This window comes from Eptatretus burgeri, chromosome 1 (assembly GCF_056783735.1).
Source record: "Eptatretus burgeri isolate ZD-2024b chromosome 1, Ebu_testis_v1, whole genome shotgun sequence".
Lineage (NCBI taxonomy): Eukaryota > Metazoa > Chordata > Myxini > Myxiniformes > Myxinidae > Eptatretus > Eptatretus burgeri.
The window spans coordinates 159,308,091-159,380,179 of NC_140961.1; the positions used below are offsets into that span (position 1 = coordinate 159,308,091).

General features: G+C 39.6%; 1 protein-coding gene and 1 long non-coding RNA gene across 3 annotated transcripts; one reads left to right on the forward strand and one right to left on the reverse strand.

Moving 5' to 3' along the window:
* Window positions 1-5,328: 5,328 nt before the first annotated feature.
* On the forward strand, window positions 5,329-14,927 carry LOC147035863 (uncharacterized). Its single transcript, XM_085869756.1, has 4 exons — window positions 5,329-6,328; window positions 6,426-6,602; window positions 6,700-7,526; window positions 14,831-14,927. The coding sequence occupies exons 1-4, from the start codon at window positions 6,236-6,238 to the stop codon at window positions 14,925-14,927; spliced, it is 1,194 nt and encodes a 397-aa protein (XP_085725882.1). The 5' UTR covers window positions 5,329-6,235.
* Window positions 14,928-16,474: 1,547 nt separating this feature from the next.
* Window positions 16,475-18,603, reverse strand: LOC147035864 (uncharacterized). Of its 2 annotated transcripts, none has more exons than XR_015049641.1 (3): window positions 18,078-18,603; window positions 17,320-18,003; window positions 16,475-17,222 (listed from the first exon to the last, which is right to left on the reverse strand). It is a non-coding gene; the product is annotated as an uncharacterized LOC147035864 (long non-coding RNA). The 2 variants fall into 2 exon arrangements; XR_015049640.1 differs by having other exon boundaries at window positions 17,320-17,496; window positions 17,594-18,603.
* Window positions 18,604-72,089: the final 53,486 nt, after the last annotated feature.

Here is a 72,089-nt window from a genome sequence, read left to right on the forward strand (position 1 = left end):
TCTAACTAATCCATTCCACGGACTCCATGAGGACTTACCCCTGCCCCATGAAGTCGGTCTAACTAAGCTAACCCTTCCCCCTAACTAGTTTTCATCCTGTGCCCAGGGTAAGGGGGTCTTCCACCCCTTTCCCAGGAATCCTGTACACCCGAAAGTGAGGCTTGCTTTTTTTTTTTTTTTATGCGCATCACCAGCGCGGCAACTCGCGCTCGCGCACTTTACACCTGCCCGTGACGTCATGCAGCTGCACGTGTTCCTCGTCCCTCCTTGGACGGTACCATCGGCCGGGATACCCCTCCTGCCGGATTCCAACCACACGTGCAGCCATGACGTCACCGTGCGCATATAAAAAAAAACACAAGCCACACGTCTCGAGGGGTTCCCCACGCGAACACATGTGCTTTGCCCGTTGGAGCTTAACACACACGATCGCGTGGAGAACCCGTCCGGTCCAAATCCGTTTACCTGCCTAAACTTTGTCCGTCCGCGGGATCGGCAAATCCACCGCGTGCGTTTCCGGACCGGGACTTCACTCTCGCAAGCGAGCACGTGGTGGTCTCGTGCGTTGCACAGCACGAACCGCGTGCTCACTGCTGGGTGAACCCGGCACGGTCCTCGAAACAACTACAGCCGCTACTCGGCTTTCTCTCCTCTGTCGCCGTCGTCGTCTCCATTCCACACACGCACACCTGCGTGTTACGACGCACACAGTCCACACCATTAAACTCACACCAGGAGACGCGGCTGCGTGCTCCCGCATGCCAACCGACATCTCCCTCACATACCGCTCTCTCACACACACGGTCTCCCTTGCATACGGCCGTTCACTCACGCGTGCCTCACTACTCACACGAACCATACTACTCACACGTGGTGCTCCATTCACTCGCGCGGGGGCACTCACCCGCGGTGCCTCACCCGCACTCCGTGCCTCACCCGCACTCCGTACCTCATCCACACACCGTGCCTCACTCATACACGCGGGGGCACTCACCCGCGGTACCTCACTCATACACACGGCGACACACACACGCGGTCTCTTCCACACAACGTCCCTCACTCATACACGCGGGGGCACTCAACCGCGGTTCCTCATCCATACACCGTGTGCTGGGAAGCACGTACACCGGCACAATCGCCACCACACCACTCACACACGGGGTCGCTTCCACACACGGTGCCGCACTCACACCTTGCACCACACACACGGGGACAACCACACTGGGGATTTGTGTCCCCACAAGGGTCTCCGGGGCCTCTACACCCCCCAAGCTCTCCGTGCACCTGTCCACAGCACTCGTCCCCTCAACCTCGCAAAGCACGACCGAACTCACCTGGTCGTGACTCGCCTCAAGGGGACATACTCCCTCCCCTCGTTCCTGGAGGAGGCCATCCAACTGCTCGCACCGGGTCCCTGCACGCTCCGCGAGCTCACCCCCATTGTCCACTTCCTCCGTGTGTGTGTGTGCGTCACTTACCCCGTCTTCATCGTGTAGTCTTCCCTCTATCGTTCCCATCTCCCGTGTCTCTGCCAACTCTTCACCCTTTACCTCCCTTGTCTCAACTATTATTTCTGTTGTCGTCACCTCGTGTCTCGTCTCACACGTTTTGGTCTCCCCATTTAATTTTTCCCTTTCGGTCATCGTCACGACCCTCGCCCAACACGTTCCACGAATTATTTTTTCACCCGCCTCCACCGCGGGCCTGTCAGCCGTTGCACCCCCACCGAGCTCGTTTGCTCCCACACGTGGAGTCGCCATTCCCAGCTCCCTGGTCACGGCCTTCATGCCCGCCTGCAGGCATCGGCCCATGTTCTGCGTCTCACCCCGCAGCTTTTTCATTTCTTCTTTCATGTTTGTTTCCATTCCGTTCATTTGTTGTGTATTTGCATCCATCGTCGTTTTCACTTCATTCATTTGCTTGTTCATGTCTTTCATTTCGTTTGTGTTTGCATCCATTTTTTCGATCATTTTCGCATTCATCTTTTCGTTCATTGCCGCCAGCATGGCGCATAGCTGGGCCATGTTGGATGCACTCAGCTGAGCCGTTTCGGCAAGGGTTGGGGAAGGGTCTTGGTGGAGAGGGGGGGGGGAGGTGTCATACACCGCGGCCGCTGCCGCACCCACCTCGGGCCCTGGGTTCAGTTGGGCGAGTCCGTGTTCCTGCACAATCAACATTTCCTGCTCGGGGATTCCATCCTGGACCATGGACTCTACATTATTACACATATACATTTCTAATACCCCCGGCTCCCGCTCGCCTTGTGACGCCATCTTGCTTCTCGTGAAGGGTTAATTTGCTCGCTCGTAATTTGGAGGGAATCGGGGGTCGCTTCTCTCACCCCTGGACCGATTCCCGTAAATTTAGCCGGAGACAGGAGAGCCCGTTTTCCTGTTCTCCGATACCAGTGCCGAGAGGAGGGCGATGGATTTGTATCCCACTCCTGACACCAGTGTTGCGGTATTCGCGCCCGCCGGCGTGCGACCGCCACGTAACTCGAATCGCGGCACGTCGCCCACCGGACAGACAATCCAGTCGTGACCCTCTCGGACTAACGCCGGGAACCAGTCACGGGTGGACCTTTCGGTCTCACCGCGATCGAGCCAATCAGCCCCCGCGTGGGATAGGGTTGCTCGCCAAATTCGAACTACCTAAGTACCCACGCGGAGGGTAGACCGGGCGATCGCACCTCGCCGCAGGTCGACTTCGGACACGGGCCACTTAAGCGACCCGTTCCGTACTATCAGAATAACCGAGCGGTGTTATCGTCGACCTCGACGGTTCGATTAATTATCGGGCGTATTCAGCCCACTACCAACCCTTTACGTGAAGCAAGATGGGGATTCAATGGAGGAAAAGACGAAGCGAAGCGGGAGAACAGTTCAACAATAAAGCACATTTATTCGCGACGAACGGAAAGCACACAAATACAATTCCACCAAATGCACACAAAAAAAGAAAACACAATTCCATTTACACAAAAAGCAAACATAAAAGTGAAAACACAGTGCAGAGCTAATACCGACTACCGAGCACACGGCAACACTTATACAATTCTACTTCACAGACGGCGCCGACAACACATACCCAAAACCAAGGAAAAGAAATACCCTCAAGAATGAGGTAGGCCTGGGGCCGAGACCTGGTCGGGCCTACCCGTCTGGTGATGAGACGCGGAGCGGCGATGGCCCCGCAACCCGCGGGCCTCGTGGACAGTGCCTGGCAGGGGGTGGGAACGGGGCCCCCTTGGTCGCACTATCTCAGCGCGGGGGGAAACAGGAGGGGGTTGCTGATGCTCGGGGTATAGAGGATCTTTATTATATGCGACGAGCGTCTCCACCTCGGCCAGGTCGCGCTGTCGGCCTCCTTCGGGTGCAGCTTCCTGCACGACGCGAGCACCCCCTCGTCTGGTGTCGCCGCCTTTCCACCGCTCCGTCCCCTCCGTTCCGACTCCCACGCACACGACGAGCAGCTCCACCGCCCGCGAAGTCTTGACCCTCTGCTTCTGACTCTCCTCTTCTTGACTCTCCGACCCTCGTTCTGCTGACTCTCCCTCGTTCTCTCTTGCGACTCTCCGACCCCTCGTTCTCGTTCTGCTGACTCTTTCGCTCCGACTTTTACGACTCCGTTCTGCTGACTCTCCTGACTCGTTCTCTCTTGCGACTCTCCGACTCCTCGTTCTCGTTCTGCTGACTCTTTCGCTCCGACTTTTACGACTCCTTTGACTGACGAACACCGTCCTTTTATCCCCCCCGTAACTTCGCCTTTGACCCCCTCCCTTTGACCTTTCACCTCGCTCCCCATTGGCCCGACAAAAAGTGGGCGTGAAGGCTTTTTGATCCACAAATTTGCATATATCGATCGCCCTGGGGGCGGGGCCAATTCGCCCCTCGCTCACCGATTGGACGGCAAAAAGTGGGCGTGTGTCGTTTTCGATCCGTTTTTGAAGCAGAAAATCCGAGATTTTGTACACGCTGTTCGACGCGCGTTCTGCATGAGTCCAACACTGGTACCCACAGCGGGGCAAGAACGGTGGCGATGCTACGGTTGTGAGGTGTGCGTGAAGGTCGTGGCGGTTGTGGTGAAGCGGTGGTTGTGGTCGGTGGTTGATGTTGTGGTTGTGATCATGGCGGTTGGTCCAAAATAAAGATAGTAAAAGAAAAACGGCTATCCTGAAGAGTCGCAGCACGTATAAATGACATGTATTCCCACTAGACAACGGGTTTGGGCCTAACTTCACATGCACTTACCGAGATACCTCACCTAAGGGACCTGAATGGTGGTTTGCGAATCTGGTAACCACAACAATATATATATATATATATATATATATATATATATATATATATATATATATATATATATATATATATATATATATATATATATATATATATATTGGTTCACGAGTCAGAAAGTGACCACTATATTCGTTGTGGTTGTGTGTCTGTCTGTCTGTCTGTCTTATGCAGGCCACCTGTATATATATACACACACACACACACACACACACACACACACACACACACACACACACACACACACACACACACACACACACAGACACAGACACAGACACAGACACAGACACAGACACACACACACACATATGTATCTATACATATATATATATATATATATATATATATATATATATATATATATATATATATATATATATATATATATATATATTGGTTCACGAGTCAGAAAGTGACCACTATATTCGTTGTGGTTGTGTGTCTGTCTGTCTGTCTGTCTTATGCAGGCCACCTGTATATATATACACACACACACACACACACACACACACACACACAGACACACACACACACACATATGTATCTATACATATATATATATATATATATATATATATATATATATATATATATATATATATATATATATATATATATATATGTTGTTGTTCATCTTTCGGCTGCTCCCGTTAGGGGTCGCCACAGCGGATCATCTGTTATGATCCGCATACTGATTTGGCACAGGTTTTACGCGGGATGCCCTTCCTGATGCAACCCTGGTCGCCTCTTACGACACAGGGATCAGGATTTGGGTTTCGCCATGATTCCGGGCTGCTTTACACCCTGCCGAGTGCAGAGCCCACGTCCTCAAGCGATCCTCCAACCCAAGCCTCCGAGTCGCCGGATTACAGGCGCACCCCACTACGCCCGGATATATATATATATATATATATATATATATATATATATATATATATATATATATATATATATATATATATATATATATATATATATATATATATATATATATATATATATATATATATATGTAGGGTAAGAATACTGATTCTGGCTCACTTTTCCCCATGTAAATGAATGGGGGATTTTCAGCGATTTATATTTTTTTTCCCTAAAAATAAACCCCCTTTTTATCCCAAGGTATATTTATTTGTCTCCCCTTTTAACTTGGAGGTTGAACCTCATTGAATTGAACACCTGGGGGTTGAACAGCTCACTCATTGAACCTATAAAGATTTGTTCATTCTCAAATTCCTTCAATAGTTTAATTTTCTTTGCACAATAATCCCCATCTAAAATATTGACAAACAAAACATTTGAATCTTTATATTTTTTAAGATACCCCTTTTGTGCCATTACGAAATGATTAACTTCTCTTAATGCTCTTGTTTGACCACCTCCTGAGCCACAGGTTATTTTTGTTAAGCCCCGCCCACTTTTATTTAAGCCCCGCCCACTTTTGTTAAGCCCCGCCCACTTTCCACAAGGTATTCAATAAGCCCCGCCCACTTTTCTTTAAGCCCCGCCCACTTTTGCTAAGCTCCGCCCACTTTTCATAAGGTATTTTTTCTAAGCCACGCCCACTTTTCCTAGACCCCGCCCACTTTTGCTAAGCTCCGCCCACTTTTCATAAGGTATTTTTTTCTAAGCCACGCCCACTTTTGCTAAGCTCCGCCCACTTTTCATAAGGTATTTTTTCTAAGCCACGCCCACTTTTCCTAAGCTCCGCCTACTTTTGCTAAGCCCCGCCCACTCTTACATCATTTTCAGTTCATCTCTGACTCACAAAGAAATCACTAGAAAATTACAGGATGTTATGGTTTTGAAAAATTTCCCAATGAAGGCTTGCCTAGGCTTGCCCAGGGAATTTCCAAAGGAAACCACACCCACCAGTCTTTCTCTATAAAAGCTTCAAACCCAGGCTCCATTTTAAACATTTGTTCTTGCTGGCAATGGTGTTCTGTGTGCTTATCTCGAACTGTCTGTCTTCTATGGAACTAAACCTTCAAGTTGATGAACTGGATTCAAACCTCTTATCTATTGAGGTAACATTTTTTATTTTCCTATTTTCAAACTTTGATTGAAGCATACTCATTTAATAATTAAATAACTTAATTAATACATTATTATTTTCTCTCACAGGAAATTGTGTCTGAAATACGAAATGAAAATACTGCTTTTGCTACAACTTGGGGGGAAATTGTTGGCTTGGTTGAAGACCTTGAGTGGGATGACTTTGGTGTTCCTTGGAACTCTCTGTCTTCTATGGAACTAAACCTTCAAGTTGATGAACTGGATTCAAACCTCTTATCTATTGAGGTAAGATTTTTTATTTTCCTATTTTCAAACTTTGATTGAAGCATACTCATTTAATAATTAAATAACTTAATTAATACATTATTATTTTCTCTCACAGGAAATTGTGTCTGAAATACGAAATGAAAATACTGCTTTTGCTACAACTTGGGGCGAAATTGTTGGCTTGGTTGAAGACCTTATGAGCGACCAAGACCCACAGAACGAGTTCGTCCTTGATGACCCAACCAAAGAGTTATACCTTGGAGACCAGCAAAATCCTGAAAAAGAGTTTTACAGCAATAGTACTCATTGTGAGTTATCAAGACAATACCCACTGAACAAGTTATACCTTGATGAGCCAGAATACAAGTTTTACCTTGGAGACTCACAAATTTTGAAAAAATCAGTAAATGAGTTCTGCCTTGATGGTTTAAATAACTACCTTGGAGACTCAGGAAAAGGGTTCTGCCAAGATGGTTCTAAATATGGGGCCTACCTTGGAGACTCACAAATTTTGAAAAAATCAGTAAATGAGTTCTGCCTTGATGGTTTAAATAACTACCTTGGAGACTCAGGAAAAGGGTTCTGCCAAGATGGTTCTAAATATGGGGCCTACCTTGGAGACTCACAAATTTTGAAAAAATCAGTAAATGAGTTCTGCCTTGATGGTTTAAATAACTACCTTGGAGACTCAGGAAAAGGGTTCTGCCAAGATGGTTCTAAATATGGGGCCTACCTTGGAGACTCACAAATTTTGAAAAAATCAGTAAATGAGTTATCCTTAAGAGACTTTGTAAGTTGGTTTTACTTTGAATACTTGAAATGTGGGTTCTGGATTGATAACTCACAATGTGATACATATCTTGGAAACTCAACGGGAATGTGGTTATACCTTGAAGACTTGGAAAGTTGGGTTTATGTTGGACACTTGAAACTTTTTTTGGGGCTTTTATTTATTTATTTATTTATTTATTATTATTATTTTATTTATTTATATTTTGGAGACTTTTGGAGTTGCTATCACTCTTTGGGTTCTAAACCTATCGATGTAGTTCTTTGTCGGATGGTGCTTGATGGGAGCAAGATCAAGAAAGTTCTGGGAAGAAAGTGCAGGCTTACTCCCCTTTCTACATCATCAAACCTGAAAGCCTTAAAAGACAGAATTGGAAGAAGAAAAAAAAAAACGTAAAAATATATATATATATATAGGTGGAAATCTCATTTTGAAAAAGACATTGTGTTGGGCGAGGATTGAGTTGGGGTTGAGATTTTGAATGTGAGGGTTGGGGTTGAGATTTTGAATGTGAGGGTTGGGACACACACACACACATACACATCAACAAACAAAAGTTAAGCCTTGACTATTCAGTTGAGGATTCTGTGTTTGGGGTTCACAGATGTAAGAACGTCCACCCCTTGACACACATTATATACTGTTATACACCTCGGACTTGGCCCTCGAGTGTCCACAACGGTGTATAGTAGGAGGGAGTGAAGCGCCAACCTATTGCTCCCATTGCACACACACATACACATCAACAAACAAAAGTTAAGCCTTGACTATTCAGTTGAGGATTCTGTGTTTGGGGTTCACAGATCTAAGAACGTCCCCCTTGACACACATTATATACTGTTATACACCTCAGACTTGACCCTCGAGTGTCCACAAAGGTGTATTATCTGCTTAGTTTTGTCTTTTGTAATTCCTGTGAAAAAAATGTATTGATTCAATGATAACCCAAGAAAGTGTAAGAAACTTGGATGAAAAGAATTTGTTTAAATCATGTTTTGGTAAAAGATATATTCATCCTACAGTCGAATGTGTCCTAGAATACTATAAAACAAAGGGTTTAGAAAAACTGCCCAGGTCTGTCATGCAAATGTAGAATTGACCGACCAGATTGTTAAAGTAAATAATGAAACATGTACTCTCTACTCAATATTTGATATAGAGACCATGAAAATATCTTGGATTTTCTTTGCCTCACTCTCAATAATCTTTTTGATAATAATCATCATTTTGATATATCTAGTTAAAATAAGGAAGAACCCAACATTTGTTTTATAGATGCTCTAATTCAAACAAAGCAAAGACAACATAACATAATGTTATACCCTGGATAATTAAATCTCCCAATCGCCTCATTAACTCAAAACTTCTTAACAAAGTCAGGAGAAATAGTGTATACCAAAGAGTAAAAAGTGTGAACCAACAAATGGACAACATTTCAGATTAATTTTTTTCTTATCTATCCAAACTCTTGTGATTTATTTTTCCCATTCATTTGAAATAATCTAGATGAACACCTACTCAATGAAAAAAGAAAGAATCCATATGAACACCTAGTCAATGTACAGAAAGAAAGAATCCATATGAACACCTACTCAATGTACAGAAAGAAAAGAATCCATATGAACACCTACTCAATGAAAAAGAAATATTCTAATCAATGAACTGTTAATATATTCTAATTGAACATCTACTCAATGAACTGTTAATATATTATAATTGAACACCTACTCAATGAACTGTTAATATATTCAAATTGAACATCTACTCAATGAACTGTTAATATTCTAATTGAACACCTACTCAATGAACTGTTAATATATTCCAATTGAACACCTAGTTAATGAACAGAAAGAAAGAATCTATATGAACATCTAGTCTATGAAAAGAAAGAAATAATCTACTCAATGAACAGAAAGAAAGAATTCCAATTGAACACCTACTTAATGAACAGAAAGAAAAGAATCCATATGAACACCTACTCAATGAAAAGAAAGAAATAATCCATATGAACACCTACTCAATGAACAGCTAAAAATCAAGATGAACACCTACTCATCTACTCGATGAAAAAAAGAAATAATCTAATCAATGAACTGTTAATATTCTAATTGAACACCTACTCAATGAACTGTTAATATATTCCAATTGAACACCTACTCATCTAATCAATGAACTGTTAATATATTCTAATTGAACACCTACTCATCTAATCAATGAACTGTTAATATATTCCAATTGAACACCTACTCATCTAATCAATGAACTGTTAATATATTCTAATTGAACACCTACTCATCTAATCAATGAACTGTTAATATATTCTAATTGAACACCTACTCATCTAATCAATGAACTGTTAATATATTCTAATTGAACACCTACTCATCTACTCGATGAAAAAAAGAAATAATCTAATCAATGAACTGTTAATATTCTAATTGAACACCTAGTTAATGAACAGAAAGAAAAGAATCAAGATGAACACCTAGTTAATGAACAGCTAAAAATCTAGATGAACATCTACTCAATGAAAAAGATATATTCTAATCAATGAACTGTTAATATATTCTAATTGAACACCTACTCAATGAAAAAGAAAGAAAGAATCACAATTGAACATCTACTTATCTAATCAATGAACTGTTAATATATTCTAATTGAACACCTACTCAATGAACTGTTAATATATTCTAATTGAACACCTACCCATCAAGTCAATGAAAAAGAAAGAAAAGAATCCATATGAACACCTACCCAATGAAAAAGAAATATTCTAATCAATGTACAGAAAGAAAGAATCACAATTGAACACCGAGTTAATGAACTGTTAATATTCTAATTGAACACCTACCCATCAAGTCAATGAAAAAGAAAGAAAAGAATCAAGATGAACACCAAGTTAATGTACAGAAAGAAAAGAATCAAGATGAACACCTACTCAATGAACAGCTAAAAATCAAGATGAACACCTAATCAATGAACTGTTAATATTCTAATTGAACACCTAGTTAATGAACAGAAAGAAAAGAATCAAGATGAACACCTAGTTAATGTACAGAAAGAAATATTCTAATCAATGAACTGTTAATATATTCTAATTGAACACCTACTCAATGAACTGTTAATATTCTAATTGAACACCTACTCAATGAACTGTTAATATATTCTAATTGAACACCTACTCATCTACTCGATGAAAAAAGAAATAATCTAATCAATGAACTGTTAATATATTCTAATTGAACACCTACTCAATGAACAGAAAGAAAAGAATCAAGATGAACACCTACTCAATGAACAGCTAAAAATCAAGATGAACACCTACTCAATGAAAAGAAAGAACCCAATGAATACCTTTCTTTTCCCTCATATCTATTTACTTTTTCTTGTTAAAAAAGCTTTTTTTCCTAAATAATTCACGTTTTTATCAAGAAAATATAAGCTAAAAATAAAAAGTGAATTCACCAATTTTTTGGTTTTAATTAAAAAAAAAACATCATACAAAAAAAAATTAGGCCAATTGTATAACCCGAAAATAATCCCAAAGTTCTAAAAAAAAAATATAAATTTTTTTTTTTTTTTTAGAACTTTGGGATTATTTTCGGGTTATACAATTGGCCTAATTTTTTTTTTTGTATGATGTTTTTTTTTTAATTAAAACCAAAAAATTGGTGAATTCACTTTTTATTTTTAGCTTATATTTTCTTGATAAAAACGTGAATTATTTAGGAAAAAAAGCTTTTTTAACAAGAAAAAGTAAATAGATATGAGGGAAAAGAAAGGTATTCATTGGGTTCTTTCTTTTCATTGAGTAGGTGTTCATCTTGATTTTTAGCTGTTCATTAACTAGGTGTTCATATGGATTCTTTCTTTCTGTTCATTGACTTGGTGTTCATCTTGATTTTTAGCTGTTCATTAACTAGGTGTTCATCTTGATTCTTTTCTTTCTTTTTCATTGACTTGATTTTTAGCTGTTCATTGAGTAGGTGTTCATCTTGATTTTTAGCTGTTCATTAACTAGGTGTTCATCTTGATTCTTTTCTTTCTTTTTCATTGACTTGATTTTTAGCTGTTCATTGAGTAGGTGTTCATCTTGATTTTTAGCTGTTCATTAACTAGGTGTTCATCTTGATTCTTTTCTTTCTTTTCATTGAGTAGGTGTTCATCTTGATTCTTTTCTTTCTTTTTCATTGACTTGATTTTTAGCTGTTCATTGAGTAGGTGTTCATCTAGATTTTTAGCTGTTCATTGAGTAGGTGTTCAATTAGAATATTTCTTTTTCATTAACTAGGTGTTCATATGGATTCTTTCTTTCTGTTCATTAACTAGGTGTTCATCTTGATTCTTTTCTTTCTTTTTCATTGACTTGATTTTTAGCTGTACATTAACTAGGTGTTCATCTTGATTTTTAGCTGTTCATTAACTAGGTGTTCATCTTGATTTTTAGCTGTTCATTAACTAGGTGTTCATCTTGATTCTTTTCTTTCTTTTTCATTGACTTGATTTTTAACTGTTCATTAACTAGGTGTTCAATTGGGATTCTTTCTTTCTTTTTCATTGAGTAGGTGTTCAATTAGAATATTTCTTTATTTTCATTGAGTAGGTGTTCAATTAGAATATATTAACAGTTCATTGATTAGATAAGTAGGTGTTCAAATAGGATTCTTTCTTTCTGTTCATTGAGTAGGTGTTCAATTAGAATATTAACAGTTTATTGATTAGATTATTTCTTTTTCATTGGGTAGGTGTTCATCTTGATTTTTAGCTGTTCATTAACTAGGTGTTCATCTTGATTCTTTTCTTTCTAGTTTATTGATTAGATTATTTCTTTTTCATTGGGTAGGTGTCCATATGGATTCTTTTCTTTCTTTTTCATTGACTTGATTTTTAGCTGTTCATTAACTAGGTGTTCATCTTGATTCTTTTCTTTCTGTTCAGTAACTAGGTGTTCAATTAGAATATTAACAGTTCATTGATTAGATTATTTATTTTTTTTCATCGAGTAGATGAGTAGGTGTTCAATTAGAATATATTAACAGTTCATTGATTAGATGAGTAGGTGTTCAATTAGAATATATTAACAGTTCATTGATTAGATTATTTCTTTTTTCATCGAGTAGATGAGTAGATGTTCAATTAGGATTCTTTCTTTCTGTACATTGATTAGAATATTTCTTTTTCAATGAGTAGGTGTTCATATGGATTCTTTCTGTACATTGACTTGGTGTTCAATTAGAATATTAACAGTTCATTAACTAGGTGTTCAATTAGGATTCTTTCTTTCTTTTCATTGATTAGATAAGTAGGTGTTCATCTTGATTCTTTTTTTTCTTTTTCATTGACTTGATTAGTAGGTGTTCATCTTGATTCTTTTCTTTCTTTTCATTGAGTAGGTGTTCATCTTGATTTTTAGCTGTTCATTAACTAGGTGTTCATCTAGATTTTTAGCTGTTCATTGAGTAGGTGTTCATCTTGATTCTTTTCTTTCTGTTCATTGAGTAGGTGTTCAATTAGAATATATTAACAGTTCATTGATTAGATTATTTCTTTTTTCATCGAGTAGATGAGTAGGTGTTCAATTAGAATATATTAACAGTTCATTGAGTCGGTGTTCAATTAGAATATTAACAGTTCATTGAGTAGGTGTTCAATTAGAATATATTAACAGTTCATTGATTAGAATATTTCTTTCTGTACATTAACTAGGTGTTCATCTTGATTCTTTTCTTTCTGTTCATTAACTAGGTGTTCAATTAGAATATTAACAGTTCATTGATTAGGTGTTCATCTTGATTTTTAGCTGTTCATTGAGTAGGTGTTCATCTTGATTCTTTTCTTTCTGTACATTAACTTGGTGTTCATCTTGATTCTTTTCTTTCTTTTTCATTGACTTGATGGGTAGGTGTTCAATTAGAATATTAACAGTTCATTAACTCGGTGTTCAATTGTGATTCTTTCTTTCTGTACATTGATTAGAATATTTCTTTTTCATTGGGTAGGTGTTCATATGGATTCTTTTCTTTCTTTTTCATTGACTTGATGGGTAGGTGTTCAATTAGAATATATTAACAGTTCATTGAGTAGGTGTTCAATTAGAATATATTAACAGTTCATTGATTAGATAAGTAGATGTTCAATTGTGATTCTTTCTTTCTTTTTCATTGAGTAGGTGTTCAATTAGAATATATTAACAGTTCATTGATTAGAATATATCTTTTTCATTGAGTAGATGTTCATCTAGATTTTTAGCTGTTCATTAACTAGGTGTTCATCTTGATTCTTTTCTTTCTGTTCATTAACTAGGTGTTCAATTAGAATATTAACAGTTCATTGATTAGATTATTTCTTTTTTTCATCGAGTAGATGAGTAGGTGTTCAATTAGAATATATTAACAGTTCATTGATTAGATGAGTAGGTGTTCAATTAGAATATATTAACAGTTCATTGATTAGATGAGTAGGTGTTCAATTGGAATATATTAACAGTTCATTGATTAGATGAGTAGGTGTTCAATTAGAATATATTAACAGTTCATTGATTAGATGAGTAGGTGTTCAATTGGAATATATTAACAGTTCATTGAGTAGGTGTTCAATTAGAATATTAACAGTTCATTGATTAGATTATTTCTTTTTTTCATCGAGTAGATGAGTAGGTGTTCATCTTGATTTTTAGCTGTTCATTGAGTAGGTGTTCATATGGATTATTTCTTTCTTTTCATTGAGTAGGTGTTCATATGGATTCTTTTCTTTCTGTTCATTAAGTAGGTGTTCAATTGGAATTCTTTCTTTCTGTTCATTGAGTAGATTATTTCTTTCTTTTCATAGACTAGATGTTCATATAGATTCTTTCTTTCTGTTCATTAACTAGGTGTTCAATTGGAATATATTAACAGTTCATTGAGTAGGTGTTCAATTAGAATATTAACAGTTCATTGAGTAGATGTTCAATTAGAATATATTAACAGTTCATTGAGTAGGTGTTCAATTATAATATATTAACAGTTCATTGAGTAGATGTTCAATTAGAATATATTAACAGTTCATTGATTAGAATATTTCTTTTTCATTGAGTAGGTGTTCATATGGATTCTTTTCTTTCTGTACATTGAGTAGGTGTTCATATGGATTCTTTCTTTCTGTACATTGATTAGAATATTTCTTTTTCATTGAGTAGGTGTTCATCTAGATTATTTCAAATGAATGGGAAAAATAAATCACAAGAGTTTGGATAGATAAGAAAAAAAATTAATCTGAAATGTTGTCCATTTGTTGGTTCACACTTTTTACTCTTTGGTATACACTATTTCTCCTGACTTTGTTAAGAAGTTTTGAGTTAATGAGGCGATTGGGAGATTTAATTATCCAGGGTATAACATTATGTTATGTTGTCTTTGCTTTGTTTGAATTAGAGCATCTATAAAACAAATGTTGGGTTCTTCCTTATTTTAACTAGATATATCAAAATGATGATTATTATCAAAAAGATTATTGAGAGTGAGGCAAAGAAAATCCAAGATATTTTCATGGTCTCTATATCAAATATTGAGTAGAGAGTACATGTTTCATTATTTACTTTAACAATCTGGTCGGTCAATTCTACATTTGCATGACAGACCTGGGCAGTTTTTTCTAAACCCTTTGTTTTATAGTATTCTAGGACACATTCGACTGTAGGATGAATATATCTTTTACCAAAACATGATTTAAACAAATTCTTTTCATCCAAGTTTCTTACACTTTCTTGGGTTATCATTGAATCAATACATTTTTTTCACAGGAATTACAAAAGACAAAACTAAGCAGATAATACACCTTTGTGGACACTCGAGGGTCAAGTCCGAGGTGTATAACAGTATATAATGTGTGTCAAGGGGGACGTTCTTAGATCTGTGAACCCCAAACACAGAATCCTCAACTGAATAGTCAAGGCTTAACTTTTGTTTGTTGATGTGTATGTGTGTGTGCAATGGGAGCAATAGGTTGGCGCTTCACTCCCTCCTACTATACACCGTTGTGGACACTCGAGGGCCAAGTCCGAGGTGTATAACAGTATATAATGTGTGTCAAGGGGTGGACGTTCTTACATCTGTGAACCCCAAACACAGAATCCTCAACTGAATAGTCAAGGCTTAACTTTTGTTTGTTGATGTGTATGTGTGTGTGTGTGTCCCAACCCTCACATTCAAAATCTCAACCCCAACCCTCACATTCAAAATCTCAACCCCAACTCAATCCTCGCCCAACACAATGTCTTTTTCAAAATGAGATTTCCACCTATATATATATATATATATTTTTACGTTTTTTTTTTCTTCTTCCAATTCTGTCTTTTAAGGCTTTCAGGTTTGATGATGTAGAAAGGGGGAGTAAGCCTGCACTTTCTTCCCAGAACTTTCTTGATCTTGCTCCCATCAAGCACCATCCGACAAAGAACTACATCGATAGGTTTAGAACCCAAAGAGTGATAGCAACTCCAAAAGTCTCCAAAATATAAATAAATAAAATAATAATAATAAATAAATAAATAAATAAATAAAAGCCCCAAAAAAAGTTTCAAGTGTCCAACATAAACCCAACTTTCCAAGTCTTCAAGGTATAACCACATTCCCGTTGAGTTTCCAAGATATGTATCACATTGTGAGTTATCAATCCAGAACCCACATTTCAAGTATTCAAAGTAAAACCAACTTACAAAGTCTCTTAAGGATAACTCATTTACTGATTTTTTCAAAATTTGTGAGTCTCCAAGGAAGGCCCCATATTTAGAACCATCTTGGCAGAACCCTTTTCCTGAGTCTCCAAGGTAGTTATTTAAACCATCAAGGCAGAACTCATTTACTGATTTTTTCAAAATTTGTGAGTCTCCAAGGTAGGCCCCATATTTAGAACCATCTTGGCAGAACCCTTTTCCTGAGTCTCCAAGGTAGTTATTTAAACCATCAAGGCAGAACTCATTTACTGATTTTTTCAAAATTTGTGAGTCTCCAAGGTAGGCCCCATATTTAGAACCATCTTGGCAGAACCCTTTTCCTGAGTCTCCAAGGTAGTTATTTAAACCATCAAGGCAGAACTCATTTACTGATTTTTCAAAATTTGTGAGTCTCCAAGGTAGGCCCCATATTTAGAACCATCTTGGCAGAACCCTTTTCCTGAGTCTCCAAGGTAGTTATTTAAACCATCAAGGCAGAACTCATTTACTGATTTTTTCAAAATTTGTGAGTCTCCAAGGTAGGCCCCATATTTAGAACCATCTTGGCAGAACCCTTTTCCTGAGTCTCCAAGGTAGTTATTTAAACCATCAAGGCAGAACTCATTTACTGATTTTTTCAAAATTTGTGAGTCTCCAAGGTAGGCCCCATATTTAGAACCATCTTGGCAGAACCCTTTTCCTGAGTCTCCAAGGTAGTTATTTAAACCATCAAGGCAGAACTCATTTACTGATTTTTTCAAAATTTGTGAGTCTCCAAGGTAGGCCCCATATTTAGAACCATCTTGGCAGAACCCTTTTCCTGAGTCTCCAAGGTAGTTATTTAAACCATCAAGGCAGAACTCATTTACTGATTTTTCAAAATTTGTGAGTCTCCAAGGTAAAACTTGTATTCTGGCTCATCAAGGTATAACTTGTTCAGTGGGTATTGTCTTGATAACTCACAATGAGTACTATTGCTGTAAAACTCTTTTTCAGGATTTTGCTGGTCTCCAAGGTATAACTCTTTGGTTGGGTCATCAAGGACGAACTCGTTCTGTGGGTCTTGGTCGCTCATAAGGTCTTCAACCAAGCCAACAATTTCGCCCCAAGTTGTAGCAAAAGCAGTATTTTCATTTCGTATTTCAGACACAATTTCCTGTGAGAGAAAATAATAATGTATTAATTAAGTTATTTAATTATTAAATGAGTATGCTTCAATCAAAGTTTGAAAATAGGAAAATAAAAAATCTTACCTCAATAGATAAGAGGTTTGAATCCAGTTCATCAACTTGAAGGTTTAGTTCCATAGAAGACAGAGAGTTCCAAGGAACACCAAAGTCATCCCACTCAAGGTCTTCAACCAAGCCAACAATTTCCCCCCAAGTTGTAGCAAAAGCAGTATTTTCATTTCGTATTTCAGACACAATTTCCTGTGAGAGAAAATAATAATGTATTAATTAAGTTATTTAATTATTAAATGAGTATGCTTCAATCAAAGTTTGAAAATAGGAAAATAAAAAATGTTACCTCAATAGATAAGAGGTTTGAATCCAGTTCATCAACTTGAAGGTTTAGTTCCATAGAAGACAGACAGTTCGAGATAAGCACACAGAACACCATTGCCAGCAAGAACAAATGTTTAAAATGGAGCCTGGGTTTGAAGCTTTTATAGAGAAAGACTGGTGGGTGTGGTTTCCTTTGGAAATTCCCTGGGCAAGCCTAGGCAAGCCTTCATTGGGAAATTTTTCAAAACCATAACATCCTGTAATTTTCTAGTGATTTCTTTGTGAGTCAGAGATGAACTGAAAATGATGTAAGAGTGGGCGGGGCTTAGCAAAAGTAGGCGGAGCTTAGGAAAAGTGGGCGTGGCTTAGAAAAAATACCTTATGAAAAGTGGGCGGAGCTTAGCAAAAGTGGGCGTGGCTTAGAAAAAATACCTTATGAAAAGTGGGCGGAGCTTAGCAAAAGTGGGCGGGGTCTAGGAAAAGTGGGCGTGGCTTAGAAAAAATACCTTATGAAAAGTGGGCGGAGCTTAGCAAAAGTGGGCGGGGCTTAAAGAAAAGTGGGCGGGGCTTATTGAATACCTTGTGGAAAGTGGGCGGGGCTTAACAAAAGTGGGCGGGGCTTAAATAAAAGTGGGCGGGGCTTAACAAAAAATAACCTGTGGCTCAGGAGGTGGTCAAACAAGAGCATTAAGAGAAGTTAATCATTTCGTAATGGCACAAAAGGGGTATCTTAAAAAATATAAAGATTCAAATGTTTTGTTTGTCAATATTTTAGATGGGGATTATTGTGCAAAGAAAATTAAACTATTGAAGGAATTTGAGAATGAACAAATCTTTATAGGTTCAATGAGTGAGCTGTTCAACCCCCAGGTGTTCAATTCAATGAGGTTCAACCTCCAAGTTAAAAGGGGAGACAAATAAATATACCTTGGGATAAAAAGGGGGGTTTATTTTTAGGGAAAAAAAATATAAATCGCTGAAAATCCCCCATTCATTTACATGGGGAAAAGTGAGCCAGAATCAGTATTCTTACCCTACATATATATATATATATATATATATATATATATATATATATATATATATAGACAGTATATAACCGGGGGTAGTGGCGTGTACCTGTAATCTGGCTACTCGGTGGCTTGGGTTGGAGGATCGCTTGAGGATGGGAGCTCTGTGCTGGGCCGCGCTATGAGAGGGTGTAGGGCTGCCCGGAATCATGGCGAAACCCAATCCTTATCCCTGTGTTGTAAGAGGCGACCAGGGTTGCGCCACGAAGGGCATCCGGTGTAAAACCTATGCCAAAATCAGTATGTGGATCATAATGGATGATCCGCTGGGGCGACCCCTAACGGGAGCAGCCAAAAGGAGAAGAAGAAGATAGATATGTATGTGTGTATATATATATATATATATATATATATATATATATATATATATATATATATATATATATATATATATATATATATATATATATATATATATATATATATATATATATATACATACATACATATGAGGCGCCGCAAGGAGTGATGTAATGGCCACATCGGCCATTTTGGAATTAATGCCATATAGCACTGAAACAACCCTTCCCCTATCATCCGAGCCTATCATCATAATATCATTAAAAAAATGTCGCTTTCATTAGTCGTCCTCGCAGGGCCTCATATATAATCAGAGGTGTCATGAAACGTTCTGATGAATATAAATAATGAGAAATCAAACATTATTCAAGCACAGCGAACAGGCAGACACAGAAGAAGCCATATTAAAGGTAAATACATAATCCCAAATGAACAAAGCAGATACTAGCTCACAGAGTGCATTCATGAAAGCCAGATGGAAACAACCCCAAATCTAGTCAATGTATAATTCACCTTTACATCAAGAATCATTTTGGCGGGTCATGACTCGGACAAAATGTGAGGATGCATATCATGTCCGGATCCTGAGTCAGCCACACAACAGAGATGGAGGTGGATTCAACAGTCCAATCTTGACCATTTGGATAAGGAGCATCAATTGTCAGATTCAGGGCTCAAACGTGGATGCCTGTCTACTAATTTGCACGAAGACAATGCTGTCACAAAGAGTCCTTGGTAGACGGCATGCTGTGGTCCTCGGCAGTCTTCAAACAGAATGTCCTCTGTCGAACACCATTGATATTTGTCACTGTGCTTCCATACAACTCGCATATGAATCTTTCCGGCCATGTGAATAACTCGTTGGACAGGTTGGAATCTACACCCAGACAAAAAAATGACTGTAGGTATTCTGGCGAGGCGGCCACAAGCCGGCATGGTCAAACTTTTCCTTTACCATTGAAGCAGCTGACGGAGTCGCACCTGGTTAAAGCATGTACTCCTATGAGGGAGCATCTCGTGCAGTCACCAAGTGAACATCAAATTACATTCAGGTCGACTGTTCTGACAGTCTTCTTGAGGACAGTTTGGAGATGTATCATGTCAGCAGCTCGGATCATGTGTATATTTGAGAGAAAGATAACTGCAACATCTTTGTGTCTGGACTCATTATCAATATCCTCGATGGATGGACTGAATGTTACCGCGTGTATAAAATGCAAGGAAACTCGAGTGCCAGCTTCCTATTGTTCACAGTGGGCCAACTCTTCCACAATGGTCACTCCTGAATGAGACATTAGGTGACAGTGTGGTCCATGTATCATGTCGATATTAATATCGACACTGTGGTCCAAATAATCACTCCACAAGGAAGAAGAACTAACAGAATTCTTCTTTGTTGGCACTATCACCGAGAAATTGACTCCATTTCTGGGGTATCTTCTGGTCAGTTGAGAATACCCTGAGATATTGGGGGGCCTTGGTTCATCTTTCCCATTCCTTTGATGCCAATGACTGGATATGTGTCAAAATCAATATCTACCTGTGTACAGTGATATTGTTTGTATATCCTATGCAGTTCAGACAAAACTCCAAAGCCAGCTGACTGAATGTAACTTGTCGGTTGCCAGACATTCTGAGTTAGAGCCACACCATAAATGATTACAGCATCAGTCATGAACAGTTTTAATGAGTGATTCAGGACATTTTGACCCAATATTATGCAGATGCTTGCTTTGTTTGTCTTTACAATTGTAACATCACAATTAGGCAGTAAGTAGGAAATAAGTCCAAGAGAATAGAAGTGGACTGTCCTCAAAATCACTTTCCATTGTTGACTCAGTACGAGTAATCTGGGGAAAATTTGGCGATCGGCTCTGACAATGACTGTCTGTCCAGATTTGTGGGACACTTTCACTTGTCTTGACTTGTGGAAGTCATTAACTTCATTGGCTGCAGTGACTAATATAATCCACTACTTCCTGAATTGAGTCGATCTTGTATGAAAGTAAAGAAAGCTGATCGTCCATAATTATGTGCATTCAGGAGGTTTGCTGGCTACTTCTGCTGTTGCCACGACACTGGAGTTGATGCAATAAAGTTTATTTTGGTTTTGCAAGAATGAATATTTTCGTCAATGCAGCCTAAGATAGACTTGATGTACTCTTCGTCCTTCTTCTGATGGGTGGTGTCAAAATCTTTCCTCATCCGATAATGGTTTCTAGATCCAGCCATTAATTCACATTTCCAACAATGGCTCCTCTCTCATTTTGCGAAAGCATCCATCAGTGCACAGAATGGCGATTCTGAGTCACAGCAGTTATCCCAACAGACATCTTAGAATCACAGTTGCAAGTCTGTTCGATGACTTTTTTGCATGCTGTGGCCAAGAACCCATAATGGTCTTGTTGCTAAACTGTCCACTGTCCTGATTTTACTTCGAGGTAGATATCATGATGACTCTGGGACTTCATACTCTCAAGAACGTACGTAGAACTGCACCGAGCGGTTCGTTCGATCATACATGTGAAAGCATGACATCCTCTCCAATAATTACTCAACCAGACAGTCCCAATTAGATTATCATGTTGGCCGGATTAATCGGTTGAGAATGTTGACCACGGTGATTTAAGATGACCAAAAGTGGAAAGTGGGATGATGCAATGTGGGAAAGTGAAAAGTGGGACGATGAGTAAGATGACTCAATGCATTGAGATACAATAAAAGATTTGTACATTTGTCGAAGTTTGAGGAAATCATTTGAGACAATTGGATGATTAAACATATTCGACAGGAAAGTATCAATCATGTGGGTGATAAGACTTTCCACCTTACTGCAGTCAGACTCAGCTCGGGATTCGATGAAGGCACCTTGTCTCTTCCTCTGCAGAGTATCATGAGCCACATACTAGGCACATAAATGCATGACACAAATGTGTGGTTCAGAAATAAAAACAATAATATAGTTTGACTCACCACAATTGATTGTTTCTTCCAGTATCAGTTTGTCCCTCTGAAAATAGCCACCGACTTGTTCTCTTAACCATCTTCTCAGGAATGATACAGACCGGTGTCAGGATGTTCTCCCATATTCTCGCAGCAGTTGCAGTTGCAGCTGACCTCGTCGTTTTTTTGTGCTCAGATTGATTACCACGGCGTCATCCACCCTCTGTCACTTATCTTATCTACTTCTCCACCCTCTGTATCTGGGGTATTTTGATGAGCACACTTACCAGCTTTATTTAATTGTTGAATGTCAGCGAACCTCCCATGACATCTTATGTGGTATCCAATATCCATGAGGGATTGTCTGCAAAAAAAATCGATGATATGCATCATAATTCGCTGATGCAAAAAATGCATCATCGAATTATGTATAAATCAAGATTAACTTTCCCCAAATAAGTTCTCTCTCAAATCAAGACTGTGCTGGTGGGCAGTATTTAATAAAAGAGACCAGTATCGACTTGTGAACCTGCTCGAGTTCATGAGTTGCTGTGTTGCTTCAAGTTATCTTCCAAAGGAGCTTCTTTGCTCATCCGCAGCAGAATTTTCATGTGAGAAAAGTTTACTGTCATTGTTGCAAAAGAAGAATGTGCAATTAGAGTGCCAATGGTACTCAAATGGTGGACTGTGGTGATCCACATCCAGACCACAGGCATCATATGTCCAGACCGCAAGCCAATCTGAAGCCCCCATGAAAAGACCTCTGGTGTTTATCCATTCAGACCAACTTGATAAATGATAAACGCTGGAAGCAGTTATTGCAGGGGGGTGATTAACCTTGAAATTTTTATCTGTTTAATAATGTAATCCGACAGAGGAGGTCATTCGGCCCATCATGCCTGTGCTATCCGAACATGAGGGACGTGTTCCATAAGCAAGGAGCTTGCTATCGCTTGCCAAGCGATACAAAGCTTGGCAAGCTTCCTTGATTCAAAGCACTCAAACAAGCACTACAATGGAATAGAGTGCTCGGTACTGCTCAGCAACATAGCGGTTCCATGAAAACCATGCTATCATGGAACTCGAGCAAATGCTGTCTGGGACATCGTTTTCAGTTTTCCTCGATCTTCTTGTGACAACTTTGCCAAATAAATTTATTGTGTTCGCAGCGGCTTGGGAGTACGAGTATGAGAGGAAGGAAGATAAAGAAATGGGGAATCAGAAGGAGGAGCCCCCATACCAAGCTTACATATGGACCTCACACTGTGCATCTTTGGTGGGAGGGGGTGTTGGTGGTACAACTTTGTCAATCTTACAGCATTAGGATGAAAAGTAGGGCAAAAATTAAAACATGAAATGCATGTTTACGTCTCGTTTTTGAGCATAAAAATTAATTTTGGCACCAACAAAAAGCTCGAAATAAAAAAGCCCCCTTTATCAGGTCAAGTATAAGAGCATGCACCAGTGAAGTGCGTCGCTGCGTTCACCTTCCACAGGTACTCCAAGTGCCACCGTCTGGCCATCCCCAAGGCAGATGACAGACCCATCCTCATCTCCTTGAGATGCTGATCAACATTCTGCAACCATGAGGCACATAATATGCCCATTGTCCTCATCCACTCATAAGGCTTCCTTGCTGAGAATCAGGTGAGAAGGATCAGCGTCAGGAAAACGAGCCACATGTTCATACAGCCACAGCCAACACTCTCGGACTACGCAGGAAACAAACCTCATTTGAGTCTTTCTCGGCAAACACTCATTGGACACAAAGTCGGATCAGCAATAGCCGACGATTCTCCGTAGAAACCCGACACCAAAGAAATTAAGTCCACATCTCAGATCTGAAGAGCAAGAAAGGAAGCACCAAAGACCAGAAGACTCGGACTTCCATCCTGCTGCACAGGTACTGACAGTGCCACACCCTATGTTCCAGTGAATCCAAGACTCCAAATGCCCGACCCAGACGTCCATTGACATATGACTCACAGCCAATGGAGAAACTAATATCACTGCCAAGGCAAGTGAATCTCTCCACGACCTCAAAATCCTCACCACAAACAGGCACATTCAAGCGAGCAGCATCCAATATGTCATTGAAAGCCTGGATCTTAGTTTTCACCAAGGAAACCGATAATCCCAGCAGCTCCATCTCCTAATTCAGCACCACGAGGGCCCACAAAAGGATATCCAGAATCTCTGCCATGATGACTGCATCGCCTGTGAAATGAAGGTCAGAGATCTTGACATTTCCAAACAATGCACTGAAGCTTGATCTCTCTGACATCCTCCCAGAATCTAATCCGTACAAGCGCTGAAAAGTGTGGGGGCCAGTACACACGCCGGAGGAACTTCAATAATAATTGGAAGCAAGTCAGGGATGGAACAATCACACCTCACAGCACATTCAGTGGGAGAGTATCGTTCAGATATCAGATTGATCATTGTTGGTGCCACCCCATGAAGCCCAAGAATCCTCCAGAGGGCATCCTGTTTCACTGAATCAAATCCTTTACAGAGAGCAAAATAGGCTACAAGCAGCCCCTGATGAAACTCTCACCTGCGTTCAGTGAGGAATCCGAAAAGCAAGATTACAGTCAATAGTTGACCTCTTTGGTGTAAAGCCTGACTGCTCTGGATGCTGGTGCTCAAACAGATGGTGGTGACTCCTATCAATAATTATTTGAGCAAAGACATTGCCCAGCACCAACAGCAGCATCACCTCCTTAGTAGTTGTTGCAGTCCTGGCGATCATCCTTCCGTTTCCAGAGAGGGAAAACAAGGCCCTCTTCCAGTCAGTTGGGATGATGCCTGTTTTCCAGGCAGAGCACAGAAATGCATGCAATGACATGAGAAAAGCATTTCCACCAGCCTTGAGAAGTTCAGCATGGATTGCACAGATCTTAGTAGATTTTTTCCATTTCCACCTGTTCACCACAGCCTGTGTTGCCACAAACAAAAGTGGATCACAGTTGATTGGAAGGTCAGCAATAGGGATGGTAACACTCCTGACATCCAACTCAACAGCTGATAGATCAGCCTTGTACAGCCGCTCAAAGTAACCTGCCCAGCAGGTCTTCACTTCGGACTCCTCAGTCCAGAGCCCTCTACCCTCCACTCTAATCGCAGTACACCAAGGGACAGGCTTGGAGGAACACAATATGCGAATTCCCCTCGAAGCAGGATGAGAATCACTTGTATTATTTTTATTAGTTTGAATAATAATCTTAACATTCTTAGTTAAATTATTTTAAAGAAACGTGACAGAGGCGGTCGGATTTAAATGCTCAGAAAGCATCTCAGACAGCAAAGAGCATCTCGAATAAACATTTTGCAGGGGCAAGTCCTGCCCAGTTATCACAATTGGCTCCACAATTTACACTTTTAATGTCCCCTCCACTTTCAACTCGCGATCGTCACCCATGCAAGAAATTGAGGATGACAGTGAGAAAGAGCAGTACCTTCCAATTTAAGGATGGATTTGGTGACGACAACTTTCGCTCGACCGATTTCTCCAACATGTACTTCGAAGTGAAATATCGCACTCTTACCCAGCTACTTTTGATGAAACCCTTAAGATTTCCCGATTGTCTGTCAACTGCATGAATGATGCAACACATATTCAAACATAATTCACCAATTATGAAAATTTTCAATCATCTTGCGTCGATGGAAATCGCCATGTTTTAATCACATGATTCAAAGTCAAGCTTTGATTGGTCAATAGCGTGTCATGTCCACGCGTCAGTCTCAAACTAGTTCTGCTGTCAGGCCTCATCACAACCCTGGCGCTACCTTCACGAGACCGAAAACGGTCAAACTTCCTTCCAAAATAATGAATATTCTCCACATTTTCATGCTTGTTGAGGTTTAGCTGTGGCTTGTTGAATCAAATTATGAAATGTGAAGTGTTTATCGAAATGTGAAACATGATTGTTGCCATAATCCTGAAGCTTTCAAACCGATGTCTCACGGACTATATAAAAATCGTGTAATTTTTTAAAAAATTGTTTTATTTATATTAATTTATTCTTTGTTATTTTTTTGTAATCAAAGTTGATGCTAATGGATGAGAATTTGATCAAAAAAAGTGATTCATTGATCATTTTATTTGGAAGATATCTCCACAACTTTGTCAAAAACTTTACACGTTTCCAGGTGTCAGGTCTGGGAAACCCATAAGATGAACAGTAAGGTCTATTAACTTGCAAAGCTCGTAAAACTCAAAAAATCATGAGAATAAAAGAATAATCTTACTTTTAGCAAGGTAATTGAAACAGTAATCAAATCTCAAAGATGATAAAAACCACCAAAGAGAAGTCAGCAGGAGGAAATTAAATGGAGAAACACGTTTATACATGGCATTGGAATAGAAAGGAAGGTTTCTGTTAATTCATCTTTTCCTTCGAATCTGAATGATTAAAATATATATATATATATATATATATATATATATATATATATATATATATATATATATATATATATATATATATATATATATATATATATATATATATATATATATATATATATATATATATATATATATATATATATGATGACACTGAATTATTTGTATGTTCTCGGAGCATAAAAGTAGGTTGCCTGACAATCAGTATTATTTTCCCACGGTGGGTGGACTGAGAATGATGCTCCTGCCCTCCAAGTGGGAGTACCCACTCGTTGATACCCAGACTGCTTTGTTTCTGTCCATGATGGTCAGTGATTTAATTTTCCAAAGCCTGTTAAAAAACTTTTAATAACAAGTTTTCCGTTGTTACCCCTCCCCTCCCCCCCAAACCACGCTCCTTCTGCTTTCCGATTCATTATATTGTTTGCCTGTTCAACCACTATCGGAATACATAGCTCATGATCATGATGCTGTCACTGCAGGTTCAAATGCAATTTCCTGTGTTGATTTGTCCATTGTTTCTTAATTCCCTTCTAATTTATGCAAGCCCATCCAGGCATCCACATCCTTAGTTGGTGATGTATGTACAAGTTCAACAATACAAGATGTATGTGTCATCAAGATGGATTGATCATTATCAATAATTATTAGCTGGTCATGAATATACAAGACAGGCGACCGTGATGGGTGGGGAGGTTGTTTGAAAGTTTGGAGTGGGTAGAGGATTGATGCCTTTGGGTTGAGTGTGGGTAGGTGAAGACTTGGTTTTGGGAGGTGGAAGTTGAGGACTTGGGGGTTTGTACGAGGGATATGGGAGGAGTTGAGGCTTGAAGTCACATTTTGCATTCACTGGAATTTCCACAAGTCCCTGCAAGATATATATATATATATATATATATATATATATATATATATATATATATATATATATATATATATATATATATATATATATATGTATTTGGAAGAACTTTGGAAGAACTTCCACCAAAAGATTGGACAATGGGGAGAACCCAGATTTGGGTGATTGGGCATTCAACATGTGGTCATGACAAGAGCACCTTCCTGAGGAGATAAGATGAGCATGTTCAAGAAAAAAAAAACACTGAAGAGAAGGTTGGGCAAGTCAAACCCAAGTAAGGCAAAGACTTGATGTCGCCTTTGCATGGTGCCTGCCTGGAGGAACGACCCTGACCACAGTCGCAATTGCGACTCTGCAGATACATCGTGTACTTGCCGTGGTCGCAGAATGCACAACGAAGGCCCTGAAGGTCATCTGCAACGTGTGTTCAATGGTAGGAGAGAGGCTCGTGGAGCCATTGCAGCTGCTTCCAAGGTGCATATCTCGCTTTGGCGAATCAAACCTGATTGCACGAACTGCTGCAACGACACCCCAAATTCTGCTGGGGGCTGGATCTCTGGGTCACATCTCGAGTTCTCTTCGTTTCCTTCAACCCAGTGTCATCTGCAACCCACTGTCGGGCCAAAGTTTGTACCTGCCAAGATCGAACTTCTCTGCAGCTCAAGGAGCACCTCAACTGTGTTTCCCTTTGGGTGCTGCTCTATCTGCACCTTGACCCGCTTATTTTCTGACCTCGGGTAGCATGTCTTTTCGATTTGTGACACCTGCTGACGAACAGGCCATGACCTGACTGGGACACTATTGAAATGGCCGTCATCCAGCATTCTTCTCCTGTGAGTGCTCACTGTCATTATTATAGTGAACTTGTGTCAGGGATATCTTTTCTCCTCTAGGAACAGGGTATGGTGATTATGTATAACATGATTATTCAATTTTTCCTCATAGGAAAAAAGGGGGGGATGTGGAACAAAAATAATTGTAATCATGTGTTTTCAATTAAACTCACTTGTTGCTGGTACTTTAGAAATTAAATTTTTCTCCAGTAGTCAAATTGGTTGTCAGTAATGTTTCCCTTTTCCTTCGTCTTTTTACCGCCATAGTGATAAATGAATATCTTACAATAAAAAAGGGTCTTGCTTGCTGAATAGAAACAGGGTGACCTGGTTGATAACACTGCAAACTTTTGGAATGAGTGTGTTATTCTATCCCTCCCTCTCAAAGTGGCCACATATTTCAGTTCTGAGTTACTTCGCCTTGTGCCTATCAGCTCATCCATAGATGAATTGTCAAATGTCTCACCCTCCCAATTTCTGGATGTCAAATGAGTATAAGAGAGATCGCTTCGGGCTTCCAGTTTGTGAAGATCATTTTAATGTTTCAGTGAATCATTGAATGTTCTAGATCGGTACATATGAAATTAAAGATTCTCCATTAGTATGCTGATTGCAGAGTATCCATGAGCAGTTTGGTACAAAAGGGAATGGTAGGTGAAGGGAGTAAGCTATTGGATACACCTTGATGCATTTGGCCTTCTCACAAGCAGTCAGCTGGGATGCCATTTGAAGGGAGAGAATATGAGATGGCTGGGGAACATATGACAGTGAGACAAAACAAGGTGCTGCTTGGTCTTTGAAGGAGTCAGGTTGGAAAGTTCTACCTCGAGGTTAACCAAATGTTGTTTTCTGGCTTTCCGAAGAATGGAAACATACTTGTTTTGGGTGTTGTGGAATGATCCGAATTTGCCTTCCAGGAAGAGAAGGCTCGTTGTTTGAAGGCAACTGCTTACCACATAATTCTGTGTTCTCGTGGTGAGAGGATTGGTATGATAACTCCAAAAGAGATGGTAACCTCTGATTTCCTCTGCAGACTTGTTTTTTGCCAACTTTTCTTGAGAAAATATTCACACTGTTCCCTTTTTTGAAGTATGTATCTGTTCCTTCAACCAATCCATAAGAATCCTCAGGTGTGCTCATTCTACACTTTTCCTGCAGCAAAAACTACTCCCTGTCACCACTATCCCTTGTGTTTACCTCTATTCTCTTGTTTACCAACCACCTTCACATATCTTTGTTTGTCTGCACTGCTCATTGACTAATCTAATCTGATTAGGAATAGAGGAGCAGACTATTTGTCTCCACTCAAATGTGTAGGCCTTAAAACACATGCTTCAAAATAAAACAATGGAATTACCCACTCTTCTTCTCTTCTTCTTACCCACTAATCTGCCACTTAGAAGAAGATTACGAATTCATCTGCTGCGAAAACAACTGCAACCATAATCGATATCAGACACACCAAACATTAGAGAAAATCATGAAAGAAAATACAAAAAAAATGAACTTATCACATTCTGCCATACGGAGCTCTGAATCCACCAACCAGAATCTCAAAACAAGAAACAATCAAAAGGCTCTCACTTCTTGATTCTCAGTGTTCCACCAAATATCAGTTTCTTTGACTCGTAATCCTTCACCACCAGTGGAATCAAAGGATCCCACAACCTTGAAGTGAAGCTTGCCATCATTGCCAGGCTGCAGGTTTAACAATTCATACTGGGAAGGAGAACTTCCCTTCTCATCAAAATATTGAACTTTCCCCAAATTGTTCACAAATTGCACATTTTTGAGATAAAAAAGTACCTATGGAGAAAAATCAGTACCATAGTCAAAACAAAGTGGGAAGAAAACAAAGGGAACAGAGTATTCTGGTTATTCTGCCTCCCTTTGTGAGAAAAAGTGAAATGTTTACCGTTTCTTCACCCCCATTCTCTGCTTTCTTCTCCAAAACTTTCCCATTCTCCTCAAAGGCTCACCCCCATTATTCCTTCTCCATTTTAGTGAGTATATCCGTCTGATCATAGCAATCCATATCACTAGTATAGTGCAGACTTCCTCAGGGCATTCAATACCGTTGCTCCATTAAACACAATATCAGATCATCTCCCATCCAAAACCATGATATTTTCTAACCCCAATAATGACCCATCCCCACAACCCGTAAGCCACCACCTTCAAATGTTTCAGTTTTTCCACCTGAGACTTTGCTATTGTATCTATATTTTCCACCCAAAGTGTACTCCCCTACCATTCATTCCTCCCCACACCCATTACACACCCAAGGCTCCCTGTATTTTGTCCTTCATCCCTGCTGTTTGTGCCCCCCATCTCAACTGTTGCTTTTGTTCAGTTAGTGGGGCGGCTTAGCCCAAATATTCAAACGAATTGTGCATTTTGTGATACAAGCACCAAATTTGGCACAAATGTACAATAATATGTTGCGAACATTTTCAGATATTGGGCCACTTTAAATTCTCTCTTTATGTCCGCCATATTGGATTTCAAAATGGCCGCCACTTGAAATCTACATTTGCAATTATCTCTATACGTAATGCAGCTATTGACTTGATTCTGGTATCTAAATGTATGTTTGTGGGGGCAAGGAATCCAATGGTACCATTTTCAAATTAATATTATCTATCACAGTCTGTTATATAATTTTCTTTGGAAATTATCTAGGCAAATATTGGATTCAACACAATACTTTGAAAATAATGTCTTAGTTCTGTAAATGTCTTTGGTATAATACTGACATGCCACATGGTCTAGTATTTGAGGCTAGGTGTACTGGTATCTGAGGCTAGGTATATACCGGTACTGAAGATACGTGTACATAAACAGTGTCATGTTAACAAGTTCAGCATTGCCACTAGTACATGTATGTTGTTGACTCATCGTCATGTGCAGTCCCCTTCACACACACAGAAGGCTGTGCCCTGAAGGGCAGCCTTTTTGCACTTGCAGCGCCTCACACACCCTTTCTTGCACTTACAAGAAACCAGCTCAATGCAGCTGTGAGCTGCCTCAGTTAGCCTGGTCCAGTAAGGTGTGTGCTGTCCTTCTCCAGTCCTTGACCAACCCCAGTTGGTTGGTGGAGGGAGTTCTAGTGCTGGCAGCAGTATCTGACCCCACACATGTCCACCTTGATACACTGCCCTCTTGACATGTTCCTCCAGAGCTGCCTTCGTTGGAGGTATGAGCTGCCAATTGTTCTTCCTTGCGAAGAGTTTCCTCCTGGCCTTGTCAATGTCTGTGCATTTGCTGGTTCGATCATACAACAGGATCACGAACCTCTCGATGATGCGCATTGCATCGTCTGGTATGTCACGAGGTGCAGAGGACAGCAGCAGCAGCGCCTCAGTGAGTTCTGGCAGTACCGTCCAGACTGCCCACGCAGTCTTCTTGCCATGTCTATGAAAACTAGACACAGTGTCGCATCCAGTTAGAGCGTGGAACATTGGCAGTGCACGAGCCTTCTCTCGTCCCAATCCAGCTGCTATTTCGTGTGCTGCTAGGTATCGGAAACTCTGGCCTGTTCCGAATGCCAGCTACAGTTTGTCTTCTGGTTGCAACTCCTGTGCCAGGGACGCTGCCAGCACCACAACATTGGTGTCTACAGTCTGGATGAGTATTGCATGGTGTCCATGCTGGACTGCGTGAGATGCATGCAGCAACATCCGACTGTCAGCTTCTTCATGGTTACATGGGGCAAATGAGGTCAGATCTGGCAGTAGTGGCTTGCTGAGCACTGCCTCTCCATCAGTAATGACGAGTTGCTTGTCCTCCTGGTCAAACCATTCCATGAGAGCTGCTGAGAGGAACCTGAACAGCTCGGTCTTGTTGCTGTCCACTTGTAGGAAGTTCTGCCAGTTTCCTGGTTTGGCTGTGGCAGCCACCACATGTCTCCGCACACCTTTTCCCACTTTGCACGTGTACTACCTTTCAGTGAATCAGCAAGGTAAGTATCCCAGACCAGATCCAGGTGTGACACTGTTTGCAGCTTCGTGGACATATATGTGATGAAGATCTGTTGTACATACTCTTCAAAGGTCTTTGATGCAGCCAGCTTCAGCATCTGGACGATGGCTGCTCCATCGAGCACAATACAGGTCGTGACAGGAGTCTCTGTCTTTGCGTCGGAGACTTCTTCCAAGCATGTGAGGAGATCACTCTTGGTACCAGTGCAGAGGCATCCACCATCAGACAATGCAGGAGGACATGCCTGATTCTCGTGACAAAAGAACTCCTCAAGGTTTCCATCCCTCGTCTGGCAGCCAATGTACAGGCGTGCGAAGAGTTCACGCTCAGTCTTGATGGAGGCGAGCTGTTGCTGAAACAGACATACAGACAAGCTGGGATCAAAACATTACCTCCTTCCACCATTGAGTGTAGAGGTAAACATCATGGAAGTTATATCATGCCCTCGATTTAATTCATGCTTACCCGTGTATTTGCTTCACTGGTTCACAAGGTCTTTTGAATACATGTAATTCAGACTCTTGTCTTCATTGCTGACCACACAATGTTGTCTAGCTGAGCCCAGATTGTATGTAATTAACTCATTTATGTGGAGTCACAAGGTGATTTAAACGCAGCCACACACAAAGAACACAGTTGATGTGGGTCAACACACATGCAGCCTCTCTACTCTTTTATTTGGGTCAGGGCTGTGATTAAAGACATGTAGTGGAGTCATGTTTGTAAACATTGTTAAAGACATGTTACAGTGCATTGTTAAGGAAACAAGACAGATGGAAGCCTATACAAGAAATTTCTGTACTCCAGAAACACAAAAGATGGCTTAAAGGGTCTAGGAAAAGGGGATTATGCATGTTTGGTATTTATTGACAATATGAATGTAATGTTACATAAAATATGCATATGAAAAACACAAATGAATGGGTCACTTTGTTTCCTCATGGGATATGAATTTATATTTTTATTTAGACTGCCAGTATATATGAGCTTGTCTGAGTAGTGACTAGTGATTTAGTATAGTTTTTTATTTATTTATATTTACAGAACTAAGACATTCTTTTCAAAGTATTGTGTTGAATCCAATATTTGCCGAGATAATTTCCAAATAAAATTATATAACAGACTGTGATAGATAATATTAAGTTGAAAATGGTACCATTGGATTCCTTGCCCCCAAAAACATACATTTAGATACCAGAATCAAGTCAATAGCTGCATTACGTCCAGAGATAATAGCAAATGCAGATTTCAAGTGGCGGCCATTTTGAAATCCAACATGGCAGACATAAAGAGAGAATTTCAAGTGGCGGCCATTTTGAAATCCAACATGGCGGACATAAAGAGAGAATTTCAAGTGGCACAATATCCGAAAATGTTCGCAACATATTAATGAACATTTGTGCCAAATTTGGTGCTTGTATCACAAAATGCACAATTCTTATTTGGGCAAAGCCGCCCCACTATTTCCGAAAACTGATCAATCCTCTCTCTGCTATCGACCTTAACTCAAAGTTTAGGGTCATCTGCAAGTTTGGAAAACCGACCCTTAACCTCACTGTCTAAATCCTGGAGGGAAATAATCTCCTACCTATAAACAACACTTCTACCTAAACCCCATTCATATGGACGATTTGCGTAGGGTTATAAAGTCCAATGTTTTAACATGACTGGGTGTTCACTGCGGTCTATTTTTGAGGATAAAAAAACTCGAAAAACATTTTTCATAAAAAAGTAATTACGTCTCTTCTATTGGCATTTTAGTACGGTGACCTGCAAATGAAGCCTCAAGGACGGTGTATAGAAGCATTTTTTTTTTAATAACAATAAATACAAGGCACAGGGAGATGAAATTTTCAACACGTGATTTGCAACACGTGCACAGTAAAATGAGTGGTCATTTACGTCCATAAGATGTTTAATAAATAAAGAAAATATAAGCACACCTGATGCTCGGCCGAGGCTTCAGACTTTGGCATGCTTATGAGGCTGTACTGTCGAAACGAAACATCCCAGAAGATAAAGAAACTAGGGTGACATTTGTGCTGTATTGTTTTAAAATAACACTTCTTGCTCCAAAACATCATATATTCCAGTTTAAAATAACTCCAACCCGTCATTTTGATTGGATTTTATACGAGTCTATATAATAATGCGCTTGTTTGTCGGTCTTTCTGCCCATCTGTCTGTGTGTAACATTCCATTCCACCCATTGTTTGGACAGTTCGCCTGACTCCACCCACAATTTCAACATGAAAAATCATACCGCCGATATGTTGTTGCTAACTGCCATGCAAAGTCAAAGACATGTTTTGAGCTGTCATTCTCGCAATCACCATGCCCTCCCTATAAGTTTTCCCTTCAGTGTAAAATGAAAAAAGTGACAGATGTTTTTTTTTCATACATTGTCGAGGCTCGATAACACACAACACACGGCAAGGGGGGGGGGCAGGAGACAAGAGGGGCAGGAGAGGGAAGGACAAAACAGTGGGGAACAGAGACATGAGAAGATATGTGGAAGGGAGAGGGATGGGGCAGGGAACACAGGGTATACAAGATGGACATTCCAGGGACTTTCAGGACGGAAAGCAGGGAGTTTGAAGGAGGTGTGTTTGGGGTTGATTATGGGGATAGAAAAGATCGAGGATTTGATGGGGAACGAAAAGAGGTGGTGTTGAATAGCTGTTTTGAAGGCCTGGAGGGAAGAATGGGATTGAAGACTGTGGAAGTTTATTCCAAAGGTGGGGAAAAAGAGGAATGAAAGAGTGAAGGTGAGAAGTGATTATGGTAGTTTTACCAGAAGGGGGTTGCGGGTGGACATTGAACACCCTGCAGAAATACCGAGGGATATGTCGCAGACAGAGCAAGTGGATTGGGAGACGAGACTGGAGAGGAGACAGTAGAAGACAAGACCACAGACCTGCCTGCACTGAGAGAGTGAGAGACCCAAAGACTCAGCCTCACCGCAGGAGACACCAATGATCCTAAATGCCTTGGTTCCCACAGCGTGAAGCCAATAAAGGTGAGAGGAAAGAGAACCAGCACAGAGGTGAGAGCAGTTCACCATCAGGTTGCAGACAAAACTTTGTATGTGGTCAGGAGCTCATTTGGGCCGAGGGAAGTCTCTCCACAATGGAGGATGTCCAGTCGGCGACTGGCTTTGGAGACCAGGTTGCAAATGTGGCTTTCCAAGGAAATATCATGGCAGACAGTGAGACCCGGAAGCTTAAAAGAAAGAGCTTCTTCCAGAGAATTGTTGAGAAAGTGGATGGCGGGGGGGGGGGTGGTCCAAACGGTCCTTGTGGAGAAACACAGTGAGAGTGTGAGATTTGTCAGGATTGAACAACATGTTCCACATTTTGGACCAGTTTGTGATTTTACCCAGATCTGCAGAGAGCAAAGAAGCTGCTGCTTGCTGATGTGAGGAATGACAGAGGTACAGCAGATGGTGGACTCATCATCAAAGAGATAAAGAGCATTTTCCAGAGAGTTGGGGAGATCATTGATGAAAATCAGAAAAAGAACAGGGCCCAGAACGCTGCCTTGAGGAATTCCAGCCTGGACAGGAAGAGGGGATGAAAGAACTCCATTTTGGGACACACGTTGGCTGACAGGAGAGGAAGTCTCTGAGCCTTGAGTGGAGATGGCCTTGGATACCATAGGACGAGAGTTTTGTGAGCAGGGCAGGGTGCCAGACCGTGTCAAATGCGCATATGTCTCGGTATATGGCTCTGATTTCATGTCCGGCATTGAGGATCTCCTTCCATTGTTGTGAGAGCAGAAGCAGCATATCTTGGGTAGAGTTACCTTGTCTGAAACCAAGCTGATCATCGTATATCAAGCCATTGGAGAAGAAGGATTTAATGTCTGAAATTTTATACAGGATATTGAGCTGATGGGCGTCATCTGCCTTGTAAAGATGGGGACTGTAATGGAAGCAGCGGTCTGTTGTCTATAAAACACCCAAATAACTGTTGCATATTCTCAAGCAGGGCTTTCACTGTGGAGGTTATGCATGTCCTTGCTATTATTTCTGACTAATTTCTCTGAAACGACTTGACCAGGGAGTTCTGGGAATCTCACGACATTGAGAAAGAAAACATCCAACATTATTTACTTGTAATGGTGTGTACATATGCATCAGGAAGGTGGTAATTGATTCTGTGTTGTTTATCGACACGATTAGAACTCGGTGATGGCATGATAGGTGAGGAGAAAGCATGAAATATTCTGCTGTTTTGATGTGGGAATGCCATTTGCTTTTATGAGAGGAAGGAGGAGAGGACATGGATGGGGTTGGGTGGGGTGGGTGAGAGCAAAGATGGGACACAATTGTGAGGGGGGGGTTTGAGCATTTGAGAGTTGGGGATGGGGGTTGAGGCCTTTTGGTATGGGGCGGGGGGTATAGAGAGGCTGAGGAGTTGTGGTGGAGTATGTGGGGAGAGGGATTGAATACTTGAAGTGGGGAGGAGATTGACACCTTAGAGTTGGGAGAGGTAGTTGGTGTTAGCGGTGCGGGGGGGGGTGAGCAAAGAATGGACAGAGATGGGATGGGGAGTCGAGGACTTATGGTGAGGGGGGGAAGTGGGTGGTTAAGAAGTTGTGGTGGTGGGTGGGGGAGGGGGTTTGAAGGATTGGAGTGGGGAGGCCATTGTTGCCTTCGCATTTGGAGGGGCAGGGTGAAGACTTTGGGTTGGGAGGCGAACATTGAGCACTTGGAGTTTGCAAGAGGGGTAGTTCTTGATGACTTGGAGATTGTGGGGGGAGGGAAGAGAGTTGAGGCTTAAGGTCTTAAAGTCACATTTTGCATTGTGTGGATGTTCCTTGAGTCCCTAATCGTGAATAATGCTTCAATAACTGATCATTGTGGTACCCTCAACTTACATATTCAAAGGCAGACATTCTCCCACTCACAGCCACTCTTTGCCTCCAATCACTTTTCTCCAGGAGCAACAGGGGAATGATTCCATTGAAATATTTGATGGCTGGATTCTTGACACACCGACCACTGGCTGCCATAGTTCCAGAGCACGTTTTGAGATCATCGGGGACTGGGTTATTTGGCATGTTGAAGTGGTCAAAGAGTTTGTCATGGCCCATAGTCCGACATCACTGGCATTCAAGTACAATATAAGTTTTCAGAACGTTTTCTGGAATACCAGCGATGAAAGCCTTCACAAGACAGATTCTGGAAAAAGACGTTTTTCTTGATCCACTAACAAATGTCCGTACACTTGTTACTCACTGAGGGTTGAATGCTCCTCGCCATGCTTTTGAAGCCTATCTTACTTTGTCAGGGTTCGCAGAGATATTGATAAATTGCCTACCTGGTGGTCTGTCAATAGTCACAATACTGGCATCATGAAGTGTTGAGCAATGACGGGTCCTGTCACACTGAGAGCAATGCAATTATACTTGACACTAATTTGCTGAATGGTTATTTGGCAAAGCACATCTGGAACATATTTTCCATTGTTTAAGAAGGACGAGTCTGGATTGCAATGCTTTCGCTCTGAATATTCTGCAATGTGCAAGAGGATGTTTGGTCCTGTGAAAAGGGCAGAATTGTTGTGTATCTTCCATTCAATGACGAGGGTGCTGATATTCAGAAGGCTATTCCAAAGAACTTGATCAGACTATATGGGTATTCCTTGTACCACTTTGAGAAACCAAATGTTTGTTTTTGTTTAGTGGCATTTCAGTCTATGTCAGCAACCTCCTTTCCATAGCCCTTGCCAAGCATTCTTTCCCTAAACATCCCACCACAATCCTTTGGCCTTTCTGTGGCCATGTTACCGGAGCAGGCACTTGTGCATGGCTGACAACTTGTCCAGACTTTACATAATGAATGTGGCATACAACAGCACAACTTGATTCAATTTAATCTTGCCTCTGGGTGGAGAGGGAGTTTTATCCCTCTCCAAGGAAATTAATGGAACATGAGGTCTGCCCCCTGCCAATGAAACCACTCCTCTACCTGTTACCTGAAGATTAAGATCAAAAAATGGAATGAAGAGCATTTTCCTACACTTCTTGTCAAGAAGTGAACTCACTGTTTCCAGATTATCTTCCACAAGCCTCCTCCCATGAAGGTAAAGCTTGAGCTCTTTAACTTATCTTGCATGCCACACACTGTGGAAGGTGAGAGGCACCTAGATTACTTTTAGAGGAAGGCTCAGTGAAGGCAAAAGGGAATATTCCTGACACTTTTATTTCCGAATAAGGCAACTGAGCCAATACTTAACAGGGAACAGACGTGTACAAACAATTTGTGCAGCTGGAAGCCAAATTGGAGTCAATAAGTTGATTTCTAACCTTGAATTTCCCATATGTTGAGTATGAATAAAGTAGAGTGGACACCCATATGCACTCATAAAACGAATTAAACGTATTGCACACATTTTACAATTTACCTTCTTTCCATTGATTGTAACAATTCTATAAATCATTTGTATCAATTCACCAGCATGTGCAAACGAGATATCTATGATCACAAACCGACTGAGGGAGGCTAACCCTTGACGGTCGCCTATGACTTACACTTAGCGTGCCATCCAATGATGGCCATTATTTTTTCAGACCACATCATGACCTTGACCTTCAACATTTAGTGATAGAGTGTAAAATAAGAAAATGTGTTGCCTTCTTCATTCTCTCCAAGAAAAACCCATCACCATGAAAATCAGAAGAAAATTCTTCCACTTATGATTAAAAAAGTGTTTTTTGTTAATTACATGACAATCTGAAAAATTAGGTCATGGACACGTTTAAAACAGCAGATGCACAATTTTAATGCAGGTCCATTATTATGATGCAACATCAACTTGGAAGACCACCATCTTTGAGATTCCACATTGGAAAAATTGAGCGATGAAAATAACGCAGTTTTTAGTATTTTGTTCAGAGCACCAGTTCACCTTGACCTCAAAGGTTTATGATGTAAATAAAGCATAAATGCTCCTTAATGAAGAAAAATGGAGAAAATAGAAATGGTGGTTTACTACTCCGAGGGGTGTAAGACCTTGACCTTTAAACCGGAGGGGTATGAAGTAAACTAATCGTAAATGTGTATTGCTGAAGGCTATCTAGTGAGGGCAATTTTGTTCCAATTGGACAAACTTTAGTCGAGATATGGTGAAAAATGTCAAAATATCTCCAATTAGGTCATGGTCATAACCCTAAAATTAGGTCAAGGTCAAAAACATTGTCAACCCCACATACTAAATAGTCACAGTTATGATGAAAACTTTCACTCCAAAACTCCCAGCCGGCTCTGAGATACAACTCGGAAATTGAAATAGCTCAGAAATTGTTGGGAGTGCAGGAAGAAAACAATAAAACAAAATTATAAATGGTGTTTCTAAGCCCAGAGGTCGAAGAAACTCTGTTGGACCATTAAAAATTGGGGTGCAAATTAAAGAAACTAACCCGACATCATCAATTAGCCTTTCCCTGTCCTATCGGGGGAGGCTCAATTATGAAAAGGTAAAATATCGTGACCAGATAGTTTAAATGAAAGAGCAAATGGAGAACAATGACACGAAAATAATTATTTGAAACAACCAAAATAAGACAGAAACCTCACCTGCCAAGAATGAAAGTTTCCCTCCACACATGACCCATTTATGAAAGGTCCATGATCAGGTACACATGTGAAGAGATTATGAAGAGAATGTGCAATTGCGTACACTGCAAGGTAAGCCAGGTAGCCGTACCGAAGCTGTGATACATCGGTGAGTTGTGTATCTGCATTCTCTAAACTTTCAGATCCATTACAATGCTTCAGTCCCTCAAGTGTGGGTTTAAATGAACAACGAAAGATATTTTCCCAAACTTCCAAAAGGAAAGCGTCAAAAGAGCCAGGACGTAATTCACTTATTCGGTATTTTTGATTAAGTGAACTTTCCAAGAAATTTGTATTTGATTTGAGGAGCTTCTTGTGAATTGTTTTATTAGTTTTCTTGTCAAAATGAATCCCATACTGTGTTCTATTTTTAACATTTGAACAATTCAAACTGGACAGACAAGTACAGTTTCTTGAAATGATATTTGGAATGCAGACCAAGTTGTTTGAGTGATTTAGTATTTGCTGTGATTGCATCATGTTGTTCAAGTGAATCAAATCACTATTTCTTGTGAATTTCTCCTGCTGATCATTTTCCAAACTGGTGAAACATCCAGGAAATACATCACGGAGTTTTTCAAAATCAGTGGGTGCGTTTTCAAAACAGATACAATCAACATTGCTGAATATTAATGTTTTATCTTTGATGATTTTTGTTATTGGTGCATTTGTGGAGGATTTTTTAAGCTGAATCATTGTTTTAATAATGGTTTGAGGTTTTAAACTTGTTATAAACTCATGTAATCCTTCAACAAATCCAGTGTTTACTTCAAAATCAAATGATCCTTGATAAACATCTGACAAATGAGGAATTTGTACAAGAGGGGAAGCAATATAACCCATAAAAATTTTTGTTGTGATATTAAACTTCAAGAATATTTCACCAAAGGGAACAAGATCTTTGTACTGCCACAAGACAAAAATGGCCGTTGCTTTTGTTTTGAAGAGAATGTCTCCTGTGTAGAAGATGAATTTCTGAGCACAATACAATTCTCGACACACAAAAAAGGAAATAATGAAATCCACTTTTTAAACATAAAGTGAACTCGGCATGAAGAACAGGAAAGCAATACTTAATTACATCATGCTCACTGCAATTTAACAACTGATTCGGCCCTTCAATCTATTATTGTGTTGAAATCCATTGCCATGAAATAGTTTGTGCAATATCAGGAAACATCAACTACAAAATAATTGGTATGGGACACAAAGAGAAAACATGACAAAAATAAATAATCATGTTCATCTTTGCAGATTCAATTGTTTGCATTATTTTAACGTTTTGGTTTGTTCATCTCCTCTGAGCAGCAGTCCATTCCATCCATCGAGACCAGACACTGTGCAGAGTGTGGTGCTGCCTAAGTAGTCTCCTTGGCTATTGGGCCCAATCCTGGATGGGTCGCCACTCCGACACTGGAGACCAGCAAGCAGGCACTCATTTTGCTGACCTCGGAAGGATGACTGGCAGAGTCAACCCCACCTCGTATTAATTCAATAGACAAGGGGGATTGGAACTCAGGATCAGAGGATCCCAAGCCCACCAGCCTAATGATTAAGCCAATAACAAGCATTAGCAGCAGTATTGTGCTATACATTAACTGCTGTTTATGTAAATGTGTTTCTTTGCAGGCATTATAATTATAAGGGACAGATGGAGAGAGGAGTGAGATGGAAGCATTTGGTGTAGGCAAGAGTGAGATGGGTAATGTTGAATGGGTTGAAAAGATGAAGAGGGGAAGGCTGGAGATGGATGAGGAAAAAAAAATTGAAAATAGGTTTGGAGGGGAATTATTGGGGCAGGAAAGATATGTATTTTTGAAGGCAGTGAAGGAATAACTTGCGTCATGAAAGAACATCTTTCATGATGCAAGGGGATGCCATGATCCCATGAACAACGATGGTAATTCTGCCAATGTTGGTCAATTGGTCATCTTGCATTCCAGTTTCACAGGTGGTTCCCACAACGTGCACAAGCACACTCAGGAGATGCGGTGATATTTGTGCAAAACTATGGCCATCCTGATCTCTTCATCACCTTCACCTGCAGTCCAGCTTGGGAGGATGTGGCGAATAAACTGATGCCAGGCCAAAAAACGCAACATCACCATGATTTGCTGGCAAGAGTATTCTGACAAAAATTAAGGCAATGATGAATGTCATCACCAAGGGAAATATATATGGAGCCATTAAGTGCTACATATGCACAATTAAGTGCGAAAAGTGTGGACTGAAATGCTCCCACATTGTGACTGGGCTTCAAGATGAACTTCATTTGCACAGAGTGGATGACTTCATCAGTGCTGAACTTCCAGACCCAGTAATTGATCCACTTCTGTTCAGCACTGTCAAAACACAGATTGTTGCTGGTCCCTGTTGAAGCATCAATCCAAACTCACCATGCATGAAACAAAACAAATGCAAAAAAAAAAAATGTTCCCACGATCTCTTCTGAAAGACAGACTGGACAATATGGATACCCACTGTATTGTCGGAGAAAACCAGAAGATGGTGGATTCACAACAACCATCACAGTTCGTGGTTGTGAGATTGAAGTTGACAACAGGTGGATTTGTTCCATGCTGTCCACTCCTTACATGGCTATTCAATGCACACCTCAATGTTGAGTATTGCCACTCTGTGAAATCCATCAAAGATGTGTGCAAGTTTGTCAACAAAGGATCTGACATAGCTGTGTTTGGCCTGAGAATAGATGGGAATGTGTGTCAGTTAAAAGCGAGATGTTGTGAGATTTGTAAGCATTAGTAAATGCCTGTAAAGAAACAAGTAAAATTGACGGTTGCATGTTATAAGTTTGCAATTTGTAATTTCAACTGCTTGATGCAATGAGCTAATTTTGACTGTAGATGACAGTATTGTACTGTAAACTGCCTGGTGAGATGCATGAAAGTGCTGGAACGTTCTCAGACGAAACTTCCAGTATGGAGGAGAATCGCATTTGCTGGTCGGCACGGGATTGTTCTGTGATACGTTATGAACCCACGAGAGGGAGGTGTAGAGAAATGGGTGACATGTGACAAGTGCCATTTGATCGTCCCATGCTCGATTTAACTCCGATGAGTGAACGATGTGTTAATGTCCAGAGTGGATGTTAACGTGTGAAGTCATTTATAATTAGGTTGATTGAAACTCATCAAGATTGTGTATTGGGAGAGAATTTCTTTGAGCTCTTGAAATTATCCTGGATGGGCCAGCATATGAGAGAGGACACTGCAATGGGAATCGAAGGTCCGTCAGCCCCGGAGGACGAGGTGAACACACTTGAGTTGTGCCGGCAGGACTGCGACACTGGGAGGTGGAAACAACCCAACACGGGAAATGGAGTTGGACATTGCATTTCATGGTGAGTTGGATCATTTCACTTTGGATCCATTTATTTGAAATACACCTTTCAAAAACGTTGCGCTGTTGATGAGGTCATTGTACTGTCACTCAGAAGTCACAGCCACCAACTGACAAATTTCCATTCGAGGGACAGCTGACCTGTACGTTCGTTCATGACTCTGGATTACAGTCATTAGAGAACCTGTTGGGTTCGGCACCACAAGCAACATATGTTCACCAAAGGGTAGGAAACCCCCAAGGTGTGCGTATCACTCCCACCTCTGACACTGTGCATTATGTGGTGTGGAAACATGAATTGGGAAGATACATCAGTAGCAATGAAGCCACCGAGAGTTTACTGAGCTTCCTTATTCAGGAGTAACATCCCACTGTGGTTCATCGCAGTGTACACCTTCAGAATGGCCAGAGAGTGTATTTTATTGAGGAGAATGTGCATAAGTACACCCAAGTTCCACAAGACACAACTCTCACTGCTTTCTTCAAAATCTGCTCTGATAATGAATTTGCTAAGACACTGTTGTGTCATCAAATACTTAAGTACGACACATGGAATGTTGGCAGCAACAAGTGGGCTTGCCACAAAGCAGTACATACGAGACCAGACCAGCCAGGCCTCAAAGCCACTGATGCACTTGGTTGTGTGTGCACTATCCATCCGAACAATTTGAATGCTATTATATGAGAATGCTTCTGCTAGATGTCAAAGGTACAACATCATTTGAGGACTTGCAAACAGTGGATGCCACAATCTGTGAAACTTACAAACAAGCTTGCCAGCTCAGAGGACTCCTGGAGGATGATACACACTGGAGCAACACATTGGAGGAGGCAGCTTCAATTCAATCACGAAGGATGCTGCAAAGGACCAATCAATATTTAATTAAAACACTTGAACAACCATGGCTTGGGGGACACTTGAGTGAAGTTTCCCCTCAATCTGTCCAGCCGTTCTAGAGAAGATTTTCATCGGTTTTCAGGTAAATCCAACATGGCTTCCAAACCATGTGACCAATGGCATCATTCCTGTGAAATTGAGAATTATTCAGACAATATCATAATATTGTCCTTTGGCTTTTTGTTGTATTATTTGGCTTTTTGATTGCATACTACTATGATTTTAGATGAGGTTGGTGACACTATTTTCAATGGACCAACAGAAAATGTAAATTAATTTTATTTTATTGAAGATTATTTTTGGTGGATATAAAATCTTGCTGCATTCAGCTCCCACAAGTCATCATACAATGCATAAAAGTTATCATGGGTCAAAGGCATAATAGTTGTACACAACAACCAAGTGAATGAATGAACAAGAAAAGCAGAGAGAGGAATGAAGGACATGCACATTCTTGCGGAGCTGGAGGCAAGACAGGGTTGGTGTGTGGGGGGGAGGCAGTGGCTAACATTGGGTTTGCAAGGCGATGGCTCACAGAAAAATAAATGTTTATTTTGACGGAAAAGACAACAAGCTCCGTTTTGCACAAGACAACATACTCTCTAAACAGATGTTCCATCTTACTTCCTCTCTGCCTGCTGTAACAATCATGGGTGATCACTAAATAGAATATTATTGGCAGTGGGGAACAATCTCAGGGTTTGGCATTGCTTATGGCCTGAAAGCAAACCCACATGAAGCTGAATTGTTGCATGCTCTCGCTGAGAAAACCAGTAACTGGAGTCACTGCTCCACTCCAACAGTTCAGGCATTTTCTGGGATCCCCAAAAGCAGGAAAATTGCCATCGAGTCTTTGAACTCTGACCCTCATCATTGGACCCCCATCTCTGGCTCCTCATCAATGTCTTACAGTACCATAAAATATGCACTATGGGTCCGGCGTTTCTCTTTCGAACGACTGCCTCCTCCCTGAGCTTCTCTGCTGCATTTATCAAAAATTTAGACAAAAACATGAATGGAGTGTGTCTGCCTGGAAACAGCAAGACCTCACGATTCATGGTTTGCTTACTGTGTAGGCAGAAATACTTCCGATGCACGTTGTGATTCCAGTGACACATCTCGGTCACACTCTTGTCTTGAATTTTCCACTTCAAGCATACATATGCTCCCCCAATAAAATTCACATTCAAAATCCTTCACGATAACATGGTAATGTAAATATATACAGCAGAGTTTAATTATACCCCAAAGGATAATACTGCACATTGCCCATGGTGCACCACAGACATACCACACCCTGCCCTCACCCCCACCGCCACCCACCTCCCCTGTAATTGATAACACAATATGTCACAATCTTCTCACCAAATTCCATAAGATGCTGTGATTTATAACGTTGAGGTAAAATTTCTTGAAAAGCAGTACATATTCCGAAAGGTCTGATTTCATGAAAAAACGTAGCCATGCCATTCCAGACATAATCATCTTCCACAGCAAGGATACCAACATATGTCCAGCCAAAATGTATCACCAAATGTGCATATGCACTGCCCCAATTAACATCATTATGGTATGTCGTGTAGAAGGATGGGTAACGCTTTCTGTCGCTAAGACAGTCACATCCAGCACCATAACTAATCTGAAATAGATTCGAAAAATAATGTATGGATCTCCTCATTTAGGGTGAAATGGAAAAGGTAAATTGTCAATATATTCAGAAACTCTTGTACCAAAACCAATGTGATCACCATATACAGGGTGGGGCATTTATATCTGACACATTTGCAATATTTTGAGCTGGAAGAAGTCTTGGCATAACTAATTACTGTTTCCTTTGTTTTACAGACAGTACTTGACAGTTTTTAACGATGGAGCACTTTTATTGCAACGAGCATTTATTATTATTATTATTTTTAATGCAATGAGCATGCCAATTTCACAAACAAGGTCATCATGACAGATGAGGCACACTTTGATTTGGCAGATTTAACTCCATCCGATTTCCTCCTATGGGGATTTCTGAAGGGCAAAGTTTATAAGGAACGTCCAACATCTATAGACGAATTGAAGGCAAACATCACTGCCACAATCCGCTCTATTAATCGAGAGCCATTGCTTGCGGTAATGAACAATATGATGATCCGCTGTTGTGAATGAACAAATTCGAAAGGGGCCCATCTGTCTGATGTAATTTTTAAGAAATAAAGCATCAAAATTGAGTTTAAAAACTTGAAGTGTGTACAGATGTTGCATAGAAACTTTCTTTTATTTAGTTTAGAAACAAAAAAGTTATGAGGATTCTAAAAGCGTATATATAAAAATGATCCACCCTGAATGTAGTTCATAGAAAAGTGTTATGTTATTTTGAAGATTTGTCATTATAATAAGATTGGGCACTTAAAGCGTGATTTATTATCATTAAATACTTTGTAGACATTTTTCTTGAAGCACGACTTGCCTGTAGTTTTCAATGTAAGGTTGACAATCGTTTCTACGTGTTCGTCAATAAGTCGTAACATAACTTGAGCACCAAAGTTTTCGTGCTCAGATGACCTTAACATTAAATCAAACAACTGTTATGCTATTTTTTGTATCTTTTTTTTTTTTGCAATGATCCAAAAAAGTTGATATTACACAATTGTGTCTTGTTAACCCGTCCCCTGCGTAGCGGAAGATGGGGTTTTGTGATCGCTTTTGTGTTTGTGTCTGTGTGTCTGACTGGGCCGTAACTTTTTTAACAATTCAAGCTTTTGTCATAAAATTTTCAACAAAGCTTTATTATGAGAATTTGCAGAAGCCAACTTAATAATTTTGTGAAAAAAAATTTCATTACTTATTATTATTCAACTCTTTTTTGGAATTTTTTTTCTCTAATATTTTTTTGAGATCTTTTTTCTCAGCAAGCATTTGTCTGATTGAGAAAAAAATTTCAAGGTTGGAGCGACCCCCATGGAGAAAATACTAATTATAATTGTGATGGCATAGGTCACATGGTATGACAGCTTAGGTTAAATGGTATGACATATTAGGTTAAATGGAGAAAAAAATAAAACATTATATCTCCAAAACCGCTGTTCGGAAAATTTGAAACTTGGCACATCTCATTCGACTCCCAATGGGGTATATAGGATTGTTAGGATGACATCATCTGTGAAGTGGTGGACCAGACATTAATGTTTGATTTGAAATCCTTGTTCCACTCTCCAGAGGAGACGGTATTGCATTTGGGAATGTTTGTTTGACATTCCGCACAGAACTTCAGTGCGGTTTTTCACCGCAACTGCCTGTCAGATCGACGTGAATTTTTCACCATAGCAGTGACTGCTCATGTAGAATGTTGCAAAGATAATGATGACATCATCGATCACTTGGTGTGACAGCCATGTTGGAAAAAAAGGAAAAACTTTGGACTTCTGTATCTCCAAAACTGCACAAAGGAAAAAAATTGAAACTTGGCACATGCCAAGTACTCATGAGGAATAAGTATGATTTTTGGATGTTGTCACAGGTGACTTCGTTATGACGTCATAATTGCAAAGTAGAATGCTACATCCAATCAGTATGAATTTTTTTGATGGTCATCTTGAGATAAATTGGTCAACAGAAAAAAAAAAAACTTGAAGTCATCGGTCGCATAGTTTGGCAGCATTGTTTTTTTTTAAACCTTCAAAAATATTCCCTGAAATGACTGAACAGATTAAGGCAAAATTTTACACCTGTGACAGCCTATCCATGAGAAGCAAAACATTCCCAAGTTTGACATCACAAGTCACATGGTTTGGCAACCATATTGGATTTACCATAAAACCTATAATTATCTTCTTCTCCGGAATGGCTGGACAGATTGAGGGGAAACATCACTAAAACATTCCCCAAAGCATTGGGGATATCAATTTGTTCCCAAATAATTGCTTGGTCACATGTTCTAGCAGTGAGAATGGATTGAACAAAAATCTTTTAAAAATTATTTTCTTGAACCATTTCATTGACCACAACACTTGGAATTTAATTCTTGGCCTTGAGATGTTTGATAAACACCATTCTGTAAGAATTTTATGACTGAAACAGTTGGTGGAAGACCAAAACTATCAAAATAATATTTGTCTTGACTATTAAAAAGACAAACCCAATGAGAACTGTTACCATTATCATCTTCTAAGTTCATACTAATATTCTTTGTATGTTTAGGCACATTTGTTAATTCATCTCTCATACAAATAACCACATTATGAATTTTTAATTTCTTACAATATTTGACAAGTTGTAAATTTGATGTTGTATTCTTTCCAAATTCTTTAAACCACTCGTCAATGCTCATTTATTTATTAGAAATATATAATCTATTGCCCCTTTTAGTTAATTTTACACCTGCTTGTGCGATAGAAGAAATCATATCTCAAACTACCAATCTCGCTTTATCAGGGAGACTTTCAAGTTTTTCATCAAAATCTACAATTACACCACTTCCACCAATTTGTTTCTCCAACTTTTGTTATGTCTTTCCAATTCTTTTTGAGCCTGGAGTTGAGCCTTCGTCTCGTTGGCAGTTTTCGCCGCTGTTGAAATACCACCCGTCAATGCTCCAATCACACTTAAACCAGCAAATAAAGGAATTAGAAATGGGAGAAATCCTCCACTCGTCTCTCTTATTGAATATTTTTTCAACATTGGTTTTGTCATTTCAATTTTAAGTGAGCCAGTATCGTTGAAGATTTTAACCTGTTCTCTTGTGAGGAAAACATTAATTCTTACTGCTCCTTTTCTCTGAATTGTATTAACGTTAATCATACAAGGCTTTTGATTTTGAACACAAGATGATAGTTTATGAAGATTGATTTGATTAACATATACCCCAGTTGGTACTTTGCCACTCATCGATTAAACAAAAAATTAAGTGAGACTAATCATCACACCATTATCTGTATTAATCTGCAATTCTGTTTCTTCCAAAAGCAAACAATATGAATGAACTTCTTCACTCTCTCCTCTTTCAATGTATAGGGAGGTATCCACTCGATTTGATTTTATAGTTTCCTTTTGAGCGCTCAGGTCAAACGCATAGATTGTATATAAACGTTTAAATGCTGTCATATCCAAAATAGGATCATTATTTCCATTACTTTAACACACCTTTTCGTAAGACTTGTATGCTTCAGCAAAATCATTTTTTTCCCAATTAATTTCCAATCTATCTCGTGGATAAAATGTTCCATCGAGAGAAACACGAAGTTGTTTCACCTTAGCATTATCTCTCAATGCATTATTCTTATCTGTAGCAGTATCACCATCTGTTTTTTTTTTAATGATCCATAGATATCGGGGCTTTCCTTCCAGAAAACCCAAATTACACGTGTAAGTGCTTTGGTTTAGTTTAACGTGTTGACATCTTCTTTTGAGGAATGATACACTGAGTGGTTTCTTTGAGATAAGTCTTCTGTTCAACATCTCTTCTGTTTTAAAATTAGGAGTATATTCAATGATATACCAACTCATTTCAATTACAAATTTATTCTGGGCAGCAAAAGCACCAGCAACACCAAAAGGTAATCTTTTTTTCATTATCATTCCTTTGTAGTTGAAATCTAATTTTAAGACCATACAGAAATTTATCATGATCACAAAATCCAAATATATCTTTAATAGGAACTGCCACAGTAAAACTATTTACTGCTTTTGTATCATCATTATACATTCCTTTCCTTTGAGTATATCCAGGGTCTGTGCTTGTTCCCGTTGACATATCAGGAATAAAACCTTCGACAGCCCCCTTTCCCATTCTATCACTGAATGAATATAGTGTAAATTTCATCATTTCAGATACAGCAGAGACATAATCAAGCACTTCAACTTCTTGTGTTCCAATGTACAAACGAACACTATCAAACATTTTCCAGAAGAAATCATTTACGAGTGTAGCGTTTGTGTTCTTCCCAGCCTTAGTGAATGTAAATTTACACAACAAGAAACTTTTGGAGAGATTCAAATAAGTTTGTTGATTATTTATTTCAAAACTTTTGTACCATTTGCATTCCAGTCTGTTCCAGTTATTGCATTTACCTTGAAGTAATCTTCTTTTTTACTGGAGTTTGATATGACAATGGTATCATCCAAATCATAGATACTATCAATTGCTTCCATACTTGTATTTATTGAGGAAAAAAGACGTTAAAACTTTTGAAACCCTGACCCAAGTATTTGAATTATTTTCTGTCGTTCTTGGGGAGACAACTGAGTTTTGACTTTCTTAATTTCTTTTATTGCTTGTAATTTATGAGATTCCTTTTGGCCATCTTTTCTGCTCTTCACAGCACCTGCTACATTTCCCACAGCAGAAGCAGTTGAACCAATAAGGTCTTTATGTTGAAGAATAGTTGAACCGATACCCATTTGAGTATCAATTCTCCCATCTCTAAATTGGTGTCCAACACCCCTTTGTCTCTGAGGTTTATAGTATCCTCTACCAAGATACATACCTTCACCCTTGTAGTATGGGGAAAGGAACATTCCATCCCCTGAAATTATTTTATATTTTCCCAACTCGTGTTTCCTCACAATAACCATCGTACTTAAAATATTGGAAAAATTCACGTTGGTGAATTCTGATGGATATAATTTCTCCATTAAAATAAATCATGCAATTATCTTGGTTGGTTATCCTAAAGTTTACTCTGTGTATGGTTTTTCCTGACACAGGGAGATAAACCAAATTTTTGGGTTCCATATTGAATTCATAACCAACTGGGGTTGAGTCTGCACTGAATGAAAATATTGTATTTGTTTTTATTCCATCATTATAAGCACCATCAACGAAATCACAGTGAATTAATACCGAATTTATTCCTGAGGATATTTGATTGACATTATCACTGTAAAACATCCCATTAGTTTCAATCTTTTTTGAGGAGAAACCCAATAACTCTCCAAATGAATTATCAATTGTGAAATCAACCTTGTAGTTATTTTTTAAGTTTAATCATTGATTTTGAAGTATGTTTTTGAATATCTATAACAATATTTTTTGGTTCATCACCTTGTTCTTTCATAAGACGAACAATTTGGGAAGATATTTGAGAAATCTCATATGCTCCAGGTGAGAATGTTATCGTTTTGTATCCACTTCCCGGATGATAACTAAACTTGTCATTTTTCTCAGTTATATTAAATAAGGTATTATAAGTTTCCATGGACAATAAAGATGCCTCATATTCTTTTGTTGGGTCAAGTTGTAGTGGGTATGGGAATGAAGATGTGCGGTCGCTTGTTGTGAAATTAAAACTAAGGATTGTGCTTCTCATCTTATTTAATGAGATGAAATGTATTTATATTGATATTTATTAATTATTTTCATGTTCATCAACTGGTCTAAAATGGCCAATGCTTCATTAAAACAATTGTTATTTGCAGCCTTCTTCCGACCTAACAACAATAACAGTATATTAACTAATTGTGATGGGTCATTTGGAAGAATACTAACACTTGAACCAAGGATACGTAAAGCATGAATAATGTGTTTCTCCTTCTCATTCTTGCCATGTTTACCAGAACGACTAACGCTGTAATTAAAAGAGTTCAGCAGATCAATATATACTTTATCATCATTATTTTTCATATCCAATTGTTTATCGAAATACTTTGATTCATCCCTCACAGTTGAACCTTGTCTTCCATCTTTTGTGAGAAGAAACATTAATGTGGGAGTTAATTAAACAGTGGGTTGAGCAGAACTCAGGAACCTTAATTCATCATTAAATATCAATTCCTTTTCTTGAACAAGATGAAATATTGCTGGTTGTTCTGTTGGAATGAGTCCTGCTTTGGTTTTTGATTCCGCTGAATATTCATTGTTTTGAAGAGCATTCACAATATAATCAGGTGGTTGATTAATCTCTTCCAGTTGTTGAAATAAACCTTCGTCATCATCATATTCTAATTCTCCAACATGCTCTATTTCTTCTTCCGTAATTTGACTGAAATCTTTTATCATTTGAAGTTTTTTAGGAATATATTCTATTGTGGGAACTGTGGAAACATCTATAATTTTTTCTTGAGAAGTTTTTAAAAGCAGTTTAAAAAATTTCTCTTGTTTTCTTTCAAATGCTTCTTCACCCGTTAGTTTCTGTCTGCATTTCTTCTTTATGTCTTCCAGTTGTTTTACAACTTTTGAAACCAACTCTTCATGTTCCTTAAATCTTCTTGCTCTTTCTTTCGCATCAATTTATTGATTGGAAAATATCATTTAATATCTCATCTTGTTTCACAACAATATATTTATATTTTTCAGTCGTTTGCTTCATATCATCCCCAAATTCCTTTTTACTGCATAATGTAGAACAATTATCTCTACAAAAATTGTTTATATCTATTGAATTTAACCTAAATAAAACAAAAGTATTAGCAATGTTTCTGATGGAACGACGAGGAAGTTGAAAGTACGATTGACTAAGATAAATACAATTACAAGAAGAATGTCTCCCACTTGTGTAGTTGCTGTCCATTACCGTTTGGCTTCTCTCATTAACACAATTATCAAAGATAACGAGGTTGTTTTTTTGATTTATCCAAATCTTGGATAAATTGAAACTACTTTCATAACTATCGTTTGAACACAAACACTCAGCATCATAACTGTCGGTTGAACACAAACTCTCGGTATCATAATCACTCTCATAATTTTCAAAATCTGTCGTTGAATAATGACTCATATTTAATTAGTAGAAAAACATTACCATCTATATCTATATACTTTTTTTCATGAACAGATTCAACTACTACATTTTTTATATTAAAGGTAATTTTAAAATCATCCTTCACTACATTTGAACGAAATGTCATTTCACCTGATATCGTAGCATCTTTTATTTCATCAGGATTTACATATTTCGGGTTGTTGAAAAAAATACCAATTTCTCCTTGCATGTTAAAGATGGGCTTATCTTTTCTTTCTAAATCTTCATCCATAAGGTTTTTATTTTTTGATACTTTTTCTTGTTTCATTGCTTTTTCTAGTTTTGAATATATTGCCAGAAGGAGAGGAGAAACATTTGTTAGAGATAGTTTAATTGATGTTCTTCCAGGTATACTAAAAGCACTTCCACTGAAGGAAATTGAAGAACTCATATTATTTACCATAATTGTTTTTATCCAATAGATGTTTTATTTATCTTTGTTCAATTTTACATCCTTGACATATTTCTCATTATCTTCAACAAATGAAGAGATTGATCGAAACTTATCTTTTGTGTCTTGAAACATTGTATTTATTAAGTGAAAAAGTTGGAGGATAAAATGATTTTAAGCACAGATTCACCTATAAATTAAACGAAATTTTCATCAAGAAAATTTTAGTTTCAGCAAAGTTTTATTATATAAATCTGGTGAATACAACATACTGCGATGTTTGTAATCACGAATATAAATATTTTAAAAAATACCTTCAAACCAACAAACACACATTCAATCTTTTCAAACAAATATCTCCTCTTGAGTTGGCATGAAAATATTGTGATATCCGCTCAAATGATGTTTTGAAGAGTAGTTATAAGAACCACCTTCAATCACAAAACACAAGAAGAATGAGTTTAAAGTAAAGGGAGACCATTATATTGAAAACACAGATGGAGCTTTTAAGAATCATGTTAAAATAGGGATTTTTCCATTTGGAGAACCCGGTCCATCATCAATACCTGAATCAATTGAAATAGTGAAACCTGATGTTGAAAAAGTTATTAAAAAGACATTAAAAAATGAAAACTTTAAAGTTTTATATGGGAGTGAAAATGAATATGAAAAGACAAGATGAAGAACAAACTCCTTAGATGAGAACAGATCTTTATTTTATAACATCATTTCAAGATTTTCTGAATAGTGTGGTTTATGAAGAACTATCAAGATAAGAGGAGGATGTTGATAATCCAGTGGTCGGAAGTGGATTTAATATTTTAAAAATCATCTTTTTCGATATACACATTCTAAAATCAGACCGTCTTAAAGCTTCTTCTTATATTGAATTACCAAAAGAAATAAAACTAAAGAAGGCAGTTGTTAATATTAAGAACAATGATAATAAATGTTTTCTCTGGTCTGTTCTTGCTCACTTACATCCACCAAATTATAATTCAGAAAGAGTAAAACAATATATGAAATATGAGAATACCTTGGATATCAAAGATTTTAAATTCCCAATGCCACTAACAGATATTCCTAAATTTGAGAAAAAGAATAATTTTTCTATTACTGTATATCGATTAACTCGAGAGAATAAAGTTCAGGTATAAAAGATGACAGAGAGAAATGAATAAACACACATTGATCTTTGATATTTTAGTGTTGGAAAGAATTCACATTATACATACATAAATAATTTATCAAGATTAATGTCTTCTCAGGTATTCAGAACAGCAAACAAAATATATCTTTGTAAGCGATGTCTTAATTCATTTCATACAAAAGAACGATAAGAACAACATTCAAAATATTGTTGTAATCATAAATCAGCTGTAATTACAATGTCCAAACCTGGTGAAAAGATTTCTTTTGAAGATTATAATAAATCTATCATGCACCCATTTGTGATATACGCTGATTTTGAATGTATCCTTAAAAAGATAAATACTGCTTCTCCTAATCCAAAAGAATCATATACAAATAAATATCAAAAACATATTCCTTGTGGTTGCTGTTATAAAATCAAATCATCTGTTGGAGAAAAGTATAATAATCTTGAACATTATAGTGAAAAAAAAGCTTCATAAGAGTTTGTAAAACGATTAGAAAAGGATTCTATAAGACTAATTAAATTAATGAAAAAAACAAATGAACCGATGAAATTAACCGAAGAAGAAAAATTAGAATTTAGAAAGAACAATATCTGCCATATTTGTGATGAGAAAATTAAGGAGTTTCAAGTTGGAGATCATTGTCATCTTACCGGTAAATAGAGAGGTCTCGCTCATTCCTGTTGTAATCTTAATTATAAATTTCCTACTTTTATTCCAGTCTTTCTTCACAACAGCACCAACTATGATACACATCTATTCATAAATGAACTTTCAAAAACACCAGGGAATATTTCTGCCATAACTAACACAAGTCAAAACTATATTTCATTTGCAAAAATGATATTCACAAAACCTTAAACTCATATTAGGTTTCTAGATTCTTACAAGTTTATGGGGACACCACGACCCTACCCAGCATCAAATCTAAGCTCCACGGGCTCTTTTCCAAATATTAGTTCATTCTTTCCAAAAGAGTAAATTCTAACTAAAGAGGAAATTCAGATTAAAGAGAGAATTCAAAGTAAAGAGGAAATTATAATTAATGAGGAAATTCATGAAGAAATTCTAACTGAAGATGAAATTCTAATTATAAAGAAAATTCGAACAATGAATGAAATTCTCACTAAAGAGGAAATTCTGATTAAAGATCAAATTCTGATTAAAGAGGGAATTCTCACGAGAGAGGAAATTCAAATAAGGAATGAAATTCAAAGTAAAGAGAAAATTCTTACAAGTCAGGGAATTTATCCTTATGATTATATGGATTTATTCATGAGATTTAAGGAAACACAACATCCTTCAAAATAAAGTTTCTATAATAACCTTTATGAAGAAGAGATAAGTGATAAGAAATATAAAAATGCACAAGAAATTTGGAGAATATTTAAGACAAAGAACCTTGGAGAATATCATGACTTGTATCTAAAAACATGTTTTATTGTTAGCTGATGTGTTACAAGCTTTTAGATCACTCTGTCAGAATAAAAATTGTTATGGATTAGATCCTCCCCATTATTTCACAGCTCCTGTTTTCGTTTGGAGTGCAATGTTGAAAATGACAGAACAACATATAGATTTTATCAGTGATGTAGTTGTGCTTTTGCTGATTGAGAAGTCGAAGAGAGGTGGAATATCATAAGTATGTTCAAAAAGATATGCTAAAGCAAATAATAAATATCTTCCAAATTATGAGACTGAAAAAGACAGTAATTATTTGATGTATTTTGATGCTAATAATTTGTATGGATGGGCAATGTCTCAATCTCTGCCTATGGTAAATTAGAGTGGGTGGAAGAAAAAGATTAAGAAAAGGTTTTGATGAATATTGTTATTTCTTCTCAAGAGCAATTGAAGGAGGAAGAAGAAGGTTATTATTTTGAAGTTGATTTGAGGTACCCGAGTGATCTTCATAATAAGCATAAAGACCTTCCTTTTGCATGTGAGAAAGAAACCCCAAAGAAAGAATGGTTAAGTGATTGTCATAAAAGTTTTTATATTGAAGGTAAATCAACAGAAAAGTTATTTTCAACATTCGATGATAAAGAGGGATATGTTTTGCATCAGAGAAGCTTGAAACAGTTTTTGGAAGAAGGATTGAGAGTAGCTAAAATTCAAAGAGTTTTAAAATTTAAACAAAGTCCTTGGATGAAAAAGTATATTAAATTCAATGCAGACATGAGAACAAATACAAAAGTAAAAAATTTGAAGGGGAATTATATAAATTGATGAATAATGCCGTCTTTGGAAAGACAATGGAGAATGTTAGAAACAGGCAAAACATTAGATTTGCAACATCTTGGAAAGAAGCCTCAAGATTGATAAATAAACCAAGTTTTGAGAGAGAAGAGGTTTTTACAGAGAACTTTTCTGCTATTCATATGGAAAAGGAAAGTATTGTTCTGGAAAAAACAATTTATATTGGAACAGCAGTTCTTGATTTATCAAAGATAATGATGCATGATTATTTGTGTAATGGCTGAAAGAAAGAGTATGGTGAAAATGTTTCATTGTTGTATATGGAAACTGATAGTATTGTTCTCGATATAAAATCTGATGATGTTTATAAAGATATGACGAAAAATATTGGAGTATATGATGCAAGTAATTTTAGTAAGAAGAGTGAGTTATTTTCCAAAAAGAATGAAAAGGTTATTGGTAAGTTTAAGGATGAGTTGGGTGGAAAAGTAATGAGTGAGTTTATTGGATTGAGAGCAAAGGCATATGCTTATAATATGGTGATCAGATTGATAAAAGGTTAAAGGGAATAAAGAAATATGTAAGAAAGAAATCAATATCTTTTAGAAATTATTATAATTGTTTGATGAATAAAAAAGAAGAATATAGAAAAATGAATACAATAAGAAGTTATAAACATAAGATATATAGTGAAGAAGTAAATAAAAAGGTATAAGGAGCCTTTGATGATAAGAGATTTGTTTTCGATCATGGAATGGATTGTGTTCCATATGGATACAAGTTTTAACTCAATAGAATATGGGTTAGGGTTTTTAAGGGCTACCGCCACGTTTTTTCACAATATATAAATGGTCGAACCAAGTATTAATCAAACTAAAGAGTGGAGATAATCTCAGTCTTGGTATATAAATGGAAAACATAATGAATGTGCAAAATATCAAATAAGTCTTATTGAAAAAATAACTAAAAGAAAGGTAAATAAAACAAATAAGCGAATCAATTTAAAAACTAGTAAGTTGGAGGATGTAAAGAAAAAAAAAATATCCTTGAATGGACTGAAAACTTTGATGGTTATCAATTTAACAATGGAAAAGTAATTTCCTGCAATCTCAAAATGATATGCAACTCAGGAGGTGGTCAGGTGAGATCAATGAGAGAAGAATATCATTTCATAATGACACAAAAGGGGTATCTTGAAAAATATAAAGATCCAAATGTTTTATTTTTAAATATTTTAGATGGGGATTATTGTGCAAAGAAAATTAAGCTATTGAAGGAATTTGAGAATGAACAAATCTTTTTAGTTTCAATGAGTAAGCTAAACAATATGCATTGGTCATTTGAAAAAAAGTGCTCCTCGGCTAAAAGGGGAGGCTGTTAAAATCTCCATTCACTTACATGTTTTAGATATTTCAACAGCAGAGAATTCAACAGGTTGGGATAAAAAGGTTTATTTTTTATGGAAAAAAATATGAATCGATTTGAATCCCCATTCACTTAACATGCAGGAAAGTGAGCCAGAATCAGTATATCTACCCTACTGATGGGTTTGACGGGAGAGTATGAGCAGAAGAAATCAGATGGTTAGATGAATCCTACCCAGGTTCCACCTGATGACTTCATCTTTGCTTTTTGCTTGTTCTGGTTCCTTCTGAAGACGACGAAGCAGTACTCTACCTGCAGTACTTGGTGTTCTATTTTTTTTTAAATGAACTTATTTTAATCCCATTTTGAATTAAATTGAATAATAATAATAATAATAATAATAAACATCATGGGTCAAGGTCTAGTGTCCAGTCAGAGCAGGGTTGCATGGAAGCAGGATGTCTTGGTAACCGTTCATCACTGCCAGTTGTTATAAAGAGGCAGTTCTGGTTTGGTATGTTATTAATTACATAACACATCAGTACACAAACACCACACAAAATATACAACACAAAACAAGTGCTGGTGAGGGTCTGCAATCTCTGATTCCTATTTTTTTTCTGTTTACCTTTGTGATTCAATGTGTACCTAAAGGCCATAACATTTTTACCAATTCAGATTGTGTCATCAAATCTTCACAAGCCTTTATTTTATGAGATTGTGGAGGACAAAAATGAATAAAATGTACATTTCATTTTAACCACCATTCTTGTCAAGCTTATTTCACGTACAAAGCAGACTTGTATGGGCTTTGCATTTGGAAAATATTTCGAGTTATCTATGTTCTTGATATATCACTTTGTGGAGAAAACAAATTGTTGCACTATGGTTAACAATTGCAAAAAAACATTTTTTACTTTTGCACAAGGAAATATAAAGAGAGAGAGAATTCAGCAATCAAAACAAAACGCTCTGGCCTATTATTTCAAGAGACACCATGGATTTGTTAATATCCACAACCAAAATTAAGACAGGACAGCCGGCTTTCTGACCCAATCATATGGCTTGCAGCCACTGATGAGACATAGTGCCTCTTTTTGGCAATGTAAAGAGATGACAATTTTGTCAGATTGAGTCCACAGGGAAACGAGAACAGCACTCGGTCCAACGCATACCTCCGCCAGGATAAACTGTTTACATTTTGTATCCCACTGATCGGCCAGATCTGGATCCAGACAGGAAGCAAAATCAAATCGGCTTGTTATTGTCATGGACTCAACTAATTAAACAAGTTTTGTGTGAATCCATCCAAAACCTTTTGAGACATTGAGCTATACATCGTTTTTGGCACTATCTCTCAATGGTGAAGAATCGCTTGAACAATTCTCGGATCCGGATCCAGATCCGGAGCTTCACCAGAATACAAACAATTCGTCCAATCCATACACCAAACCTGTCCACAAAATTTCATCCGAATCCGTCCATAACTTTTTGAGAAATCATGCTCACAGACAAACAAACAGATGAGTGAAAGCCATCGGTGGTGAAGGTCATTAACCAAACAGCTTAAAGGTGAGCAACTCTCAATTCAGCTCAACTGCTGTCCTCTTGCTTGCCTCTCCATAAACGTCTCATTACAAACACAAATTATGTTTTTCTCTGCTTTACATCCAAGATGTGACCAGTTCTCAGCTTATAAGAGCCATTTACTCACAGGTGACTGCATTAGCCCAAATTTACTTGTTAAAATGTACATTGATGTTTCACCTGGGGAAGATAAAACAGGCCGAGTGCTGTACTCATCATCGTTGTAAGGGTGGTGGCATATGGACCAATAATAGTTTTTGTTGAACAAAAACCTTTAAAATCTTCATGAGAGTCAATTTCCGCTTCTAAGAAGGTCAGACCTGTCTGTATTACTTTTGGAATAGAAAAACAAGAGTCACGGATATCATATCCGAGCGTAATATTGGGAAGAAGTATTTCATTTTGATTGATCTCCCGAATGGCAAACACCATTGTCAAAGCCCATTGTAGGCCCAAAGGTCGTGTCCTGAAACAAACTTTCGGAGTTCAGAGAAAATATGTGGCAGAGAATGAAAATTTAGTAAATGTTGTCAAAATGTCCACTCTTTGTCATACGCAATAGGTGGAACCCAATATGATTATTTTTATTTATTCACAATGACTGGAAAGAAATAATCAACTTAACCTTTGAGTTACAGAACATTCAAATACTCATAACTAATTCTGCCCAGAGGTGGGGGATGACCCGCACTGCCGGCTGAGTGAGCTTTGCTGACATTGGTTTCAGGATGCGTTGAACATTGAAAGGTTATGGTGTTATTGGCCTTATCTTTTGACAGCAGGCCAGCAGTATCTCAACCTGGCCCCACATCCCAATATACACATTATTGTGGCCTTTATTGGCATCAAGGCCAAAGTATGGTAGCTTCCAACGTTTCCCAGATTCTGAAGAACTGACACCTAAAACTTGGGGCCTCTCGTTGCTATGGTTCAGCTATGAAAAAATAATGTACAAACGCACAAAAATAGAAACATGACTTTTATAATTAGAGATCAGAGTTCATCGAGATTCAAAACATTAATTCGTTGTCACACTAAAACTAACCCAATAAACATGTGGAACGAGGATTGAAATGTGTGAAATAATAAAATAAACTCATAATATTAGAACTTACGTGGTACACACGACTTGTGGAGGAAACCATTTCAGAACAGATTTCTGTTCCATCGCAGAATTGTGAATTGGGAAAAAGCCTCCAAGAATAATATCTCCGCTGGAAAACATCGTTTTCTCATCTTTACTCACACGAGGTTGGCAAGCGTCTCCGTAAGCAGCAGGTAAGTAAGCATAAATAAATAAAAACGACACAAACATATTATAACAAGTTACACAACCTGAAAACTTTTCACACATCACTTAGTTTCTTCATCCTTTATATAAAGAAATGAATATTGTTTGCGAAATTTATGTATATTTTTTCATCTCCTTGTAGAATATCAATTCTGCTTATTTAATGTCGTTTCATCTGAGTGACAACCATCCCAATGTGTATCGTTAAAACTTGTTGTCCTGACAACCGTTTTCTTCGTAAAATGTTCCCTGGATACCAAATGGAATCCCCACTGATCAATCATTATTCTCACTAACAATTATCGATTTAAACATTTACATTTTTTCTGAATCCTTTCATGTAATTTGCAAGGAAAAAAAAGGTTTAAAATGTGAAATTTTATTCTCAATTCTATATTTGGCGAATGATGGTTGTTTTTCAGGGATTGAACATAATTGCTGGTACTTGTAATTAACTACACAACATGCTGCGAGATTGTCCCATTAATTTCATTGCTGGCATTCCACAAACATATATTTCAACATCCAGTATTCAATTTCCCAAAATGACTCACGACACGAGAATGTACTGTAATCATCATCTATATATAAAAGAGCTCGGTCTCAACGTGCGTCCATCCTTCCTTCCCTCCATCCGTGTGTCTGCATGTATTATTTACGTACTCTTCGAATGTACCTTTCGACCCTTTAAACTGCCGAGATCCCTTAGACTTTTGAAGACCCTCCAACACCCTGAGGACTCTTTCCACCCCAATGACCCCCAAACCCCGAATACCCAAAAGACTCCAAAAGACCCAAAAGACTCCCAAAGACCACCCCCCGTGCCCCTAACGACCCTGAAAACACAAAAGACCCTGAATAACTGAAAGACCCTGAAAACCCAAAATACCCTGAATAAATGAAAGACCCTGAAGAACCAAATTTCACCAAATTCCCAAAAAGATGCTGAAGACCCAAAAGTCCCAAAATCCCGAGAAACCCATAAAGAGCTCAAAGACCCAAAAAGACCTGAATGACCAAAAAGACTCCCATGTCCCCTTCGACCGAAAACCATTTAGACCCCATCGACCCTTCAGACAGAATAGACAGCTCACACCCTTGACCACTTCGACCACTTGGACATTGTTACATGACAAATGAAATTTCAAATAAATATAATATCACCAAAATTACAAACAAGAAGAAGACCATGCAGAGCACGATATTTGCAAAATCCATAAAACACATTTTATCTCAAAAATATTTGGTGGTTGAATTAAATGACCAAATATGGAACTCTTCTTCAAATTTCAAGTGAATCGGATGAAAATTGACAATTTTAGAAATTTGGCCTATGTTGACCATTTAGCTTAGGTGGACCTCCGAAATAATTTTGGGTTGAATTTAGTAACCTGAAATATAAATCCTCTTCAAATTTCAAGTCAATCGGATGAAAATTGAGGATTTTATAAACACCACCTCAGTTGTTGACCTTGGGACTATGTTGACCTTTCGGTCGATGTTGACCTCAAAATAATTAGCTGGATTAATTAATTGACCTGGAATATATTTCCTCTTCAAATTTCAAGTCAATCGAATGAAATTTGTGGAATTTAGAATCCAACCTCAGTTGTTGACCTTTTGCCATTGTTGACCTCAAAAATAATTGGATAGTTTCATTCAACGACTGTAAATATAAAACCTCTTCAAATTTCAAGTCAATCCAGTGAAAATTGAGGATCAATCTCAGTTGTTGAGCTTTGGCAGATGTTGAACTTTTGACCTTTTGACCTCAACAACAATAGGCTTCTTCCTTATGATAAACTCTGCCATGTGGTGAAGTTTCGTGAAGATCAGTTTTAAATTGTGACATACAGGTGTCAAACACAGATGGCCAGACAGACAGACAAACAGACAGACAGACAAACAGACAAAGAAATACAGAACAACAAAATCGACTGACCAATACACTTGAAAAATCTTCGATTTTGTGAGTAATAAATTAGTATAATAGAAATGTTTGTGTTATTATTGGTGTGAATCATGCCAACACAGCAAATGTGTGAAGTCAATCTCTGCAACGACGTTGTGGAGAGGCGATCATAGCGAGGTGATCCACGCTAGTCTATACTGTATATGAAAAGAGCTCGGTCTCAATGTGCGTCCGTCCTTCCCTCCTTCCCTCCGTCTGTCTGTCCGGCCATGTGACAACAGGTCTATAATTTACGTACAATTGGAATGTACCTTTCAACCCTTCAGACTGCTGTTAGACGCTTAGAACTTTGAACACCTTCGAAGACCCTGAGGACTCTTTAGATCTCATTAACCACAAAGACCCCAAAGATGCCAACAACGTCAAATACCCCCAAGATCCCAAACACCTCCAAGACCACGACTAAACCCAAAAGGCCACCAATATCCAGAAGACCCCCAAGATGCTGAGAAACCTCAACACCCTGACGACCTTGAACACCAAGAATCCAAACACCCAAAAGACGCTGAATCACCCAAAGACCCCACAGACACTGGTCAACAAGCATATTATGAGACAGAGGAATTGTCCCTCTTTGGGTGTCATTTCCCTGGTCTCTGTAGATGCTCCAACTGAGGCAAGTGGTCTAACTTTGAAAGATACACTCAATGTCATGTTTGAGTCTGAGGTTCATCAGTGCCCCAGGCGAAATACTTTTCTAGTCTTGAGGGATTTCATTTCATCGACTGGTTCTGATAGGGATGGTTATGTGACGTGTTGTTCCCGATGGGTCGGGAATTGTGAACCAGAAGAGTACCAAGTTCCTTGACTTTGCGAGAAATCATGGACTTAGGGTGGCTGGTTCATGGTTTCAGCACACAGGCTCATCGCTGAACTTGGTATTCCAATGCTGGTGATGCGGAAAAGGAGATTTAGCATGTGCTCATTGATGGTCGCTGGAGGATGCTCCAGCACTGCGGGGTCTAACGGAGTGCTTAGTTGCTCAATATTGACCACAGGCTTGTTGTGGCAACTTTGAAGTTGCTACTTAAATCCAGGAGAATGGTACCATCCCAGCCTAGGCTGGACATTGGCAAGCCCAAAAAGGAGAGGGTAGCTGAGGTGTTTGAGAAAAGGTTGGGGTGGGGATTTGGGGGGTCTGTGTGGTTTGAGGGATCCTGAAGAGTTGCAGGTGGAGCTCCTTTAAAACTCCCATCCTTGATGTTGTTGGTGGTTGTCTTGGAACCCACCACCAGGCAAAGAAGACCTTTTTCTCCAAAGGGACGCTGGATACTGTAGAAGTATAAATCCAATTTCTCAGTTCTTTAAATGGAAACACATTAAATGATAAATGCTGCACTAAGAATTATATAAATACGAGCCTGCATTAAACTTTGCTGACCTTGTGAAAATTGTCATAAATGTCCAAGGCCAGAGCTTGCCAGATTTCTAGATTTGATTGGTTTGATATTTGTTTCGCCTGGTGTTGGCGCAGTGGTTAGGGCAGTAGCTTGGGATCCAAAAGGTCCTGAGTTCAAGCCCCGTTGGGCCACTGAATTAATACACCAGGGGGTTGACTCAGCCTCTCATCCTTCTGAGGTCAGCGAAATGAGTACCAGTGTACTGGGCCGGGTGTATGCCCCGGTTAGAATAGGTGTACCATGTCCCTGTGTGTCGTATGAGGCAACCAGGGTTGCGTTAGGAAGGGCATCCGGCGTAAAACCTATGCCAAGTCATTATGCGGACAATAAAACGGATTTCCATACCGGATCGGTCGAGGCCCGGGTTACCTACGACCGCCACCGGTACCGTTGGTCAGCAGGATACTGGTGGAAATTGTGTTACTGCTAGGATCTGGAGGAGACGGGGAAGGCGTGTCCAGAGGCAGTGGGAGAGGGGGAAGGGAAGAATGTGGAGGTGAGAGTTGGAACTCTGAATGTTGGGACTATGACTGGCAAAGGGCGAGAGTTGGATGATATGATGGAGAGAAGAAAGGTGGACATACTGTGTGTACAAAAGACCAAGTGGATGGGAATAAGGTTCGGAGCATTGGAGGTGGTTTCAAACTGTTCTACCATGGTGTGTATGGGAGGAAAAATCGTGTCAGGGTAATCCTGAAGAAAGATTATATCAAGAGGGTATTAGAATTGAGGAGATTGTCTGACCGAGTGATGAGTGTGAAGTTGGAAATTGAAGGGGTGATGATGAATGTCATCAGTGCATATGCCCCACATATGGGGTGTGAGATGGAGTATAAAGAAGATTTCTGGAGTGAGTTAGATGAAGTGGTGGAGAGTGTATCCAAGGATGAAAGAGTGGTGATTGGAGCAGATTTTAATGGGCATGTTGGGGAAGGGAATAAAGAGGATGAGGAGGTGATCGGTAGGTACGGTGTCAACGAGAGGAATGTGGAAGCGCAAATGGTGGTAGATTTTGCAAAAGAATGGAAATGGCGGAGGAAAACACTTATTTAAAGAAGAAGGAGGAACACAGGGTGACGTACAAGAGTGGAGGAAAGTGCACACAGGTGGATTAAATCTTAAGCAGGAGATGCAACCTGAAAGAGATTAGAGACTGTAAGGTGGTGGCAGGGGAGAGTGTAGCTCGACAGCATCGATTGGTGGTCTGTAGGATGATTTTGGAGGTGAGGTTGAGGAAGAGAGTGAGGGCTGAACCACGGACCAGATGGTGGAAGCTGAAGGAGGAAGACTGATGCGTGAAATTTAGGGAGGAGGTGAGACAGGCGTTGGATGGTGGTAAAGATGGGTGGGATGATTGGGCAACTACAGCAGAAGTGGTGAGGGAGATAGCTAGGAAGGTACTTGGTGTGACATTTGGACAGAGGAAGGAAGATAAGGAGACTTGGTGGTGGAGCGAGGAAGTACAGGAAAGTATAAGGAAGAAGGGGTTGGCGAAAAAGAAGTGGGATAGTCAGAGAGATGAAGAAAGTAGGCAGGAGTTCAAAGAGTGGCGGTGCAAGGCGAAGAGAGAGGTGGCAAAGGCCAAGGAAAAGGCATATGACGAGCTGTATGAAAAGTTAGATACAAAGGAAGGGGAAAAGGATTTGTACCGATTGGCAAGACAGAGGGACCGAGCTGGGAAGGATGTGCTGCAGGTTAGGGTGATAAAGGATGTAAATGGGAATGTGCTGATGAGCGAGGAGAGTGTGTTGAGAAGGTGGATGAAGTACTTTTAGGAGCTGATGAATGAAGAAAATGAGAGAGAGAAGGTTGGAAGAGGTGGAGATAGTGAATCAGGTAGTCGGGTTGATCAGGAAGGATGAACTGAGGACTGCTATGAAGAGGATGAAGAGTGGAAAGGCGGTTGGCCCAGATGGTATACCAGTGGAGGCATGGAAGTGCTTCAGAGAGATGGCAGTGGGGTTGTTAACCAGATTGTTTAATAAAGTCTTGGAAAGTGAGAGGATGCCGGAGGAGTGGAGAGGAAGTGTACTGGTTCAGATTTTTAAGAATAAGGGTGATGTACAGAGCTGTGGTAACTACAGAGGCATAAAGTTGTTAAGCCACACCATGAAGTTGTGGGAAAGAGTAGTGGAAGCTCAGTTGATAAGAGATGTGACGATTTGTGAGCAGCAATGTGGGTTTATGCCAGGAAAGAGCACCACTGATGCGATGTTTACTTTGAGAATGTTGATGGAGAAGTATAGGGAAGGCCAGCAGGAGTTACATTGTGTGTTTGTGGATTTCGAGAAAGCTTATGATAGGGTGCCAAGAGTGGAGTTGTGGCATTGTATGAGGAAGTCCGCAGTGGTGGAGAAGTATGTGAGGATCGTGCAGGATATGCATGAGGACAGTGTGACAACAGTGAGGTGTGCGGTAGGAAAGACGGACCGGATTAAGGTAAAGGTGGGATTGCACTAAGGATCGACTCTGAGCCCTTTCCTGTTTACAATGGTGATGGACAGGTTGACAGACGAGATCAGACTGGAGTCTCCATGGACTATGATGTTCGCGGATGACATCATGATCTGTAGGGAGAGTAGGGAGCAGGCTGATGCGAGCCTCGAGAGGTGGAGGTACGCACTGGAGAGAAGGGGAATGATCGTCAGTATGAGTAAGACGGAGTACATGTGTGTAAATGAGAGGGAGGGTGGTGGTTTGTTGCGGTTGCAAGGAGTTGAGGTGGAGAAGGTTGATGGGTTTAAATACTTGGGAGCAACTGTCCAAAGTAACGGAGAGTGTGGTAGAGAAGTGAAAAAGAGAGTGCAGGCAGGATGAAGTGGGTGGAGAAGAGTTGCAGAAGTGATTTGTGACAGAAGGGTAGCTGCAAGAGTGAAAGGGAAAGTATATAAGACGGTAGTGAGAAAAGCTGTGTTGTATTGTTTGGAGGCGGTGGCGCTGACTAAAAGACAGGAAGCGGATCTGGAGGTGGCAGAGTTAAAGATGCTGCTATTCTCTTTGGGAGTGACTACGATGGACATGATAAGGAATGAGTATATTAGAGGGACAGCGCAGGTAGGACAGTTTGGAGACAAAGTGAGGGAGGCGAGATTGAGATGGTTTGGACATGTGCACAGGAGGGAAGTGGAGTATATCGGGCGAAGGATGCTGAAGATGGAGCCGCCAGGTAGAAGGAGAAGAGGAAGGCCAAAGAAGAGGTTCATGGATGCGGTGAGGGCGGATATGCGGGTCGTTGGAGTGTCAATGGAAGATGTGGAGGATAGAGCAAAATGGAGATGGATGATCTGCTGTGGCGACCCCTAACAGGAGCAGCCGAAAGAAGAAGAAGATTGGTTTGATATTTCATGATGCAAAGCATAGTTATGTTTATCACTTGACTTTGTTTTGGGAACATCTGATGCTTTCAACTGAAGGCTTGACCACAGTTACTACATGAGCTTGCCTTTTTAGTTTCTCCATGTTAAATGTATGTCTAACTTTCCATATCTGCTTTCAAGGTGACCACACACTTCTTCTTTTTTGTAAAGATTACACTCTGGGTTGGACTGCAGCTCAGAGAGGATTCCAACATTCTTGGAGTGCCTCTCTCCATACGTGTATGTTGAAGTTTTTCAACTCTGTTGAAATAAATTGTGAAATGATCATGTGAGTGAGTTTTCTTAAACAGTTTTGGTATCATGGAAAGGATTGCAAACCTCAGAGGAGAGGAGGATGGGGAGCAGAACCAGAATGGCAGCAAACATTGAAAGCCAGCTGAAACATGATAAAGGGAATCGTTTGAAAGTCCCAAATTATTCTGTGCTTGCTGTTATCTCAGGTCATTAGCCCTATCTGCAGCCGACTGGGTAACGCATTCAAAAAATTATATATATATATATATATATATATATATGTATATATATATATATATATGTATATATATATATATATATATATATATATATATATATATATTTTTTTGTATACCTTGGTCGAGGCTCGTATGAGAGCTAACACACAACTCACAGCAAGGAGGCATGAGACAAGAGGGGAGGGAGTGGAAGGGACAAAACAGTGGGGAACAGACACATTAGGTGAACTGTGGAAGGGAGAGGGATGGGGATGGGACGGGGAACATGGCGAAGAGAAGATGGACATTTCAGGGACTTTCAGGAAGGAAAGCAGGAGAAATGAAGGAAGTGGGCTTGGGTGGATTATCGGGGGAAGAAAAGATCAAGGATTTGGATGGGGGAAGATAAGAGGTGGTGGTGAACAGCTGTTTTGAAAGCCTGGAGGGAAGAATGGGAAAGAATAGAGTGAGGAAGTTTATTCCAAAGGCGGGAAAAAAGAGGAATGAAAGAGTGAAGATGAGCAGTGATTCGTGATTTTGGTAGTTTTACCAGAAGGGGGTTGTTGGCGGACCTTGAGCGCCCTGTGGAAATGTGGTGGGGACAAATCGCAGAGAGAGCAGGGGGGGCAAGGCTGGAGAGGAGTCGGTAGAAGACAGAAAGACCACCGACCAACCTGCGGTGATTGAGTGAGAGGCCCAAAGACTCAGCTTCATTGCGGGAGATGCCGATGATCTTAAATGCCCTGGTTTCGACAGCGTGAAGCCGAGAAAGGTGGGAGGCAGGAGCACCAGCCCAGAGGGGAGAGTAGTACTCCATCAGGCTACGGACAAAAGCTTTGTAAGTGGTAAGGAGCTCAAGAGGGCCGAGGAAGGACTTAGCACGATGGAGGATTCCCAGTCGGCGACTGGCTTTTGAGGCGAGGTTGGAAATGTGACTTTCCCAGGAAAGGTCATGGCAGATAGTGAGACCCAGAAGCTTGAAAGAAAAGAGTTCTTCCAGAGGATTGTTGAGAAAGTGGATGGGGGGGTTTTGTAAATGGTCCTTTCAAAGAGACAGTGAGAGTGTGAGATTTGTCTGGATTGAAAGACATGTTCCACGTGTTGGACCAGTTTGTGATTTTATCCAGATCTGCAGTGAGTGAAGAAGCTGCTGCTTGCCGGTCTGAGGGATGACAGATGGTACGGCAGAGGGTGGAGTCGTCGGCAAAGAGAAATAGAGGATTTTCCAGAGAGTCCGAGAGATCATTGATGAAAACCAGAAAAAGAACAGGGCCCAGAACGCTACCTTGAGGAACTCCAGCCTGCACAGGAAGAGGGGATGAAAGAACTCCATTTAGGGCCACACGTTGACTGCGACAGGAGAGGAAGTCTGCAAGCCATGAGTGGAGATGGCCTTGAATACCATGGGAAGAGAGTTTGGTGAGTAGGGCAGGGTGCCAGACTGTGTCAAAAGCACGTGATATGTCCAGGGATACGGCTCGGATTTCCTGTCTGGCATTGAGGACCTCCATCCATTGATGGGAGAGCAGAAGCAGCATATCCAGGGTAGAGTGACCTGGTCTGAAACCAAATTGATGATTGGAAATCAAGCCATTGGAGAAGAGGAAGGATTTCATATCTGAGGCGATGATGGATTCCATCACCTTGCTGATGATTGGGAGAAGGCTGATTGGTCTGTAGTTACAGGGATCTGTTTTTGCACCTTTTTTATGCAGGGCAGTGATGTTAGCAGATTTCCAAACAGATGGCAGATGACCTTGGGCAAATGAGAGGGTGAATAGAACAGATTAAGGGTGAGCAAGACAGAAGGGCAGGCTTTGAGGACACGTGGGCTGATGCCGTCTGGACCGGTTGCAGAATCTGACTCGAGGTTTGAAAGCAAGCTCTCCACCTTGTCAGGAGAAAAGGATACAGAGTCCAGGGACAGTTGGGTGCGACTGGGTAAAGTGGGTAGAGATAGTGATGGGCTTAGGACACAAGATTTAGCTGCAAACACCGAGTTTAGACATTCAGCTTTATCACGTGTGGAATCAGCAGTGCGGCCATTTGAGGTAAGGGAGGGGATGGAGGGGGAACATACACCAGAAACAGATTTGATTAAACGCCACCAGGATTTTGATGAGGGAGAGAGGTTTGAGAGTTCAGACTTGAGATGAGAAAGATGTTGTTTTCTGGCTCTCCTGAGGGTAGATACACACTTGTTCCGAGCTTTGTGGAAAGAACTGAGATTGCCCTCAGTTGGGTTTGCTTTCCATGAGGCAAAGGCAAGTTGTTTCAGGACAACTGCCTCGCCACAAGCTTCAGTAAACCAAGGGCGGGAGGAAGGGTAAGACAACTGAACACGAGAGGGGATAAATCTGTGCATGAGGGAGAGCAAGTTTCTTTGAAAGAATTCCCAGGATGAGTTGATGTTTGAAAAAGTAGTGATAGGAGACCAGTCTGTCAGTTTGATGGCTGCTTGGAGACCCTGCCAGTCAGCTTGAGTGAAATGCCAGACTAGACGGCGGTGAGGTGGTTCTCTGATAACAGCCAGAGAGATGTCCACTTTGACAAGGACGTGGTCAGAAGAACCAATTGGAGCGAAGGAAGAGCAGCAGATATTGTCAGGGAAATTTGTCAAAATCAGATCCAGAAGAGATGGAGTACCATTGGTTGAGATCCGGGTCGGGAAGTTGACCGATTGAGTCAGTCCCAATGAGTCACAGAAAGCTTTTGCTGAGGTGCCATGGCAGGTGAGAGAGGTACCCACACCGAGCCAACTGGCGTGATGACAATTGAAGTCACCACATAAGAGGAAGAGAGAGTTTGGATGAGAAGATAGAAGATGGTCCATGTTTTCGGATAGTGAGGTGTAGATGGAGTCATCACTGTTCGGTGGACGGTACAGCACACATATAAACATGAGGTGGGAGTGGAGGGGAAGCCGAAGCCAGAGGTATTCCTGGGGGTGTGGGGGAGTGAGAGCAGTGCATGGAGAGTGAGGAATAGAGTCTTTGATGAAGAGAGCAACACCTCCACCAGGACGAGGCTCAGGTCTGTCATACCGTAAGAGGGAGTAGCCAGGGAGAGATGCTTGGGAGTCAGACACATCTTGGGAGAGGAAAGTTTCTGTTAGGCAGATAATGTCTGGTTTGTCAGTGGAAACCTGTATGGAAAGATCTGAAAGGTTTGAGCGAAGGCCCGGATATTTGAGGTCCACACTTTTAATGAAGAGGAAGGGGAGGAGGCTTTGGGTGCAGGAGGTGGAGGGGGAGGGGGAGGGTAGGACAAGGGACGAGGGGTGCAGGTAAGGAGGGTTGCTGAAGGAGTGTGGGGTATTGCAGAACAGCGAGGGGAGGGGGCCGAATGAGGAGGAGAAAAGGCTCTGTGGTGCGGGGGGAGAGGGGGGACAAGAGACAAGGAAGAAGGCAGTTGAGGATTTGAGGAGGTGCAGTGAAGAGATGGAGGAGAGAAGGCAGTGGAGGGACGCAGGTTGGTGGATGAGAGGGGGGGCAACTTTGAGAAGGAAGAGTGAGGGGGATGAAAGGTGGGAGAAAGGTGAGGGGGGATTTTTGAGAGAGGTGAGAGGGAGGCTTGGAGGGAGAAGAGTGGGATGGTTTCTTTGAGAGTGAGAGTGAGGGGTGAGGGGGGTGAGTTGGCACTGAAGTTGGAAAAAAAGAATGTATGATGGAAAGCGAGCATCCATGGCAAACTGTGGTTTTTAAAAGTTTTAGGTCAGAGATGCGATTTAACATAATTCTTGATGGATGCAATGAAGGCGAATTCAGAGCATGGAGAGAAGAAGCGCTGTAATAGTTGGATTTTTTAGGCAAGGAATGAAGGAGAGGTCAAAATGAGAGCAGTCTGTTAAAATAGCAGAAGAGTAGTGCATTGTGAAACAGTAAAGAGTACCACATGTGTGAGAGAGGAAGATGAAGCATTATAAGATCGTTTTTGTAGTTAAAAATAATGTATGAGAGAGTTCAACAGATTAGGTCATGGAAGTGTAAAAAAAAAAAATCGAGGAAGAAGACGAGGAGGAGGTTAAGAGGAAGAAGAAGAAGCAGAATCGGGAGAAGGTGAGCGTGTTGTTGTTGTTGGGTATATATATATATATTTTTGTTGTTAATATTAATATATGAGAGAGTTCAACAGATTAGGTCATGGAAGTGTAAAAAAAAAAAAATCGAGGAAGAAGACGAGGAGGAAGTTAAGTGGAAGAAGAAGAAGCAGAATCGAGAGAAGGTGAGCGTGTTGTTGTTGTTGTAGGGTTTATTTTATTTTATTTTTTTTTATTTTTTTTTTTCTTTTTCTTTTTTTTTTGAGATAAGAAAGAGATTAGT

Coding starts and splice junctions, on each gene's coding strand:
- LOC147035863 (XM_085869756.1), top strand. CDS start 6,236: ATGGTGTTCTGTGTGCTTATCTCGAACTGTCTGTCTTCTATGGAACTA. Junction 6,329..6,425: donor CAAACCTCTTATCTATTGAG/GTAACATTTTTT, acceptor TTTCTCTCACAG/GAAATTGTGTCTGAAATACG. Junction 6,603..6,699: donor CAAACCTCTTATCTATTGAG/GTAAGATTTTTT, acceptor TTTCTCTCACAG/GAAATTGTGTCTGAAATACG.